Source organism: Corvus moneduloides, chromosome 1 (genome assembly GCF_009650955.1).
Source record: "Corvus moneduloides isolate bCorMon1 chromosome 1, bCorMon1.pri, whole genome shotgun sequence".
Taxonomy (NCBI): Eukaryota; Metazoa; Chordata; class Aves; order Passeriformes; family Corvidae; genus Corvus; species Corvus moneduloides.
In genome coordinates this window covers 162,768,641-162,839,532 of record NC_045476.1, presented here as the reverse complement: position 1 = coordinate 162,839,532, position 70,892 = coordinate 162,768,641, and the positions used below count along the sequence as shown (strand labels likewise).

The 70,892-nt window shown below is 49.9% G+C and overlaps 1 protein-coding gene across 1 annotated transcript; it reads left to right on the top strand.

Annotated features, from left to right (window-relative positions):
* Positions 1-23,854: 23,854 nt before the first annotated feature.
* PTP4A3 (protein tyrosine phosphatase 4A3) lies at positions 23,855-67,857 on the top strand. The gene is made up of 6 exons (XM_032134514.1): positions 23,855-23,933; positions 55,180-55,994; positions 57,302-57,394; positions 62,020-62,150; positions 62,482-62,556; positions 63,199-67,857. The coding sequence occupies exons 2-6, from the start codon at positions 55,890-55,892 to the stop codon at positions 63,314-63,316; spliced, it is 522 nt and encodes a 173-aa protein (XP_031990405.1). The 5' UTR covers positions 23,855-23,933; positions 55,180-55,889; the 3' UTR covers positions 63,317-67,857.
* Positions 67,858-70,892: the final 3,035 nt, after the last annotated feature.

Genomic DNA, 70,892 nt, shown 5'->3' with positions numbered 1-70,892 from the left:
CACATGAACAGTGACTGTCCCCATCAGGACCATGCTCATAAAAGGTGGCAGCAGCAAGGAGCAAAGGTCTTGGAAATCTGGGAAGGCACAGAGGGAGGAGTGTCCAGAGAAGACTGCTGGCACTCCAGAGAGGTACAGTGGTGGTGCTGACTGAGGATGAAGGCAAACAGGATTTGTCACATCACAGCCACGAGCTGTGACTTCTTCCCAGCCAAGCCTGGACAGGCAGATACCAAAGCTCTTGGGACAAACTGGGAAAATTACCTCAACTCCAGCAAGAAGCTTGAATGGGTGAGGGAAGGAGCAAACCAGAGAGGTTTTCAAGGCTGGAGAAGCACCATCTCTTGAGGAGCCAGGGACGTGCCTGCTCTCCAGTGGGATGGCTCTGCATCTTCCTTGTCTTCCCTGGGTTTTACCAGCACAGACAAGACCCTCCAAACTCCTCATGATGTAAACTCAGAGGATTCAGGACTTCATGATTTTGGGGCATGAAGATGTTCAGGTCTCACAAGAGATGGGTCATTCACAAGGAAAATGAAACAACCATCTCCCTGCTCAGCCTTGTTTTTTCTCAGGGAGGCAGATGCTTGATTTCAGGATTTTGGCAGACATTTGTGCACCAGAGACATGAAGACCACAGAAAAGAGAGAGCAGACAGACAGACATTTATACTGAATCTCAAGTACATTTGCCTGATGGGGGCATAGCACGTACAAGAATTTCAGCAAAATGCCATAGGCTGTTAATTAACTGAAAAACTAATTTTATAGAAAAACTTTCATACTTTTGGAAATAAGTAGCAACGCTATTTAAGGCTGCCTGTTCATAAACAAACCCATGTTAGTGGAAAATGTTCAGATTTATATGAACCCTAGGATTTACATGCTTTATTAATGATCAGCAATGTCATATCTATCAACCTGTGGGCCAAGAAAGAAATGAACTGATGGAAGCTAAAACCTGTGCTTGGTTGTGCTGACTGCTCCCACCGTGGTGATTGGCATTCCAGTCATCCCCAGACACTGAAAAATCCTGAGTCAGGCCTTAAAACCCACATACCCCCCTTGAAAACCACAAGGGAATTTGACATTTATGAATAATAATAACAAAAACAGCAGCAGCAACAACCTTGGTGCTTTACCCTTGGCTTTCTGCTGTATTTCCAGCTTGTATTTCTCAGCTAGAATTTACTTTTGATCATGAAGCCTGAGAATATAATGGGTTAGAGGGTCCTAGGAGTTGGATGTATCAGAAAAAACCTCATCTATTGCAAAACTAACAGTAAAATTACACAACAGCATTATGCTTGGCATCTTTGCAAAGCAGGAATATTTCTATTTCCTGCACTTACCTAGACAAATTTACCAGACATCTTTCCTCTTCAGCATCTAAGGGACTTTATGGGGCAGTAAAAACGGAATGAATAAACCCAGATAAGAAGCAATAAATGATTGGCTTGGAAAAAAAAAAGGACATACTTGTCTTTCAAAATATTGGAGCTGTAAAATCCAGCAGGGAAGAATTAAGCAACTTTATAGCTGATTTCAGTCTGTGGGCCTTGGGAGAACAGGGGTCTGCATCCCAATGACCTTCTGCACATGAAACATTTATAGACCCCTTCTTGTGTACGTGCATTTGGGCATTTTTAGTTGTGTCCTTCTCTCAATTTATTCAGTTTTGCCTTGAAAAGGCGGAATAAGAGAGCAGCAATGGGAAAGCCAAAAATACCCTTGATTTTCATTTTCCAAAAATGGACAGTTTGGAGGCAAAAAAAAAAAAATGTTTTGTTTGGTGGGTTAAGGCAAATGCTCCATTTCGAAATTTAAAAATGCTGTTTCCAATCCAAACAAACCTGCTGGCATTAGGAATTATGTGCTTGGATTGTGCAAGTCAAACGTGTCTCAGCGGACTGAGGGGCAAGGGGAGCAACTTTGGGCATGTTCAGGACTGCAGTCACAGTGCTGGCCTCTGTCCCCTTCTCCCTCCCTCCTTCAACAACCTTCAGTCTGCTGCCTCAGTTTCTCTCAATGTAAAAGACACTGAAAATAGCAACTCTCCTCCCAGAGGAAGCTCTGAGGAGTAATTAAGGAATGCTTGCAAAGTGCCAGCCAGTGCTAATCACTATCATTATGCAGGAGAGGAGCAGTCTGGGTTTGCTTTGGTCCTAATGGTGCTTGTTTTCCTGGACTCGATTAGCCACGGCATCAATGAGCCACTGATGGGGCTGTAAGTGACTCCTCAAGGCACTGCAGCAGGTTCTGAAAATATACACATTAACAAATTAATTTAGCTCTCCAACAGTCTCTGGGAAAGTGAAGGCTCCAGCCTCCCTCACAACGTGGCATGCTGGGGAAAAGGGAAAGAAAAGTTGTTCCCATTATTCCAGGCTGATAAAGTGCCTGGGTTGAGCTGTACATCCCCACTCACCTTTTGATTTGCCCTGCCAATCCAATGTGGTCACACCAGCGTAGTGGTGGCTCTGGTGCAGCACCTGGAGCCGTGCCCTTGGAGAAGGAAACTGGGAATGGGGCCAGGCTGGTGCAGGAAGGATGGGGAAAACCACCTAATTTTCAAAGGAGGGAAACAGATGGAAGAACTTAGCCTAAGGAGCAAGAGTCAAGGCATTCCCTGTATTTTTTGGCCAAAAATCTGGCCAAACTGGGAACAGTTTATGGAAGAATCAGAAATAGTGGAACAGGAACCTCTGGCACAGACAGGCCTTTCATGTACACATAGGTTTTACAAAATAGAGGATCCAAGCTATGATGTGCCCAAATAAACATTTCTCTGCCTGGGACAGCAACAGCTTCTCTGTCATGATCAGTTTTCACATCAGGAGAGGCTGCTGGGTCAATATCAACTAGAAATTGTTGACAACCCCTCCTGTGGCAGGGGGATTGTAACTAAATGATCTTTAAGGTCCCTTCCAACCCAAACTTTTCTATGATTCTACGAAATTACAGTGGGGTCCAGAACACGCTGTTGTTTGCAATCTGCAGAGATCAACCCTCTGCAGGGCCTTTCCCAAAGGATGCTCCAAAGGTGGGAATCCCTCATGGCCACGACACCACCGGAGCCTGCAGACTGACAAAAGGCTTTCTTCAGGTTTGAAAGAGGAACAGCCGTGTTCAGGCCAAGTGCAGGCTGGGAACCTGAGCTCAAACTTAACTGCACTTCCCAATTGGACAATTGAAGGGAAATAGACTTGCTAATTGCTGGCTGGCTGTGAAAATCTAAGAAAGCAGGGAGATGGGAATAGTCCTTGGCCTGGACATATTCCAAGGTGGTAGCAGTAAAGACAAAGAGCTGTTCCCACAGGAAGGCAGTGTGAAGGATCCTCTTTCACAGTTCTTTCCTCTCTAGCAACAGTTTCTCTAGTTAAATATTTATATATGCATATATGCATTCATGTACATACCCTCACAAAGCAAGGCAAAAAAGTCAAATCTTAGTGTCTGAAAAGTGGATCTAATCAAGTAAAATATCTTCAACCTTGAAATTTCTCTTACAAGACTTTAAAAATGTTTTATTTCAAAGTACAACCTCAGCTTCTGAAGTACAGAGTCATTTATAGATTAAGTATAAAGCCTTTGAAGTCCCTTTTCAACTTCCCAAAATGTTTTGAAGATGGGATGGTTCAAACTTACAAACCCCTGGGAAAGAAGGTGCCCCTTTAGAGCCAGATGGGCCTGATCATCCTGTTCACTCCAAAAACCCTTCAATTAGTAGGCTTATTTGAAAAACCCAGCCTGTGTTACCCCAATAAGACATTAGATGTCACCCATGCACTTCATTTACTGCCTGTCCCCCTCTCCTGGTCCCCACATGGGAAAGTAACAGCCCGTTCCCCCCCCCTCACCCCAGGACTGGTGATTCAAGCTGGGGCGATCTCAGGATATCACACCGGGGAGGCACCTGGAGTGCCAGGAGAGATGCTCACAGCCTGGACCTGGTAACTCAGACTGGAAGAGGTGGGATAGGAGCAGTATCCATGCCCCCATGGCCTTCCAGAACAGGGGTGGGTCTTTGGCTACAACCCAGCAGAGCCAGGACTCAGGAGATGGTCCAAGATGCAGATGTTTAACTCTGTGCTGTCCCAGACCCGTGCCAGCCAGCACTGCCCATGTCTGGGCAGCCTTGTGGGGGCTGAAGGATTTGGAGACAACTCCCTACTGGGATGCACCCCTAATTTAGCAAGAAGAGAGTACAGCTGCGTGGAATTTAGATGTTCTGTGCCACACACAAGTCCATGGCCACGGTCCCCAGAGGAGCCAGAGATGGCACAGAGGTACAGGGATCAGCCCCAAGTTTTAAGGCAGCCAGGGTGCTCTGCATCCCCCACCCATTCCCCTGGCTCAAGGTCTCCTTCACATGCCCTCTCCTCCAAGCACTGCTTTGCCCTCCTCTTCCCTTGCTAAAGGAGGGGAACCAACCCTGGTAGGGTGGCCACGAGGCTGGAAGGCTGGGATGGAGCCAGCTGAGCAGCCCCACGCTGGGAACCACCCCCGGTGCCATTCAGGCACTGTCCCAGCCCTACACCAAGTGGGGCAGGATCTTCCTGGGGCCTGACCAGGGCTGGCAGGAGGGATCCCATGGATTGGAGAAGGAGGCCAACCTCATTAAAGCCATGGAAATCCCCTTCCACATTCCCAGCTGCGGTGTTTCCTCTCTTGCAAGAGCATGAGGCGGTGGCAGGCGGGGGGAAGCACGTTGGGGAACATGTTTACAGAACTCCTGCCAAACCACAGGAAGTCCCAGCTCCTGGAGATGAAGAATGGGAGGAGGAGGAGGCAGATGTGGCCAAGGCTCTGTCAACTCCTCTCCACTGCCACTGGCAAACAAAAGCCAGAGCACAGCAGCGCTGTTGTGCCTGGCCATGTGGGATGCAGGAGAGCCTGGAGTGTTCTCCCTTTGCTGCTTTATCTCAGAGCAGCTCAGCAAGTGAAGTCCACCAGCAAAGGGGGAGAAAAGCACCTGGGAGATAGGTCATTTTTCTGCACACATCTAGTGTTAAGCACACCACAGTGTGCTTCTGGCTGTGGCAATTGAGAACAGACTCATAAATGTGATCCAACAGCTCACCATGCAGAAAGCTGACCTTCAGTTGCATTAAAATAATTTTTATGATTCCTAAACACTGTTCATCTGTTGCATCCTCTTTACCCACCCAAGGGATGCCATCTTGGGCAGGTCTCCTGGGTTCTCCCTGATAGGCTGGTAGCAGAGGAGGCCAAGCATCCAAGGACTCTAGTGAAAGGTGTCCCTTCCCATGGCATGGGAGTTTGAACTACATGATCTTTAGCAGTCCCTTCCAACCCAAACCATTCTATGACTCTATGATTTTATGAATCTGCTGCCTTTCCCACCACCTCCAGCCCCAACATGCCACTTGTCCAGTGAGGCTATCAAAGGTTTGGACAACAGCTTGAAGATGCTCTTCCTTGATCAGAAGGTGTTAGACACCCCTACAAACACATCCTAGAAGGGCAAAGAGCTCTTGAGACTGGGCACCATGGGGGTCTCGTTTGCTCACACCACCTGAGCAGCAGTTCCACAATTCAGTACGTTTCACATTCCTTTTCATTTCATTAGGGACAACAGCCTTACAGCAGCCAAGGATGTTTCTTTATCTCACACAGGTGGCTTTGGTTGCACCCTTGGTGAAGACCTTGCACTCATAATGGCTTGATGGGTTTAACTTGAAGGACGGGAGGTTTAGATTAGATATTAGGAAGAAATTCTTCCCTGTGAGGGTGGTGAGGCCCTGGAACAGGTTGCCCAGAGAAGCTGTGGCTGCCCCATCCCTGGAAGTGTCCAAGGCCAGGTTGGATGGGGTTTGGAGCTGCCTGGTCTAGTGGAAGGTGTCCCTACCCATGGGAGGGGGTTGGAATGAGATGATTTTTAAGGAACCTTCTGACCCAAACCATTCTGGGATTCTGTAATAGGTATCTACAGAGAAGCACTACCCACCATTCAAAGTACTCACCACAGCTGCTCCCTGTCCTCATCATTTCACTTGTTTGATGAGGACAGACACTCCACGCCCTGATTTATCTATCAACATCTGCAGGGGTACAGACAGGCAGAAAAACAACCTCCCTACCAAAACATTGCCTCATACTGCTCAAGCCAGTCAGAACTGCAAATTAATTCAGGACAGACTGAATTTCAGACCTAAAGAAAAATAAAAGTTCATTTACTGGACATGCTATTTCAAAATGAACAATATATTCTTGTTTAATAGCCACTAAAGAGACAGATTTAATAAAAGAAAAGAGCAAAGTTTCCAAGAGGTTTCAGCTGACAGTGAATATCATATTGAACATAGTCAGGAAGAGAAGTTATTGTAGTCTATATAATTCGTCTTTCCCTCCACCCCTGTTTGGAAACCACTTTATCAAATTACAGATGTCCAGACTGAATTAAGTGTTGCTGGAATATCTTGCAGTCAAAATCTTTGCACAGTGTTCATTATCATTAATTAAGTGCATGCAATCCCAGTTCCCAGAAGAGTGTCCTTATCTATTAGCTGAGCTATATTTAAGCTCAGGAGAATTCAGCATAGATTTTTAATAGAAATTCAACAGACAGTATTGACATTTCTTTTTAGTTTACAGCAGCCTTTTTATGTCACAAAAACCATCATGATGACCCAGGGAGGTTGTGCTTCTCCAGCTAAAAACCCCAGTTCTTTAAACCTTTCCTCCTAAGGCAGATTTCTGAGATCTTTCTATCACCCTATTCTAGACTTAGAACCAGAAATACCTTGCCCCAGTTCTAAGTAGTAAACTCTGAGTTTACTACTAGGTGATATGCTTGTTTACACCTCCCAGTATGCTCTTTACTCTCTCCAGAGGGTGGCTTTCCTGACTCACATTGCCTGTAACCCATTGCCCAAACCGGTTGCTCCCCATTCTGTCTTTCTGCAGGTGAATGTTCCTGCCTTATTCCACCCCATGCGCCTCCCGACTGAATCTAACCCACTTTTGAAAGGCCATTACTCCACAAACTGAGGCCACCCTCCATCCTAATCTCATCCTCCACTGCCTTTGTCAGTCCTTCCTGATTTTGCATGTCCTGCAGATTGAATAATCCTCCTCTGGATTCATCCATCCACCCTGCAGACCCATGTTCACCATCACTATCCCACTCAAAAGTCCTGTCAACAAGCATCAGAGTGGTGCTTTAGCTGTTTTAGATCACTGATGAAAGCCCTGCTGGAGCCAAGGCAGCTACTGTATCTCTCCTTGCCAGAACAACTCCCGCAATGAGAATTTGATTGATCCAAAAGTTTCCTCTTGACCAGTCCCTAATGGCTGATACTCTTTTCCTTGGTTACCTGTCATTTGTTCGTAAAATGGTCATTTAATTACCTGTCCTTCGCTTGTTTTTTGTAAGAGTGTTTCCTACCCTGTTGACTCTCCCATTTTACTGTACAGGCACTGTACACCCAGTCTTGCTCTGTCTCATCATCCCTGGTCCTCAGCATGAAACAGCCCTGTTACATGTCGCTAAGGGGAAAAAAGCCTCTCCAAAACATATCTGCTAAACATTCCCAGTGCCTTCAGTGAGTGTTGGGGTGCCATACCTAATCTTAGTCCATCAGACCCTAAAATAACACTTTAAGCACTCAAGTAACACATCACCAGCTTCACCAAAGGTCTACAGAGTTTTGGCTCCAGCTCATAATATTGTGGAGACTAAATGTCTCCATCCATGGATTAAAAAAATGCTGGTGATGCTTATCTGTTCTAAGGAACACATGTGAAATGGATTCACACATTAAAACAACTTGCGTTCCCCTCATTGGAGAAATGAGAACCCAAGATTTATCAGCACTTCCCAGCCAAGCCCATACCCCTGTCCTCCTGGGATGGAAAACATTCCCACGAAGGCTGGGCTGAGAAGCAACGAGAAAATCCAAATGCAATGAAGAATTGACTCCCTCCAGCAGCATCCCACAGGGTTTTTGTGTGGGAGCTTGTTCGTACCTGGTGATGCAACTGAGACCTGTGCTAAGGTTGTCTCAGGGGACTTTAAAACACACTTGACTGAAGGGCCTCCATTAAAAGCTACTCCCTGGGGTCCTTATACAACCAAAGAAATGGCAGAACCTCACTCCTGGGGGTCTTTAGGGATCCTCAAGGTAGTGAGCATGAATCCCTGTTAGTGGGGATAGGGGTTCTCTACCATTTTGGGGCAAGTTGCTCACAGATACAACAGGGAGGAATCAGAGCTTGCATTTCCCTCCCTGCTCAGCTGAGACCATCTTCAGACTGCTCATCTCTCCTATGTGAGATAAAATTCATCCCAAAGCCAGTCCCTCCTTGCCAGAAGATGGAAGTGGTCCAATGCAAACAGGACAAATAAACCAGCTAATGCCAGCTCTCAGTCAGTCAGCCTTCCCTCTGAAACAAAAAGCAAAGCAAGTCCCAGAGGTCTCTCCCGCTCCGAGCATGGCTTTACAATTATAAATTATCCCAAGATTATCTCTGTCCCCAGCGCTGCTGAATTCACCTCTGCTGTGTTTGCCGGGGGATTAATTGCTGCTGCATTGGCTGCACTGCAGAACAAAAGCTGGGGATGCAGCAAACTCCTAATTGCCACCATCATTCAGCAAGGGGTGATAAATTTAAAGCCAAATACACAGGAAACACTTTTTGGTTTAGCACAGTCTGCAATTAGTTAGCACAGACCACTGCTGGGAAGGGAATCAAGGCAAACAAGACCAGGCATCCAAAGGATGTGAGCAATAACAGGGATTAGGGTGGCACTGGGTAAAACAGCAATGCCCAGATCTGAGCATCCTGGCATCAGCAGACACCATCCAAGGACAAACAGGTGCTTCTTGCTCTTCCCACATCCTAGCATGATGTTTGACAGTGCCTGGATGCAACATCCTTCTTATTCCTTGATATCCTCTACTCCCACACTGTCAGGAGACTGTATTGGTGCTAATTTCTAGGACTCTGCATTCAAAAGAGATGCTCCAGGACAGCCCTCCCATCCCACCTCTTTCCCTGATGGACTGCACATCTCACATGGGGAAATGTGGAGATATCTGAGAAGATACCCAGAAGTCTGGTGCCATTGCAGAGCACTGGGCTTGCTTTCCAGATTGAAGTCTCTGATTCTCTCCTGGATATCCTGCCTGAGTATGAAGAAAGGAGGAGCTTCATCTCCAGCAGAAAAATCTCCCGCTTGCAGAAGTCACCCACAGCCTCACCATCCTCATCCATGGTGGGAACAAGCAGCAAACACACCGCTCCTGAGTGAATCTGGGCTGGATCAGATGAAAGCTGAGATCCATGGGAAGGCCCTGGATACCAGCACTGCTATCATCCCACTCTCATGCTGCAGGACTTCCATGAACATGGAAATGTGGTGAGACCTCCAGACCTAGAGGCTCAGATAAGACACCAGAAGCTCCATGGCCCTGAGTGGGACCGGGCTGGAAATCTGTCAGGCTTTCTCATGAGATTTCCTCTCTCCCTCCTGGTTCTGCTTGGACTGGAAACACCATGAGAATAACTTTCCTCCTTGCATTTCAGCAGTTTTGCTTCCGGGCCTGGGCTAAACAAGGAAGTGCAGAGGCGTGGGAACCGAGGGGAGACACAAACACATGGGAGCGCAGGATGAATGGCTCCAAATCCCTACGTGCCTCCATCACAGGGGTTCTCCTGCCAGCTGAACTCCTCTGTATGGATATCCACTTTCAGGTGGAGGTGATTATCTATGGGTCAGATCCTTCTCTCCCTTAGGCAGCAAAGCAATACCAGGAATAACTCAAATTTTACTGCTGTGAGACAAGAACATTTGGACCAGGATCTTGATGCCTTTTAAAGACACATCACCCAGCCCACAGCAGAGCACTTGGACACAGAGCCCAAACCTCAAAACCTTTGTCCTTCTGTGGTAAAAGGGTTTGACTTCTTGATGCACTCATCATCTCAGCACCCTGAAAACAGAGTCCATTTCAGGTGCGGAGTACCACAAACCACTTCATGGGAGGCTGACCAATTCCTCTAGGATCCAAACTTCCTCCCTACGCCACGCCTTCAGCATCCACTGACAAAACAAGTTGTGCCCACAGGAGCAGGTATGGCATGTAGGGATGAATAATGATCCTATCACCACATACATATTTCAGGATAAAATTCCAGCTTCACCACAGCCTAATGCACCACCCAACATGTGTTTACACCAAACAATCAGTAACTCAAAGCTACAAAGAATGAGGAAATGGGAAGGAGTTTTTCCCATCCCAAGCAGCTTGCAATTTAAGGCATGTTCTTTCCCATAAGTCTCTGCCAGACTGGGATGGAAATCTCTTTGGGATTATGTGGACCTACTCAGCAGTTCAAAGGTTAATTGGAGCTACACCAGCATTATGAGCAGAAAGGAAGGGACAATTTCTAGCAGCAAAGTCATGTATCTACTGAGCACATCCCTCTGGAGCATTCATCATTATTTAATTATCACTGTACTAATAGTTCACATGAATTGAAGTATTCAAGGTCTCTTAGGCTTTGTGGAAGAAGAAAACCTTCTGGTTTTTTTAAGGACCTCAAAACAGGAGATGGTGGAGCATCCTCCTAGCCGAGCTGGCCCTGTTTCTGAGCACTTGGGGCAAACAACTGAACTTACTTGACTACAACTTCTAGGCAGGACTGATCCAGACCAGAGGCAAAGAAGTTCCAGGTGAGTGAATCTCAAGGACCTGCAGACAGCACTGACATGAGCGAGGAGATAACTCAGTGACTAGAGAGGCCATTTAAGTGGCTTTAATTTGAAAGAGATTAGGTTTAGATTAGACATTAGGAAAGAATTCTTTACAGTAGGGGTGGTGAGGCCCTGGCACAGGTTGCCCAGAGAAGTTGTGGATGCCCCACTCCTGGAAGTGTTCAAGGCTGGGTTGGACAGGGCTTTGAGCAATCTGGTCCAGGCAAAAATGTCCCCTCCATCCTGCCAGAGGTTCCTCACTGAGCAGGTTACATCTGAATTTGAACCCATTAATACCTGTTGCAAAACCACCTTCCCCTCCTGGACAGTGCTACCTGGTACCAGCACCTAGACAGGTTCTGCTGTCCTCTCGTCTGCATCACGTCCCTGCTCTGAACACATCCCCAGAGGCACAAGCACAGCTTTTCCATGTCCTTGGCTCAGAAAGAGAAGCACAGCCCTGAGCCGTGTCCTCCTCTCCCTGTCAGAAGAAGCAAGAGAGGCAGAAATGCCTCTCAAGAGACACCCTGTGACTTAGGTCCCTGCCAGGTCTCACCAATATGCCCTGCCCAAGGCACTTTTCCCTGTCACAGTCTGGCACATCTATTTCAAATGCGGAGGATTGCCACATATCACAGGGAACAAGAAACAGATTCCCACTGGAGAAGTAGGGCCCTGGAGCAGAGTGGCGTCAATGACATGCCCTTGAGGCTCAGAGAAGGAGGACACAACTGCTTGCTAATCCTGCTTCCCAGCTGGTGATTTCTAGGGATAACCTAGCCAGGGAATTCTAGGGAAAACATTAAAAGAACTTCTAGTAATGCACTGTGAGAATAAAATCCCCATTGCTGCAGCTCACAGGGAGGCAACCCTGCTCATTGCACAATAAACCATATGAACCACTGGACACAGATCCAAGGCTCAGGAAACAAGCAGCAAAGTCTCCAGCAAAATCACCTCTTTCATTTCTCGGTTTTAGGAACCCAGATGTGACCCCCTGTGTTGGGGTAGATGACACAGTGGCCCCAAGCCCACCTTTCAGCCCCACTCTTCATGAGTTTAACATTTTCTCACATATTCTTGTGCTTTTTAATTACTCATGTTCACATGTTCACCCCTAGCACATTGCCCTCCTTGCCCTTATCCCACGCCTTCTCACCAGCTTCGCCAGCCACCATGAAGCCTCAGCCTGTTCTTGACCTCTCAGCATTGCAGTCTTGAGCTCTTCAGACTTTGCCTGTGACTTTATGCTTCAGAACTTTTATTAATTCAAAGATGTCTTGTCTTAGAGAAGAGAAAATGAAGCAACCTGGAAGCACAAGGTAAGGCCACATGGTTGCATCCCCAGAAGATAAGCACATGCTCCGTGCCCAGCTAGATGCTACCTGACACAGTCCTGCCACTGAGGGCCAAGGAATGAATCAACAGGACAGTGCTGCACCTTTACACAGGCAAGGAAACGAGGCAGAGGTGAAAGTAAGTCACGAAATCAGAGCTATATTACTCAGCATGGTCAGTTTGTCATTGCAGCACGATCCACCACCTGAGTCACAGAACTGGAATTCATTCCACTTAAATTTAGACCTCTAAAATGTAGAATCTTATGTCTGGCCACACAGATTCAGCTTCTTTTACAGTCTGTGATTCATCTGACCTCTCTCAGACACTATTGTAGATTGAATCACATTCTGGTTCTTCCTATTTCTCTGCACTGGCAATGAAGGGAGCCGACGGTGACTAGTTCATCCAAAGCCAGACATCTCAACTCTACATGCCAAAATAAGAGCAAAGGAATCCCACTCTGGGTATTGTCATTTCCCCCTAATTGAAGGGCTTAAAACTTTCAAAGCAGAAGGACAATGACAGCTGAATTTGTGGTGGGCCTTTTCATGCCAACATTCAGAGACCGCTTCTTCCCTGCCAGCTCACTCAGTTTAATTCATGGGAATGTCCAGAAACAGGAACCCCTGGAGCACAGCAAAAAAATGAGCCAGGCTCTGACATTTGTGTGAGAAACCAGTTCTTAATTATTTGACTAATACAAGCATTGTGCAGCAACCATATGCATTGAGGGGTTTGTGGAGGTTTCTTTGTCCCCCATGTACAAACCTACACAAGGGTCTAGGGTTTCTGCAGAGTTTTTGGGTACAAGAGCACAATACCAAACTGCAACTCTTCTAAGGATGTTTGAGGAACTTACAATGAAACTGGCCTTGAAAGTAATTGCAGTCAGGAAGGATCAGAGAGCCAGGAAAGGTGGGCTAATGCTGATCAAGTCGGAGATGTATCATGGGCATGAGGCAAACCCTCCCACGTTCTGGAAAGGGCAGCAGCATGCTGGAAGCAGGACTGATGGGAAGACCACAGGAATGGGGGTTTCTGCACAGAAAGAACACAATTACCCTGGGAGGAGACTGCAAAGAGGCTCTCTGAGCCATGAAAATGGAGACAAAATTACTCACAAGCGCCTGGATGTTGGATACCTGGGGAGATGTGGGCTCTCCCTTCACTAGGAGATAGGTCAAATATGGCTAGAAATTAGGGTTTTATCGTTTCAGTTCCCCACCCCCAGAAGTATTGCTAGTTGAGGGCTCTGAGGTAGAGCAGAGCCAGGAGGGAAGGAAATGTCTTGGACTGTACCCAGGAGCTGCACTAAGACCCCACGGGGCTACAGCAGGGCCAGGAGGAGAGCGCTGGGGAAGGAAGTCTTACGGCAAGGTCGGACAGCAGCTGTCTCCAGGATTGAATCCAGGAGCAGCATCCTCCTGGGATGGGCCAGGAGGATCTTGTGTTGACTGACTGCCCTTCCTGAGTTTGGGAGGAAATTAATCTCCCACCGTGGGCTCCAGTTTATTTTTACATTGCAAGTTAGCCCGAAGGGAAAAAAAGAAAATCATTAAAAAAATTCTATTCCCTAAAAGGAATCGCAAATTTCACAGCGACCTAAGGAGATTAGTCAAATCCCTGTGACCGTCAGCAGTTTCACTTAGGTCAAAGCCTGGCATAACTCAATCTCTGTGAGAAGGGAGGAGTGGTGTGGACTGCCCAGCTCTGCAGGCTGGCCAGCCTCTCCAAGAGGGCCCTTCTGCAATATCTGGAGGGAAATATCCCTTTTGCAGTCCCACAGCAAACAGTCAGATTGACCCGGAGTGCAGACTGCAAAAGGGAGCGTTATCTCTTGCAGATACCGCAGTGAGACCTTCCAAGCTGGGAAGCAGGAGGAGGACCAATTTCCCAGGCTGGGAGACATCAAAGGCTGTGTGAAACCTTCCGAAAATGCTCACCCTGAATTTCTCATGCATGGGTGGGCATATGGGATAACTCTCCATAGGGTCAGGGAAATGCAGAAAGTGGAGCAGCCGGGTTCTGATTCGCCTCTTGCTCTGGGGGAGAAAATGAAGAGAATTTAGCTCAAAACCTAAAAATAAATATGCCACCCATAGGTTTGGCTTTGTACAAAAATTGGCCTGAGTTAGGTAACCTAAGGCATTTTTTGGATGAAGTCATTTCCATCCCCTGGCAAACATGTCTGTGTTAATGGGCTCACAGAAGCATCAGCCTTTCAAACTGTGCCTCAGACTTCATCATGGGGATCAGTAATGTGGTGGTGCTGCTGTGGTGCTGCTGCTGCAATGCACTCAGTGAGCAGAGAGGTGTTGGGGAAAGAAATTGAATCTAGAAGTGTTCAAGGCCAGGTTGGATGGGGCTTTAAGTAACCTGGTCTAGTGGAAGGTGTCCCTACCCCTGGCAGAGGGGTTAGAACAAGATGATCTTTAAGGACCCTTCCAGCTCAAATCATTGTATGATTCTATGATTAAGGAGAAATAGGGTTTTCAGCTCATACTCCACAGCTTTAAAAAAAATCTGCTTCCTTTTCAGGGAGAGGAAGGGGCCTTTTGATAGAAACCCAGCAGAAAGTCTCCTGCTCTGTTGTGCAAATACACAGCTTGTTTTACATGGTATCATGAAGCCAAAAAGGATGGGAAGTTCCAGTGTCTTCCCTCCACTGCAGAGAGGCAGGAGGCTTTTGCAACTGTTTCTCTCTCCCTGATGAAGTTGTTGATGCAGTTCGTAGAAGAAATAACATCTTTTGCAATTCTTAGCTCTCTCTTCACAGTGACACTGGCTCTCTCTTTGTGGCTTCTCTGTCATTTGAACCCTTCCAATACTACCAGATCTGAAGTTTTCAATATTACAAGTCAAGAACTGGGAAATCCTTACATTGATTTAGAAACTAAAAGATTAAAAACAAAACAGCAAGATACACCCCAACTGCAGGGACTTTTGAGTTGCTTCTGGTCTTTGAGCTTTTAAAATCAAGAGTGGGACAGTCCCGTTGCGATTTTTCCGAGTACCATCACACCTGCTCTTCTATCCGCTCTTTCTTTTCTGGTGTCAAGTTCTCCTCAGGGCAGAAAGCATCTTTCTGTTCTGTGAATGTGCAGCATTTTGCATAAGGTGGTTTTCAGGCAGGATGCATCTTCTGGACATGGGAAAAATGAAGGTGAATTGTTACAATCAGCTGTTTTACCTACAAAATACATAATCCCAGAGTAAACATTTGAGAAGTGAAGACAGCAGCTGGGATAAGGAAGACAGACAGCATCATTGTCCATCACAGCTGCCAGCATTCTCACTCTTCAGTATTTGCTCCTGACCCAGTGAGAGCTTTCCTGTGGGGGAAAAGGAACAATAAAGAACAGAAAATAATAGACTCATAGAATGGTTTGTGTCAGAAGGGACCTTAAAGATCATCTTGTTCCAACTCCCTGCCATGGGCAGGGACACCTTCCAGCAGACCAGATTGTTCAGGGTCCCATCCAACCTGGCCTTGAACACTTCCAGGGATGGGGCAACCACATCATCATCAAAAATACTGTTCATCGTCAACACATCAGAATATCCTCTGCTATTCCTCTGACATCAGGGTGACCAAAAGCATGAGTTTGCATTAAGTGGGTTCAGATTAGTCAGAGGTTATGCGGCCCTTTGCTCCTGATGATTTCACCAATGTGACATTTGTTCTCATGCCTTTCTCGAGCCTTCACTTCCCTCAAAAAACCTGGAAATGCAGTTTCCCTAACTGGAAACACACATTTCATAGTAACATTTTCCAGACCACTTTGCAGAGGTAAAGTGAGATGAATTTTTTCAGCACAGCTTTAGTAGAAACTCACTGCTCTTACCTGGCCCTTCGTGTCTGTATCCTGACATATTCCTTCAGTAATCCCCAAGTCCTCTTGGCTTCGTCTTTTTGTGGTGTTTGTTTCTTTGCCCTTCTTAAATAAACTATTGGCAGTTCCTATGGTAACACGCCTCATTCTTTCTCTCTCCTCCCTAAAAGTCTCTTCCCATTTAACAGGCTTTTTAAAAGGCTCTATTTATACTTTCTTTTGTTACCCTGCCCCTGCTCCCTTGCAGTCAGACAAGGGCAGGCACGGAGCAGTGCATGCACTACCCTGTGTTACTAATAATGGCCATCCATAAACACGAGAGCAAGCCGTGGGGATCAAAGCTGTGACCTTCATCGGGAGATGCTCTGCTTCCTCGAGCAAAAAGAAAGGAAACGTGAGACACGGCTGGCTCGGGAAGGAAGCACTGTTTGCAGGGGCCATCCCCACCCTCCCACTCTCCAGCAATACGCTGAAGGGCTGCAAGGCCCCTGAACCATCCAACATGTGAAAAACAGCCTCGCTGTCTCTGCAGGCAGTTTCCACCTCCCCTCTTTCCTCAGTGTCAGACATTCATCTACATTACCGGTAATTGGATAAAGAGAAAAACATGAGCTGTGCTTCTTTTTGCTTCCTATTCCGTGAAAAGAAAATCTCCCCTCCTCTCTGTGCTTTTTCGTTTTAAATCTCGGGGCCACTACCAAGCGTCAAGGTTTATTTCCTTATGGTTCATTATATCATTTAAATGCAGATTACAACTTATCTTAACCCTTAGCTGAAGCAGTAGGTGGATTTTTACGATGACAATTCATTGTTTCTCAGGCATTTCTCCTAATGAAAAACAAAGGGTCTGAAACAGTACAAGTACAATTTGGTTCCTTTCTCCATTGAGAGGTTTCACTTGCACAGAAAGGCTGGTGCCAGAAACCACACGTTTTTTGGTCATCTTTAGGGTGTTCCAAGAAACATATTGTCAATAGATCTCAATTTTTAAGTAGAAAAAGCCAGTAGAAGTTTTTTCCTCCACATAAAGACAGCTTTCAGGGCTTCTTTATTGATGAAGAATGACCCCCAACAGTTGTAAATCCATTTTTTTTTCCCTTGCTTGTGATCTCTCCTCCCTGGCCAGCACAAGAAACTGTGATGTCCTCGAAGTGCCACTGCAGAAAGGGTTAAGGTATCTCAAACTACAGCCTCAATAAGCAGCTCGAAAAAGTGTCCTGTCCCCAGGGTAGGATCAGTGTATGAGAATTTGCTCAGATCATTTAATGTTTGTAACTTGATTTCCTGCCGGAAAGCTTCAGTGGGCGGAGTTTCTGCTAAACCAGACAGAACTAGAGCTATTTCCTTCTCCAGATTGCTTGTGCGTGTCCAGTCAAGCTCAACTGAATTAATATCCACCGGCTTGTTTCCCCCACACACCCCTTCCCATTCACCTTTTGCAGTGAAAATACTGGAAGTGAGTGATAATCTTGCTGCCACGGTCTCAGGAGATGGGATGATCCCACAACCTTGGGCAAGTCCCGTTCTTTCTCTGCACGTCTGGTCCACTTCTTGTTAAATTCTGAAGAAAGGATGCTCTCATGACCTGGCTCCTGCCCCACTGATTTCCTACATGACCTTGGGAAAGTCACTTAACATTTGCTGGCCTCCACCTTCCACGAAATGGAGAGGAAATCATCAGAAGGCTTTGCTCACTCTGCTGCCACCACCAGTATTAAACCACGGCCCATGAGGATTGAAAGTAGAATTCTTTCCAGTTTAAGCTTAAAGACAAGTTGCTATTGTCTCCTGAAAAGTGCAGATCTGTGCTGGATCACCTGAAGCACTTCTGCAAGGAAAAAACAGCCCTGTTACCCCCCACCACGCTCCCAACTGCAAATGGATTCATTCATCCACTGCCTCGGCCATCCCAGGAACCATGAGTTTCTTTCACATTCATCACTGAATGCAACCAAATCTCCTGGGAAAGGCCAGATCCTGCTTCAGGTGCTTGGTTTTTTACCAAAGTTTTAGGTTTCATCAAAGTAGTGTGAGCTAAACCCCATCAATACTTTCATCAATACTGAGAACATCTACATAGTGGTGAATGCAGGACCAGACAAGTGGGATCCTACAGATCTCATAGGAGAACAAATGGCTGGGGCCAGAGATCTACCCCATGCACAGCCTTGGGACTCTACTGGTTTGAATGGTGTCAGGTCAATTTATTTGAGGTTCAGTTGGTAATCCAGACACTTCGTTATTGAGGTGAAGGTAGGCGAGCCCCCTTCCCTCAGTCAGTTTTCAGCAGCACCATTCAAAAACACTCCCCAGAGTAAACAGCAAAGTCACCCCAAACAAAAGACATGAAGCACTGTGGGGTTTTTTTCTCTCACAGGACCAAAGAGGAAATTCCTCTGAGGCACAAAGAAATTTCTGAGTGCCGTGTTTCTCACCTTTTTCCAACTGCTGTCTCCACACCAGCTTGTGAGTCCCACTGCTGGATGCCTGGGGCAACACCCTCTCCCCTCACGAAGATAGTATCATGTCCTTAGGATGTGTCTACACTCCCAGGTGGAGCTGGTTACAGAATAGTCCTTTCCTTAGGCCTGGCTAAGTCTGGAGGCCTGGGCGTGAGATAAAAGTAGGTACTGTTCCTTATCATACAAGCAAGATTATGCAAGAATGTCCTGTAATGAGGAAAACGAAGGTGCTTTGAATAGGTATGTGGGGTTGGCTGCAGGTAACTTCTGGCAGGAGCAGGGCTCTTGCAGCATGGACCAGCCCTGGTTTCCAGTGCCACATGAAGTGGGGCAACCAGCTGCCCCACACCAACCTCCCTAAATCAGATGATCAATTCACCTTCTTTCACAAAAAAACCCCACAAAATTTAAGGACAACATCAATGAAGGAACCATCACCAGGACCTCAAACTCAAAATCTTTATCTGCTACTGTTACTTCATCTCCTTTCTGATTGCTGGCTCGCGTGCATGGGAATGCAGTGTGTACGGTTTCATTTTCTTAATTGCAATCATCCTGCAGGCCACCTTCAGGCACGCTGGGGACCACCAGTAGTGCAGGGACTGTATGTGAAGAAGCCCTGCCCTGGGAGACCCATCCTGCCTTCCCTGATGTGGTTAAAATGCCATTCCAGATTGTGGTGCCTGCAAGGATTTCATGATGTTCTCAGCCCAGAGGAGAGCCCTGGACTATGCCCTGTGCCTGAGAAAGCAGGACTGAACTTCAGCTGTGTAGAAGGGCAGCTGTAAAAAAACAGGATATCTGCAATGGTAGTAGAGTTTCCTTCATAGCCTCCCCCATCTCTTTTACATCCAAGTGCAACCTCGGAGTCTCTGGACCGAGCTCTTTCTGTTCTGAAGCCTTCGCTGGCTATTAATACCTGGGGAATCTGTGAAGTAGGCAAACAAGGTTTTGATGAGTGTGGGAAAAAGAAAGGCGTTACCACATATGAGTGAACTTCAGTTTCGCTCATGTGCTGAATTAGTCAGTGCCTTCAAGTGAATTCCAAGTGCTGGTCCAGCTATTAAATTACTCTTCTTGAAGAGCTAAGTGCTCCATTTTTAGCCTCTACTGGAGGAAAAGCTAAATTTAAAAAAATAATATTAGAATCTGAACTATTGCAAAGGCTTTGGACTTGGGTGTTTTTGGTGTGTTGTTTTGGGGTGTTTCTTTCATGTTTTTAAACATTTTATCTCTCCCAGAAAGAAAAGGTATCCACTAGTCAACACACAGCAGTTTCTGGGACTTCTGCAAGGTGGAGAAATCCGGGTCACTTGTCATGCCCGTGAATGTGATGTCTGAGTCAGGAAACCTCATTGAGATGTTGCAGCCCCAGAGGAATGTGAGGCAATAATTGCTTCACCGAAGGAGCAGGAGTACCTGGTGTAGAGGGTCAAGACATAAGCTCCAGTGGCTGAGAAATTCGGTGGAGGATTTGCTCAATTTAAACAAGGATGGGAAGGAGGCATCAGCACTGGAACATCAACAGTGACATCTCAAGAATTCATGTTTCACTTCCTACCCTGGAGGAGTGGTTCCTCCTGCAACCTTTCCAACCCAGAATTATCACTTTTCTGCTGCTTCCTCCTCTGACACGTCTCACTGGCTGTGAGAAGTGCCGTCTGGAGGTGGCAAAAAGCAGAGCCATTTTTTCCATCAGTTCACTGTTAATGCTGTCCTGGCTTGAAGGAAGTTGAGTTTGGCTGAAATGGAAATGACAGAAGGGGCAGGAAAAAAAAGATTATAGAAATTTAGACAAAGCAGGTGTATGGATTGCATTTCCATCCTTTCTGCAAACACAGAGGCTGCGTGGGCTAGATCCAGGAAAGTGTCCCAGCTGTAATACAAGCACTTTGACAAGCACACATTAAAATATAGCCAGGCTTTCCACTAACACTAAGGTAAACACAGCCCGCTGGGATTAGCATCTGTGCAGAGGTTACAATCCTTCCACATTGCTTTTCAGTGTATTAGGCTGAAAAACATGCTCAAGGATGCTCACGTGCACAGGAGATTGTCAATACTTGTGCTGAAAATCCATTCAAATTCAGAAATTACAGCTAACATGAAGCCTACTTGATCCTCTTAAGGCTGTGACCTGATTGTGGAAACATTTCTCTTTACTTCTTTTCCTAAAATACAGAGAAGCAAGGCAGGGGCTTGACTGAAGATGGATTCAGGCTTGCCAGGAGACCCGAAGGTGCTCCCCAGTTGCATTGCCCATCAATTTTTAATGCCTCCATTTCCCCTCCAGCTCACAATGGACAAAAGCTCCCCTACTCAGGATATTCTCTGATTCTGTGGTGCCCAAGAGCAGCAGCCAAACTGGTATGAATTTACACCCCCGGCCAAGAAGCGACGCTCCCAGGCACAGCAACCCTTCTGAAGGGTTCTGAACCCTGCTGAAGCCTCACCCATGCAAGAGGGATCAAGCTGGGCTTGACAGCACTTCTGAGGGAATGTGCTGGAGCCTCATGCTGTTGGCCCTCTTTCTTCTGCCAGAGCTGTCAAGCTGAGGTTGTGCTCGAGCGCTACAATTTGCCATGTGACATTTCAGATGGGAAGCAAAAGAACGGCTTTGCCAACCACCGCTCTCAGGTTCTCCGCTAAATAAAAACCAGATTACTGACATTTGCTGTGTCTGAGAGGAAGGCGGGTCTGTCTTTTTTACAAACAATAAAGGATGCAGAAAAACAAACATATTCCCTCAGAGACAAGCGCAGTTCCCCACCATGCCTGGGAATCCCCATGGAAGGGAAAGGGGTCATGCTCTTCTAACAACAGAAGATTTGACCAAAAATACCCAACCAAATGCAGCAACTGCGACATTTTTCTTTGGATTTTTTTGTTTGCTTGTTTCAGTTCTCAGGTTTTTTGGCTTTTAAAGAAAGCAGTCACAGGCAGACTTCTCCCTGGGCCCCACCATCACCAATGTTAGCAGGAGGACTTCTGCCCTCCAAAGCTTTCCCTGGGCTTTGCCAGACTGATTTTAGCACCACCGAAAGTCACACTCTGAGTTTTCATTAAAAAAACGTTGATGTGAAAAACAGATAATTTTCTCACTTCAAAAAAGTAGCAGGGAGTCAGACAGCAGAACCTAAATGTCAACAGCAAGGGAAGTCACAGGTTTTTTTCTGTTCTCAGCAGACTTCCTTGCAAGGTGTGAATTTGCTAATGCCTAACCAAGGTTAAGCTTATGCTCTGTGTTGAGAGGGGAAGGGGAAGGAGAGAATGAAAATCCCTTTCATCCAGCTGTGGGTTTCAAACCTGGAGACACCAAATGTCTTGAATATCCTTTGAAATCAATCAACAGATTCCAAAGTTTTATCCAAGGATCCATTTCATACATTTACACATATACTACTGTAGTTGTATAAGATTCATTGCATTAAGAAACTTTGGTAAATTTAACTTATTTCCTTTACTCTTTTCAAATAGTCATATGCCAAATCAGCCCTTCTCAAGTCCTGCTGGAGGACTTGCCATAGGTCCTGCCAGGCTGGGATGTCAAGGCTGTGTTGTGTAACAGCCTGAAGCTCTGTGAGGGAAGGTTTAGGTTGGATATTAGGTTCATCACCCAGAGGGTGGTTGGGCACTGGAACAGGCTTCCCAGGGCAGTGGTCACAGCACTAGGCGTGACAGAGTTCAAGAAGTATTTGGACAACACTCTCAGGTGTGATTTTCTGAGCTGTCCTCTGCAGGACCAGGAGTTGGACTCAATGATCCTTGTGGGTCACTTCCAACTCAGGATATTCTGTGATCTATGCTTCCAGGTCATCCCTTAAACAGAGAGGAGGACTGCATACTTTGAACAATGTTCTCAGAAACATAAAGCACTGTCAGACCATTCTGGTTTAGAGGACACAAGTTTAGTGCCTTTCAGGGAAAAGGTAAAAATATCCTTAAAAGGCAACAACATCTTAGGATCTCCTGATATTCATAGAGATGACACGTATTTGTGTCTCATGAGGAATCACCTCATCCCTCTGTGCCTGTGACCCCAACCCTCCTATTATTCTTTTCATTTTTTGAAGCCCTTGTCTGCCTCTGCGGTGACTTCTGCTAAGAGAGTCCTCGACAAGTTAGAAATAAATGAAAACTTGCAATGGCGTCAGGTGCTCTGCTCCTGTTCCTTTGAATTTATGGTGGTTCTTTACACCACAGGTCTAGACATGGGTTGTAGACACAAAGGCTGACAACCTGAGGCGAGGCCCTTGGCTATAAAGTGACAGCAGCTCCTGAATTGTGCCAGCTTGAGTCCGCAACACACTGGGTGACCCCTGTGCCTCACGCGTACCCAGAACCACTAATGGGAGATGTTAAATATATCCTGTATAGCCTCAGGAACGGGCAGCGTCCTTCCTTCATCCAGCCTGATTGTCAGGGAACCACGGGCATCTCCCCCCAGAGGACAGGAGACACTGCTGCACTGAGCCCAGGCCTGTGCTGTCTCCCCTTGACCCTGCCCCCAGGCTCCTCTTTGTCTTCCTCAGCTTCCTCTTTGTCATCTTTGTTTTCCCCTTCTTCTTCCCCTTCTTCTTCCTTCTCCCTCTTCCTTCTTCCTCTTCTTTCTCCTCTTCCTCTTCACCTTTGTCATCTTTATCTTTTTTCTTCCTCCTCTTCTTCTTCCTCCTCTTCCTTCTTATTTCTTCTTTTCCTCCTCCTCTTCATCCTTGTCATCACCATTTTCTTTCTTCCTCCTCTTCTTCCTCCTCCTCTTCCTCCTCATCATCTTCATTTCCTTTTTCTAAGAATGAGAGAATCACAGAATATTTTGGGTTGGAAGCGACCTTAAAGGTCATCCAGTTCCAGCCCCCTGCCATGTGGGACACCTTCCACTATCCCAGGATGCTCCGGCCCCATCCAACCTGGCCTTGGACACTTCCCAGGGATGGGGCAACCACAGCTTCTCTGGGCAACCTGTGCCAGCGCCTCACCACCCTCACAGGGAAGAGATTTTTCCTAATATCCCATCTAAACCTGCCTTCTGCAGTTTGAAGCCATTACCCCTTCTCCTGTCACTCCAGCCCTTTGTCCAAAATCCGTCTCCAGCTCTCTTGGAGACCCTTTAAGCAGGGTCTAAGGACCCTTTAAGGAAGGGGCTCCAAGTTCTCTGCGGAGCTTTCTCTTCTCCAGGCTGAACAACCCCAGGTCTCCCAATCTGTCTCCACAGCAGATGTGCTCCACCCCTTCTTGCTCCATTTCCTTATCTTTTTCCTTTTCCCCCCGACCCTCACACTCCCCTCACCCTTGACCCCGCCCACTCCCTTTAGGTCCCGCCCCCTCGCCGGCCCCGCCCACGCAGCCCCGAGACCACGCCCCCCGCCGCCTGTGCCCTTCCCATTGGCTCCTGCTGGCGCCACGTGACGCGGCGGCGGCGCGCGTGGGGGCGGGGCCGGGTGCGCGGGCGCGTTCGGGGCGGCGGCGGCGGCTGCATGTGCGGGCGGGGGGCGGCGAGCGGAGCCGGGCGGGCGGCGAGCGGAGCCGGGCGCGGGGCGAGCGCAGCCCAGAGGAGCCGAGCGGAGCCGGCGGGCAGGTTAGTGCGCGGGCGCGGAGGCGGGCGGGCAAGGGGAAGCGGCGGCGGCGGCGGCGGCGGCGGCGGCTGCTGCTGCTGCTGCACGTGTGTCCGCCCGCGCAACAATGCGGGCGGGAGGGGTCCGTGCGCCGCCGGCTGCGGGGCTACCGCGGCATGTGGAGGAGGCTGCGCCGTGCGATGTCCCCCCGGAGCGGGGTGATGGCTCCGCTGCAGCCATCCTGGGGCTGGGGGGGGGGGGGAGCACCAGCGTGCGTGCCCCCCCGACCCCCAGCGGAGCTACAGCACCGTCAGATTGAACCCAAAATTAAGGGAGGGGAGCTGCAGCCCCGGTGCGGGGGGTTCACGCACGCTGCTTCCTCCCCGCCACAGCCCCGCTGGGAGCCCACGCGCGATGCCGCAGTCCCCCACCCCATGGTGCGGACGCGGAGCATCCCGGCAGACCCCATCCCGCCGCGCTCCGTGGGTGGGATGTAGCGTGGGCACTGTCAGGGCTCTACGGGGCCTCTCCACCCCCGTCCGGGGCCGGACGCAGCGATCGGTGTCACAAGGGGCCCAAGGGGGGAAGCGCCGTGCTCCAGGCTGTCCGGTCTCGCCATCCCCGTGGACGTTTCCCTCTTCGTGAGGAAACGGCGTCAAACGAATCGGGCTGCCCTGCATCGGTAGCTGCGGCAGGGATGGCCGCTCCTGGGTCGTGTTTGGAATAGGCTGCCCAGGGAAGTGGTGGAATCACCATCCCTGAAAGTGTTCAGGAAACGCGTGGATATGGCCCTTGGTGACATGGTTTAGTGGTGAACATGGTGGTGGAGGTGCACTGATGGTTGCACTTGGTGATCTTGGAGGTCTTTTCCAACCCGAATGATTCAGTGATTCTGTATTTGAGCATGTCTCGTTAGACTAACAAGCCTTGCCTGGCCTGGCCGTGGCGTGGGGGCTTGGGAATGCCGGTAGTTCCCATTCCCTGGGCAGGCAGGTCACAGAGCAGGAGGACACCCCATGCCATGCCTTTCTCTGCTGTAGGTAAGGTGGATTTTTGCATGCAACTGGAATTACTAATCCAAGCAATTAGCTGGAATCTGTCAGGTTTGTGCTGCTGCCAGTTTCTCCAGTTCATTTGGTTACAGCTTCATCTTTCTGCTCAAAGGAGCTGAAATGTAAACGGGGCAACCGAGTGTCTGGGGCTGCTGGGTTGGGTTTATGTGCATCCTTATGGCCAAAGGAGGATCAGCAAGAAAACTGAGCCTTAATGAAGTGGTGTATTTATTGGCAGCAGTGGAAAAAGCGTGATGTGGATAAATGGGGCTGGTGGCTTTTCCATATACAAAATGTCATGAATCTCCCTACCAGGTTGTGAGCTGGATTTAAATTCCACTGTTATAATGATCACTGATTTTTTTATCACATCGTTGCTAATAGCTAGTGTATGTTGAGAATGCTGCAGGTGGATTTAAAGCTGTGGGTTTGTGGACCCACCAATATTCTGCACCAATATTTATAATACATGCAGGTATACATTTATAATACATTAACAGGTGCTGGCTGGCAGGGGCTGATGTAGCACAGTCTCTGACACAGCCACTTTTTGGGGATGTCAGATGCCACCAAATTTGACAGTTGGGCAAGTGAAGAGACTTCTAACCTTTGGTAAGTGCTCCAACCTGAAATTTGTTCCTCTTGAGAATATTAAAACATTAACTTTGGTTAACTTGTGTCAGTGTCTGCCATGAGCCATCGCCCTGTTGGCGCTGCCTAGAGAGAGGGCTGCTTGCAGAAGCAAAAAGCTTTTGTTACAGCTATTTTATTTTCATATGTGCCTTGATAGCTCAAAAATCACTCGTCGGCTTCCAGTCAAGGCAATCCTGGATGAGAAGCATCCACTGGGATTGGCCTGTTAAGTGCATTTCTTTGATTTGACAGCAGAAGTGCCCAGAGAAAGATCAAAAACCCCAAGATTTAGGCATGTTTCCAGCTCCATCATCCCCTGCAAGTCATGGAAATCAGTGGCTTGAAATCCATCAGCACTTGATGTTAAAATAGCAAACAGTAAACATCGTCTCCTATCAATAACTTTAATTATGGTTTGGGTTTTGTCTTAAATAGACACACGTTGTCATAGGGAATCAAAGTTTAGCATCCAGACATGCTCAGCGGGGTGGTAGCGTCTTTAGACAGGGTGTAACATGCTTTTATAGCGTAAATTAAAATAAAAAAGGGGTTTAGCAGCGTAGCATGCTGTTGTGTAAGAAAACTGCCAACTTTTGGGCTGAGACCGCATGGTTTCTGGGCATCGTGTGCTGCGGCGTGTTGGCGGGTGGTGTTCCCGGGCAGCTTTGGACGGGGAGAGCAAGTTTTACCGCTCTGCAGCTGAACCCTGATGGGGTTTTTCAACCATAAAATGAAGTGCAGAGGAGGCTTTGTGTGTGCCATGGATAGCCAAACCGAAAGCAAAAATAAACACCCGCGAAAGCTGGATTTTTTTGGTCATCGACAGAAAAGGAAACTGCCGGTCTAGGGGCGGGTGTGAAGTCCCGTGTTCATTACGTTCCTAATCTGGAAAATACAGACTGTGGCACACGGCAGCAGCGTGTGTGGCTAATTTTACTTCTTGTCCTTTTCCCTTCTGATTTAACCCAAAATTAAGTAAGGGAAGCAGCACCCATTGGCCTATTAAATGTTCATTTTTGCCAAGTTACGCCACTTTGCGAACACGGGACACGACCGGATTCCTGTGGCGAGGAGCCCTTAAAATTTCAACAGCTCTACCTATAAATATAGTCACCGTGAAAGGCAATCCGGCTTTAAAAGAAAAAAAAAGCAACCATGCTCTTTTTTTAGTCCCACTGTATCTGCCTGACTTCAGTGCCATGCGATGCATCTCCAGCCGGGTGGTGAAGCCGAGGCGATGTGGAACATTCAGTCTCCTAATTCCTCTTGCTAATATATATGAGGAATGGGTGCAAGCAGAGAAAAAAATTCGGTTTAGTTGCCCTGAAGATTTTTGGGGATGGGACAGTGGGGCTGGGTCTCTGCAGCCGCATCATGGCCTTTTGCAGAGGGTGATTGCTTGGTCCTGGTGAGTTCCCAGGAGCTGCTGCACTCTGGGGCAGTGCAGATGGAGCCTGAGGCATCCCTTGGACACAAAGCAATGTCCCAAATGAAAATTAAAGGGAAAAAAAAGGAAAGAAAGAAAGAAGCTGGCTGCCACCTCACCCCAGAGGTGTCTGGGCTCACCCACTGCTCTCTGATGCAATCACAGCAGCCCAGGGAGCTCAGGGGCTGTTCTTGGACGTGCCCAGGGTTGCCCAGGGACAGACTGGCCTCGGGATTGGGTACAGAATATTCTGGGCATTCCTCCAGGCCAGTGGGACCCCCCACCAGCCCCAGGTGATGGCCGCTGGCACATCCTGATGGAGAAGACAGCGCTGCCTGCAGGGCTGGGATTTAGGTGGAGAAGCTCCAAGGGAGGGTGGTTTTGCAGCTTAGTGATGCTTTTCAGCGTGCCCTGCACTCGCATGGCAAAAATCCACCTTTGTAGCCAGAGCAGCTGGGTCACCTTGCCGCACCAAAACCTGCTGGGTATGGTTGGGATGGGGCACGGGCTGGGAAGTGTGTGGGAGTGGGGCGGGAGAGCTCTGCGCGGGGAATTGCTGCGTGTGCACTTGGGCGAAGTGCTGAGCCTGGGCTGCGCGGGAGCTGCAGACAGAGCCCACACGTGACCGTCTGAATTTCAGATGATTGCTGGACCACTTTGCCAACAGCCTCTCGCAGCTCATCAGCTGCAATATCACTTCTTTTCCCCCCATCCCGTTTTTTTTTTATTTTCTTTCCCCTTCCCCACCCTGCCTTATTTCCAAGCTGAAGCAGGAGGGATGAATATGGACACCGAGGGTGGCTGCAGCTGCACAGGGTTTGTATCCAAATGGTTTCCTGGAAGGCAAGTTTTTTTGTTGTTTTTCAATCTTAAAAATATTTTTACAGCGAGTGTCTCGTATCGGGGCTGTTTGGATGTCAGGTTTAGTTTCCCATGACATGGAGTGATTAGAGGAGGGAGGGGAAGGAGGGGCTGGGTTCTGCTTTACATGCAGATCTCTCTGCAGCAGTATCATCGCCTATTGATGGTAAATGTGTTCCCTCTCATCTCTGCGATAGTTCTCGGAGATTTCCTCTTTTACGTCACTGCAGTTAATAAGATGTTTAACTTGGGAGCTGGGGGCGATGTGCTGTGTTATCGTGTTGCAAGGAGCAGGGGGGGATGACGAGTTCCTGCACAGACTTGTGCTGGGAAGATCGTATCAATGCTGGGGAGAACAGCTGGGTTTGGAGTCAAACCACTGCCTTTCACCCTTAATGAACCTGACCTAGCTGCATCTCATTTTCTTTATCGTGACAATAATTATTTTCCTTCTAATACTGAGAGAGGCAACTCAGTCCTCTCTATCTGCTGCATTGCTGGAGTCAAGTGTGCACCTTGATTTTATTAAGCAAATTGTGTCTGCCTGGCTGGACTTTGGCTTTTTTTCCCCTTTTTTGGGGACCCCTGAAGCATTTAATGAGAGCACCTGATGGCTTTTTGTGGTGACTCTGCAACTGCAGAGCCTGAGCCCTCTCCAGGAAAGTCCTTGACTGTGTGTTTTGTGTGTCACTGGTTGATTATTGAGTTAAGAAAGTGTTGCTGTTGTACATGCCTTGACCAGGAATAGCCTCCCTCCTGCCACTGTTTGCAAGGCCAGCTCGTTGAGAGCAGGCGAGTTGGTCAATAAATGCTCCGAGCAGCACCCTAGGGAGTTCTGAACCAAAATGGGAACACTTGTGTCCTTCAGCTCCTCCTTCCTTGCCAAGTTGTTTTCTTCCCCCAGCTCCTTCTCCAACTTGCCACTCAAACACTGTTCATTCTGCAGTGTTTTTCCACAAATGTTTTTCAGGCATGACAGCAGGGAGAAGAAAGCCACGAGTGCTGCAGGGGGCTGATGCCTATCAGGCCAACCCTTGCCTGTGGCTTTGGGGGCCCCTTCGCTTTGGTGGCTGCAGGTGGGTTTGCATTTGGCAGCTCTTGGGCTTGGAGCTCCTCTGTCTGCCACCAGACCCCTCCCAGCCACCTGCACCTATTCCAGGTCTCCCAGCTCATCCCCAGGGCTTGAGTCAGGTGGGGTGGCCAGGGCGTCCCTATGTAGGTGTGGAGGGGGAAGGGCTCCATAACCCTCTCAGGGAAATGGGGACATGGAGGGTTTGCAGGAGAAACAGCCACAGCTCTGTGGTAGCATTTTCCAGCCTTCCATCAGGACCTGTCACTTGCTGTCCTGACGACATTTAGCTGATGACTTGCTGTCACTGATTTTGCTCAATAACTCTTCTTTTAAAGACCAAAATGCTCCTTAAAAAACAACGTGCCACCAGCACATTGGGATGTTGATTTGGTTTTTGGGAGGCTGACAGCTTCCCAGTTGTGCTTTTGCTCTGGGGAGGAAGCAACATGGTTGGGTACAATTTTCAGCCCTCATGGGAACAGGGTCTTAAAAAATAACCCTACCACATCTCAGCTCACGCCCTCACTGCTGGATGTGGGAGTTAATTTTTCTCACTCCTGCCATGTACAGCAGCCCCTCTCTGTGCTTTTGCTGCGAGCTGGGACAAGGAGAATTTTGGGTGCAACTCCAGGCAGTGCTGGCTCGGCACATGTCCCCAAGCATCCCAGCTGGGCAGCTGCCCGGGGCCCCCTTCATGCAAACGGGGTCAGCAGCTGGGAAATAGCAGAGCAAAGTGCCTCCCTGGTAATTCCCAGCTGCCGTTAAAGCGGCTTTAAAATAAATTCCCTCAAAGAGCAATTCCAAGTATTTGAGGGTTTGAACTTTTCCGGAGAAGGGTTTGGGAGCTGCCGGCTACTGCGCTGCACCCTGGCACGCCAAGGAAAGGCTCCAGGGCAATTGCTCTGATTATCCCAACATCTAAAAAACACTTTTTTATTGTCTGTATGATGTTTATTTATTAGCTGCATGTGCAACACAACAGTTGGAGGTGGGGCGCTGCTGGAAGCAAAGTTGTGTTAAACTGGGAGGATGGATAGCTGGGCAATGTCCTGGGCTGGAGGCAATGCCCAGGCTCAGTGACCCTCACCATGCCGTCCTACCTGGCCACCAATGCTTATCCAGAGGTGCAGCCCAGCCGGGTGCCTCTCGCCGCACATTCCACGGCCGGCTCTGCTTGGTAACGTGGGCACAACAGGAAACAAACTTTGCAGCAAACTTTACTCTCCCAGAGCCCCTGAAGCTTGCTTAAAAAAAAAAAAAAAAACTTTGGAGCAATGTGGTCTTTCTTTTTCTCATGCTCATGAAAATTCTCATACCAAACCAGTAACCTCCACTGCCCCCACTTCATTATTTTTTAAGGTGGCGTTAGGGGGCATTTAAGGGAAGGCTTGTCCCAGCCTCTGTGTCCCCTCCTCTCCTTCATCCCGTCATGGCAAATTACAGCTTCATCCGTGCTTGTGTGACAGGCACTAAAAGGGGGAGGTTTGGTCAATAAACAGCAAAGTTGGTCTCATCCCTGAAAGGCTCTGGACGTCCCTGAGTTGGTGCTCCCCAGGGTGATGCGTTGCTGCATTCCGGCTGGTGCAACTTTTTGGTCACGGGAATGTCCCCATGAGGCTGAGTACCCTGAGCTGGGGACAGCCAAACTTCTCCCTGCAGAGACAGTGCTGGGCTCTTGCCCAAGTCCCCTCTCCAGGGCCCTGGCACAAGTGCAAATGCAGCCAGGCAGAAGGCTGGTGATTAAACCCATGATCCAGGTCACTCTTGCCCCTTTCAGTGCCCCAAACAATAAGGATGCTGATAGCAAGACTACATCCAGTTGGGGATATTGCACCTCTCTGAACAGTTCAGTGGGTTTGGGGATGAACTGAGCAATGTGGGCTAAAACCACCCTAAAAAAACTGTTGCAGCAGGTGGTTCTTCCCCACACACCCTTCATTGCCGTGGCTAAGCTGCTCCCAGCTCAAACTGATTTTGTTCATGCACTGACCTTTACTCTGGCAGCTTCTTACTGAACTTTCTATCATATATGTAATTTTTAAATCATTTTTTTTCTGTGTAGACATGACAGAGCTGTCTCCTGAGATGGCAAAAACACATCTTTCCTCTTAAAAGATGGGTAGGGAAACCTGCACATGGCACAGGGAGTTGTGCTGTGGATGGGACAACACTGGGTGCAGTCCCAGCCCAAAGTTGCATCCACTGGACCACACACTTAGCTCGTTTTTTTTTTCCCTCCCAAACTAATCCCTCCAGCCCCTTAGGCTTTTTTGTTTTTGTTGTTGTTGTTGTTGCTCCTCTCTGAATTCCTTCTAATTTGCAGGCTTGCTGCCAGCATCCAATGCGCTATAAAAAGGGGACTTGTTCTTCAAGCTTCCCTCTGGTACAATGTGTTTGCACAAATAGCAACACGCTTGACAAGTAGGTCTGATTCCCCCTGCTATTACCGAAATGCTCATAGGGTGCTCGGGGAGTAGAGCTGCTGTCTCAAGACAAGCCAAGCTGAATTTCACACAGGGCCCTGAGCCCAATTCCCAGCCGGTGTTTAAGCTCCTGTCAGCTGGAAAAACGGAGCTGTGCGTTTTTATTTTCCTCCCTGTGCATCTTCCCTCTCCCTCCGAGAGCAAGTGGATGTGTTTGCATCCCGCCATATCCCACCAGCACAGGTGAGATGTGGGCTGTGGCTGCAGACCCATGTCCTGCTGCAGGCAGCCCCAGGGCCACCACCAGTTTTTGGCTGGTCCCCCCCCTCCCCACCATTACAAGCAGCCGTGACACAAACCCCCTGCCAGCTTCCTTCTCAAAACTAATGAGCTGTTTGACCCTGGCAAGTCCTCTGGGAAAGCTGTTGCCAGAGCCTTGCTGCTCGCACAGATACAAACTGCTCTCGTTTCCAGCTTAAATTTATTTGTAGATGACTCGTACCCATTTGGCCTTGTTCTTCTTGTACCCGCACTGGCTTTTAGCTTGGATGGCTCCTTTCCCTGCTCTGTATTTATCATCTGGCAGGCTCTACCAAGTGCTGTAGGTCTGCCAACCTAAATGACTCCAGAGCTCCTGGTGAAGCATGGCTGGAGGGGGTGTAAGGGCATCTAGGCTTCCTCATTCCTGCAGTGGAGACAGCCCCAGCGACTTGATTTGCAGCTCACCCATTGAAAAGGAAAATCCACCATGCTGCCTCTCGACATCCTCGCTGGGTATGGTCCCAGCCTGCAGAAGGACAACCCCAACCATCCTCACCACTGACAAAGGCTCTCTGATTTGAAACCATTCTCTAATTTCGTTAGCACGCTTGTCTTTTGCAATGCAAAAGCCATTTTGGCAGAAGATGAGCATGTTTTTTTCCTGGTGCAGCCTTCAGTAGCACCCTTCTCTCTCCTTTCTGGTAGTGCCAGAGTTCGTGTTCCCGGCCATGCTAATCTCAGCCCTGGTGTTGTGGAGCAGACATTTCCCATGCACAGCTGTGCCAGGCACTTTGCTCAAAGGCTGAAGTGGATTTACAATGTGGAAGTTCATCAGTGCAAAACACACACGTGGCTCCTTACCAGTGGTCCACTTTTGGAAGTGTTGGACCATCCAGGATGGTATGGAAAGAGCTGCGAGGTGTTTCCTTTCCCCCCAGGATGGTAATTTCTCACCTTGGAGCTCATTTTCCCCATACTTTCTGCTGCCATATCTTTGCTGTGGGTTTTCTTTGCATGTTGATGCCTTTCATGTGCTTCCTTTGGGAGCTCTGTGCTTATTCCTGGTGATGCTGAGATGCTGGCTTATCCATCCTGATTTAGACCCCTGCCTTTTCCTTGGCAGGCAGAACTTGGCTGGTACCTTTGATGGAGGAAAGGATGCTCCAGGTGCCATCACTCACCAGCTCCTTATTTCCTCCAAGTTTCCCTTTAGTTAAGAACCTTTTTTTCTTTTTTTATTTTGCCTAATCTAAGCTGCACCAGCATGTGTCCATTTGAGGCAGGATTTTATATTCCCCTGCAGTGTCCTTCCATCATTCCGTGCCCTCATTAAACCACGCGTAAATTGGCATCATCAAGGAGGAGCTGGGCTCTGCGGTTATTAGCAGGATTATTCTCATCTCCTGGTTTCCAGTGAAGCTGCTGAGCTGGTGTAACAGAATTCCCACTAATGCTCATCTCCACTGTCAGGGAGAGCGATGCTGATGGGGCACTGAGCATCAGCAGCAGATACCAGGAGGAAACCAGCAGACCCCATCGCATCTTTCCGCATCAAGTGATTTTTGACTCCCAGCTCCTCTCCTCCAGGCCATGGTTGTTTAGCACATCACACTGGGCATTAACTTCCCCTCCTGAAACTCTTCTGAGCATCCCGTGGGCTCCTTCACAGCTGCAGCTCCAGTGCCGGAGTGCATCCTGCACTCATTGCTGGGTTTGCTTTGTGCATCGCGTTTTCTCACTGCCTAAATCAGCATCCACAGCCTCCAGCACTCAGAGTGGGTACAGCTGGGCATTTTCTGGCTTCAGTTGATCTTCCTTGTTCCTCTCTCCCCGTTTATTTGATTTCTCACTGTATTTAAAGACAGGAGAGGCCAGTGTGTGTTTTACAACCTTCTCCTGTTACTAATTTCTTAGAAACGAAGGGGAAGGAACCACAAGCAATAAAGAGCCTGAGGTTTGAGGACTGGCTGTTTACTTGTCAAAGCTAGAAATGCAGTGACTGAAGAGGACAAGAGAAAATCCTTGGTGCAGATGTACCTCATTTAAGTTTAGACTTGTGTAGATCAAATTTGGGGGCTGTGGACTTTTACATGGAGCTGTTACTACTGCCATTACTGCAAATACCATCTTAGTTTTGCCTTCTGCACCTCATTTTTGAACCCCCGGCCTGACTTCCCTGCACCATGCCCCTCTGATGCTGGGGGAACAGTGGTGCCCATCTCAGTGGCATTGTGTCACCGCATGCAGTGGGATTGCACATGGCTGATGACGCGTGGGTGGCAATAAACCAGTCCTAAGTGTGCAAACGCTGGCAAGGAGGCTGGGACTGGCCATCAGCTGCTGGGAAGAGGGGATGAGGAGCAGCAGGGTGGCTCAGATGCCGAAGCCAAAGATGCTCAGAAGCCCAAAAGGGACAAAAATAGGTGTCTGGGTCATTCAAGAGGGTTTGAGGACCACTTAAGATCTTTTCCCTCGGAAGCAGCAATTACCAGATGAAAGGGAATGTCTTCAAGCAGGCGTTTTGGAGCGTCTGGTTTGTATTTGGCACGTTCACTGGGGGAAGGCGGGAAAGGCTGGAAAGCTGCTGGTTGGGTTGGTGGCTGGGCAAGTCAGAGGGTGTCCTTCAGGGCATGAGTCTGGTTACTAACGAAATGCATTTTGACACCAGGACATCTCTCCTCCCTTTTGGACTGCATTGTCAATAACTCTCCAAAGCATTAACGCTGGGCATGAGCTGGATTTCTGCTCGTGGGAGGGCAAGGGGTGTCCCCACGTGAAGTGGCGAGTGGGGGGATGCACACGTGGTTTTCTTTTTAGGTTTCGCCCTTCCTTGCTACAGAGGAGGCATTGGCGTGTAATTACCACCAGCTTTAATCCAGCCGGACCAACTGCCTTTCTGGCAAACCCAAATACAATAGGAGCCAAAGGTTATTGCATGCCCTAAATAAAACCATTACAGCCCTGGGGCCTCACCCAAGCCCAGACCGCAAAGCATCCAGGACCGGCTCCATTCAGTTTTTCTGAGCCTGGAAGATTTGGTTTGATGGCAATGACCCATAACTTCTTTTTTTCTTTTTTTTTTTTTTCTTACTTTCCCCCTGCAAAGCCACCTGCACACTTGCAGCCACCGTGGCACCTGCAGCACATCTGGCCAACGTTAGCAAGCCTGCCACGTCATTCTGTCTTCTCTTGCTAAAATCACTAGTGGCTTTAATTGAAAGCAGAGGTGGGTAAAGGCACATCACACAGACACACCATGGCATTCACGGCTCAGCTCAGCACGTGGCTGTGACCAGTATCCTTTCACACTGCTGCCAGATACAGCCCAATGTCCTGCCCATCCATGGGATGGACTGAAATTTCAGGCACCACACAAGGACCCTGAGGTAGCCACCCAGGAGCCAATGCATCCCACTGTGCCTTTCTCCCAGTTACTGTTCCAAAGTGGGATTTACTCTGAAACCTGAAGGATTTAACTCTCTATCCCTGAGCAGATACAGTCCAAAGTGATGCAAATGCATGACCTCACCCAGATCTCGAGAGGTAAATATTGCATCATGATGACCATGCCCCATATCCTTTGCCCCAGTCTGAGACACTCTGAGTCCATCCTGATGCAGGGACAAGCCAGGCCAGGGAGGAGGTATATGGTGGGAGAGGCTTTCTCCTCACCTCTCAGTTTAATTATCAATGTGTCATGTTTGCAGCATGATGGACACTGGTCCTGCCTCCACACAAGGCTTCTCTGCCTCCTGGCATCCCCACAGAGCTGCCAGCAGGGAGAAACTGCATTTCACAACCTGTCTTTCCAGGCTCCCATAAGGTTACTGGAGGGAGAGGAGTGTGCTGGAGAAAATATCCCAACTGCTGTTAAAAGGCACAGCTTTCCCTGCCCCTTTCTGGGATAGCCATCCCTTCACCGAACCAGACACTCCCTCCCCAAATCACCCTGGGGTGTCTTTGCCCTCGTGGCCTCCCCTTCACGTGCAAATAATTGAAATTGTGATAAGCAGGCTCTTTTATGAAGAAATTCTGCTTTTCCCAGTGCTCCTGGGACAGAATTCAGTCACTTTATATCTGGGCCATAAATCTCCGGGCTCTCCAGGGCACACCCACCACACAAGGCAGTAATGGGCCTGCCAGATGCTGTTCTGTCTGGGTGAAGAGCTCGCCAGCCAGTGCAGCATCTGTTAATCATTTGCTAGGAGAGCCCAGGCAGTGAGGGAGTCTCAAGCTGAATCCCTTTTGGCCAATCCTTTCAAATCACTAGGCTACCTGGAGCTGAAACAACCTGTGAGCTGCAGCAGCCTGTGATCCTGGGCTGAGAGATGCATCCCATATGTCTCAGGAGGAAGGTGAGAAATCTTTCTCCTTGGTCCTTCTTCTTCTAAGAGGTGAAAAATCCTCCCCAGGCCAAGGCTAAGGCAGCCCTTTTCCTTGATCCCACTCATCTGCTTTTGCTTCAAGATGCTGTGAGCATTAGATGATGAGATGTGGTCCTGGGCAGTGAAAAGCACTGGGGAAGCTTGAACTGGTTTGGTGTTGAGTCATCTCCTCCTGGGTGATGGCACATGGACAAGGCTGAAAGCAGGGATGGCTTTCTCTGATGTTTCTTCTCTGTTGAGTCTTCTTTAAATATTCCACACTCCCAGTCCATGCATTTTGCCTCCAGCAGGTAGAACACCTCCAGGTTCTCCGCAGAAGATCTTGTTGCATCTGGGGGCGATGGTTGGGCTGTTGCACTCACTCTCATTTCTCTCCCAGGCTAATTACAAGCCTCTGGGACTCTCTCAGGTGGCTTTGCAAGTGCTTTGCTTTTCTAGTGCCAGTGCTGGGGAGCCCTGGCCACAACCATCAAGTCTTTCCCCAACTATTAGAAAGCAGTTACGCTCCTCGTGTGTCTTTTCATTGCCGGAAGCTGGTAAGTGGATGGATCCTACACAAATAAACTTCTCAAGGGCAGGGAGTCAAAATATCCCTGGGCTTGTTTGGTGGGAAAAGGTTAACCAGCATGAAGTCTATGAATTGCCGCTGACCCAACTTTGTTGACAAAATATAGTGTTATTAATTGGACTTGCAGGCAAACTGCCTGGGGATGTTTAGAAGGAACTTGTCCATTGCGAGGGCCAAGATCTCCCTGGGAGAAGATCGGTCTGGGCTCTTTGGAGATGCACCTAGGCCTTGGCCATGGCTCTGGTTTGGGGTTTTGTTGTTGAGGATAAGATATGTTAGGGTCTCAGTGTCCCATACTGGCCATGGGGCCACACAGATTCACCAACAGCAGAGCGGTAGCAGAGAAGGACAGGAGGAGCCTGTCAAGAAGCCTGGGACCAGGTGACTGAAACAGTCTCGATCTACTGGAAGGTGTCCCTGCTCGTTGCAGGATTAAATATTGTCAGACTAGACAACATTTAAAGTTCCTTTCCAAACCAAACCATTCTGTGATTCTTTTGATGACTCTAATGAGACTCCTGGTTCCCTAAATTCAGGTTTCTGCTCTCAAGCTGAAACCTACACAAGGCATCATTACCTGGACAGGAGCAGCAACTTCATGATGAAGGTGAAGTTCCGGACTGTGACCTGTGCTGTTCCCAGTGTGCTCCTAAATCCCAGCAGCTGTTCACTGCTGTGTTGACACTGATGACACTCACTGTCACCCTACCCCCAGCTCGGTGGCTTATTTTGGCTGTGGCAGGGCAGTGGTCGGTGCATGTCCCTGGGTGCCATCACAGCCTTTCAGCCGCCGTCGTGGCAGCTCCAGAGCTGGCTGCTCCTGTTGTGGCTGGCAAGTTCCTTCACAGCATCTCACGGCCATGCATGACGAACAGTTTGCTTCCCTCGGCCTGGGAGCGAGCAGAACACTCGCGCTGGCGCAGGCCCAAGACAGAAGCTTTGGGAATCCTCCTCGACAGCGTGACAGCAAATGCTCCTCTCGAGCAGGGCCGGTGCTGGGAGGCTCCCAGCAGCAAAGCCTGTCCTGGTGCAGGAAGAGCTCGCCTTGGGCTGTGAGCTTTCCTGCACCTGCATGACTGAACGTGCCAGAAGGCACCTTCCAAGCGTGCCAGAGTGGTGGAAATCCAGCTGCCAGCAGATAAACGTGCCAGTGCCTGTCCTGCCATGCTTTGAGGAGGGGAATGGCACCTAGTGGAGGTGGGCAAAGGGGCTATGCCCTTTCCTCAGTTTCCCTATAAAGCTGACAGTCGCCTCCTAGGTGAGGTCGGCCACATTCAGGTGGAGCATTATACAGGTTAACTGTGCTCCTCAAGGGCTGCCTGTAGCCCACAGGAGAAGCTCCCTCTCCTGGGATGCTCAGCCTTGCCTAATTCAAGTTGGGCCATGCGAACATGACCTGGAAGAGCCAACAGGAGCATGATCCATTTGCCTGTTCCTCTTGCGCAGCCTCTGGACATGGTCTTGCCCAGGCTGAAGTGGCCCCAGGGGTGAAATGGTCCATCCAGGCTGGAGTTCGGAGCAGCTTGACCGTTCCCTGAGAGCAGCCATGGCAAGCAGCCCGTGTTTCACAAGTGGGGTTTTCCCATCAGGCTCTCCAGCTGCTATAAATAACAGGAAACGTTTTGTCGTTTTCTGCTCTGGAGAAGGTCAGGAGCTGGATTCTGTGGTCTTTGGAGCTTTAATAAGGTTGGAGATTTATGCAGTGTACCCAGAACTCCCCCGAGACAGCCTGCCTGAGGCTGTTTGGCTCCTCGGATGGAGAAGTCCTGAATGCCAGCCTTTGACAAAGTTACCTTAGCCACCCTTTATGAGCTGTCAGGTCCTACTAAATCCTTAATGTGCTCTTCATCTCCAGGCCAGATGCTAACTCTTGGATTGCTGCTGAACCAGCTCATGAGAGGTTTGAACCATCCTCTGTCAGTGGTAGGAAAAGCTTCCACCAGGGACCCCAGGATGGATGGACATAGGGGCACCAGCCACTGGTGTTGTGAGCTTTCTGGGAGCTCATCTGCATAGAATCATAGAATCTGCCCATGTGAGACCCCACCTGGAGAACTGTGCCCAGGTCTGGGGTCCTCAGTACAAGAAAGACGTGGACCTGTTAGGGCACGTCCAGAGAAGGCCACAAAAATGATCAGAGGGCTGGAGCACCTCTCCTCATTTTTGTGTTTGCAGCAGGATGGAAACCCAGCAAATCAAGTGGGAAGATCCATCCTTGGGGGTTTGCTCAGCCACCCCAACAGTCTTTCTGGGTCCTGGAGAGCCCCAAGCTCAGGTCTGTGCCGCCTGTCACCCCAGCAGCCACGCCGGGAGGAGGCAGAGCCCTGTCTGCCGCCTCTCCCATTTCCCCAGCAGATGCAGGAATGCTTTGATGTCCGCTTCCCCAGCCCCAGTGCCCAGCACCAGGATTAACCACCAGTCAGACGCCTTCATCGACTCCATATAAATCTTCTAAACTCAGACAAGCACCACTCAGAGGGGTCCCAGCATTCCCCTCTTGCAGAATGAGGGTTAAAAATAGTTTTTCCCCTTGCACCTGTCCCTCTGAAGCCAAGGCTGTGTTTTATTTTTAAAGCCCAGGTTTCTTAGTGGTTGGCTCCTCTCCTGGGGCATACAGGCCAGGGACAAATAGAAAAATTGCCCATCTCAGTGGTACAAAGAAGGTGGGCAGTGTGGAACATGCTCACATGGATTGGAAGAAACTCTTCCTCCCCGCAATGTCTTTTTCTTATAGCCAAGACAGGAATGCAGCTGTAGGGATGATCCTTGAGAAAAATACTGAATTTTGCTCCTTTTTGCATGTTTGTGAGAGTGTTTTATCTGTCTCTAAGGGGTTTTTGGGTCAAAGTTAGCATGCCCTGTGCAGATCTCTGAAGCCTGGCTCAGTCCCACTTAAATGGTTTCAGTGAGGCTGAATTATTTTTTGTTAAAGGCCATGTGTTTACATTTCATAAGCTTATTTTAAAACACATGTGTATACAAGAGCAGGCATATTTATAAGGCAGATTGGCCTGCTGTGTCCTTACCTGACTTAAGTGTCAAGGAAGCAGCTTTTTTTAACTTTTTACAGGCACAGTTTAAAATAAAATACTGGTTTGCTGTGCGCCAGTGAATCTGCCCAGGAGAGGAGGTCAGGACAAGGTCTTGTTTTCCAACTGTAAAATGCTATTTTGCTTATTTACAGAGCTTCCTCTCACCAGCCATCATTTTAGGTTAATATGTTAATGACAGCTGTAGGTAAAAAAAACCAACATTTATATTCCCCAGAGTCTTGTCAAGCCAAAATCCCAAAGTAGCCAGGCTTCCCAGTGAAACAGCTTTTGGGAACTTTCCTTCAGTAAAGCTGGATTTGCTGGGTGACCCATTCTACCCAGGTTCTTGGCAAGATTTCTGATTTCAAGTACCACAGGGAAATACTTGAGAAAAGCCTTTGTGGAGGGATCTTGGCATTTTCTGCTTGCCCTGGAGGAAGGATTTTTTTCTTTATTTGTGATTTTAATCCTATGAGCTGGTAACGCACCCGTCCAGCTGCCGGAAGGTGAGGAGCGCTTATGGTGGTGCAGTTCAGTGTTGGAGTGTGAGGAGATGTGTGTGGATAGGGCTCTCCTCACCCTCCCCATCCTTAAAGCAGGATGGGGAGAGTGAGGAGAGCCCCAGGGAACTACCAATTTACACAAAAGCAAAGGGAAGCTTTGACTGTAGGACATAAAATTCATCTTTCACAAGGGATGAGAAGCCCCCATGTGTTTTTATGCCTGTGCTTGGAGAACTTTTCTTGCTTGTGTCAAGCTTCCACATGGGGCTGGTGGGTATGGACATGAAGACCTGGGAGGTAATGAGACGACTGTTGATATTTACACCCAGGAGAGGGCTGGAGCAAACACTGAGTGAGGGATGGTTTTCCATCCAGTGAAGCTGTAAACCAAAGCCCTGACCACTGGTGGTTATTTAAAGACTCCAGCAGTGCTTCCTGCCATGGGAAGGTGCTTGGCCCACGTTCAGCCTGGGCAACTGCTCTCTGCAAAGCCAAATAAACAGCAGCCACTTGAACTTTCCACCTTGTGTGCTCGGCCAGATGCCTCATCCTGGGCCATGACCCAGCACCATGCCCCGGATGGGCTTTGTGGACGAGCCTCCTTGGAAGATACAGAGTGATGGCCACAGTTTGGGGTTGAGGGTGCTTTTCCTGTCTCTGAAGGACCCCAGTGGAAGAGTTTGGTGCTGTTTGGAGCTGAGAGAGGGCATCTGGGAAGGGAGATCTGTGTCTCAGGAATGGGCTGGGATGCCCTCCATGCAAGTCCATGTCTTTCAGTGACCTTGGGCAGGGCAAAGGGAGGAAATTATATCCTTTAACCCTACTAGACACATGCTTTGGATGCTAAATCTCTTCAGAGGAGCACAATTCAAGTAGCCAGGACCAGAAATCTCATCCATCAATCAAGGCATGGTGTTGATGCATGACTGTGGTGACCATCTGATCTGTAGGATGTCCATGAAGGTGCCAGGGCATCAATGGTGAGATGCCCGTAGTGATGCTTCACCCATTGGGGAAGTTGGAGGTGGTCCCTTCCAACCTCAGCCCTCCTGTGACCGTCCATGTGAGATGTCAGACAGTCCCCATAGGTATTTTGTTGCTTTTATTGAGCTGCAGTCAACATGATGCATGTCCTTCCCCACTTCTGACCCTTCCCCAGTGAGCTGAGATGTTTCAGCAACTCACATGAACCCTGCAGTGGATGCTCCTCACATCCAGCTCCTCAGCCTGGGAACTTTTGCAAGACTTGGCAGCAGGACCATTGCAGGAGTATTTCACACAGGACCCAAAAATATTGCTGTTGGTGCAGCATCGGCCGGCCTGGACGCAGGGTCAGGTCCCTCAGAAATCAGACTGTTGACGAACAAGCTTGAGAGCATTCAAATGTTTCGTCTGATTTTCTTGGACTGTGGAGTTTCCTAGGGAGCCAAAAAGCTGGCTGCTCCTCTTGTTGACTCTGCAGGCCAAAAATACAGCCAGGTTCAGTGGAATAAGGAAGCTCCCAGTTCTTGTACTGGTGTAGCAGAGAGGGGAAAAGCTCAGTTTGGAAAAGCTCAAATGTGTCTTTGGAGATAAAAGTCCAAGGTGGTGCTCTCTGCCTGTGCTCAGCATCAGTGATGATTGCTCAGGCAGCCCCAGGACCAAAATCCTTGCTTGACATCCCTCTGAATTTCTAGCAAAGAAGCAAATCCAGGAGCATTTCACTTGATCAAGGTCAAAAAGTGTGTCTGCATAGGCTTTGGGGAGTGCAGAGAGAAGCTGTGCCAGCACTGGGCTGGGATGAGAGCACAGAACACAGGCAGGAGGAGAGCATCACTTTGAACTGCAAATGAACCCTGAAATGACAAAAAACTTGAAGCAAGCCCACGTTTTGGGTCAGGCTGGCCGTGAATCAGCTCTAGAATATGAAAGACGAAACTTTCTGACTTCAGTTCAAGTTATGAACTTATAAACTCTCATTTATCTGGTTCAATGGATGTGAGCCAGAGACATTTTTTGAGGTTAGTGGATGGGACAGCTTCCTGAAAATGAACTCATTGAAAAAGGCGGGATTTGGAGACAAAGTTTGTCTCAAATTCTCATATTGTACAAGGTTGGGTTAATGTGATGGAGATAAGTTCTGTGTATCCCAGAGCTGCTCTTGAGCATCCTCCATCCATTTAGTGCTCTCTGCTAAAATGTGGAGGCATGATAAATCACTTCCAAAAATGAAAGTTGAAAAAAACTAATCAGATTTTAAGCCCATCTGAATGATGACAAATGTGCAAAAAGTTTTTGCACAGGACAGCCATGTAACCTTACTCCATTCCCCCCAAGATACCAAGCACAGACTGGAAGTGAACTGTGGACAAGTGGGGCAACCCATGGTCCAGCTGTGTGATTTCATGGCCCAACTTTGAGATGGGGGTCAGAATAGGAGTGTCTCACATGTAGGTGCATTTTTTGTCAGCGAATCTTAGTACTTTTTTTTTCCAGAACAAGGCTATTTTTCCCCCTCTGCTTCCCTTTAAAATACTGTTTTATTTAAAAATGGCTGTGTATTCCCTAAAACTGTCTTCAGGCATTACAAAAATCAGAATATCTGCCTGAAGCTAGGGATAAAAACACAGCAGAGGCGTCATGCAGGCAGCTGGGCTAAAATTGGCGTCTGCTAAAGTTAGGGGAGATTTCATGGAGCTGTTGGTTGTTTTATTGAAGTGGACAGGTTGAGGACCAGGGTTTTATCAATTCCCTGGCATCAGAGAGATGCACTACTGGTCCTGGATGCTGTGAATCTTCCTCATCCTTGGCGCTGTGGCTGCTGGAAGGGTGGCTGGGATGTGCTCCTGGTGAGGAGCTGGTGATGTTGTCACCAGCTTTGGAGGCAGCGATCCCACAATGCTGCTCCTGCCTGCGGTTGTGCTGGAGAAGTGGGTGAGCTCAGAGTTGATCCTTAGTATTAACTAAAATCTCCTATTCCTACACTGTGCCAGTCTCCTGGGAGCAGATCTGGGGAAGTGTTCCTCTGTGCCTGAGTTGGGTGATGGCTCCATGGGTGCATCCATCCAGATGCAGATCACCACAGCCCTGCCAGCTTGTGAGGCTCAGACAGGAAGGCTGTGGGTCCAGCTACATGGGAGAGGTTGGCTGGCATTTCCAAACCCTGCAGGGAAGTCTCTTCTTGAGGTCCCCAGAGTCTTTCAGGTGCCACTATCTGGCGGAGCTTGAGGGAAGTCCCTCTGCTGCATTTCTAGTAAATGCCAGCCCAGGACGTGCTAATGACAGCAGAAAGGATATGCTCCATCTGTGTGACGAATGACACTTATGGGAGATCTGGAAACAGGATGGGGATGTTTTATCGACCAGCTGATAAAAGAAAATGCCAGTGAAATTCCCGTGTGGGAACACACAGCAAAGTTTCACCCATGGCTCGGCATTGAATTACAGTGCTCCTTTAGCAACCCTTGGCTGCCTGTCTCAATGCTGCCCACAGTGCCTGGCCAGTACAGGTGCCTGTTTGTAGAGAGATGAGCTGGGAACAGATCAAGCTGAAAATAAACTTTTTTATTTATTTTTTAATTCCCCCAAGGCAAGATCAACTCCATGGTGCCTTTGCTGGGTTGGCCATCAATGTCTCGGTGGCCTCATGCTGGTAGAACTGAGCCAAGCCAGTACCTGCTGACTCTGCGCCGGAGCAGATGAGCTGGAGGGGACATCTTCAGTACCCCTTGTCTCTGCTCCCTCTGTTCCACTGTGGTCCAGCCCACGCCAGGCTGGTTTTGCTGTTGGTTGTCACGTGCAGTGCCAAATTTAAATTATTTGTGAAACAGCAAAGTATCCTTGGTGCTGGCTGCTGGAGTACTCTGTACACGTCTATGCCTGTAGGGTTTTTCTGCTAGGACAGTTGAAATAGTGTGGATTTCAGCATGGAGCCAGGTATATTAATAGGAATGCCCTCATTTTGCTTTTTGTTTGTACCGAAGGAGCTTGCAATGGGGGAACTGAGCCTTAAGCAGCACTGAGTGTTGTGCAAGGTCTCCCTAGATCTTCTTCGATGTTGTGTTTTCTGTTTGCTGCAGCCTGGCTCTTTAGGAAGCAGCATGAAAAAGAGATGGAGAAAAACCCTCTCAGGGTACAGCCATAACCAGCAGGATAGGGAATGCCTGTCTGCCTCCCTCCCCAGGCATAAACCCTTTTATCTCCCCTGGGAGCAGAGGGGCAGGGACCATTCTGGATGGACCTCAAAGCCAGTATTTAACCCGGACAACTCGTTACTGGTGTTGCTTTTTCATTCACCTTCTTTGCCTTTTTCCCTGCTGACAGGCAGAGCATGTGCATGTGCATCCCCAGAAAAGAAACATTTACTATCATCAGGCAGCTTCATCATAAATGATGAATTTGTGCTCGCAGCTTCATTTACCCAGGGAAGCTCATTTGCTTGCAGCTTGATTAGAGCCTGCTCCAGCGCAGCAAGGGTGGCTGGGAAATGCCACCCACGCCGGCGTGTCAAAGTGCCTCTGAAACCATCCAGGAGCCGGGGAGCCAAGCAGAGCCGGGAAACCAAGCGGAGCCGGAGCAGCTTGCGTGTCTTCAGGCCATTAAAGCTCACCCCTGGGGCTGGGGAGGATGTGCAGAGCACGGATGAAACGCCGCATCCTGCCTGTCCCATCCCTGCTGGATCCGGCCGTAGGAGCTGAGGAAGTTTTCCTGCTTAGCAGGGTGGGGAGGCTTCACATCTCAGCCTTTATTTAATTTTCAGGTGATAAAAGCGTCGCTTCCCTGCCCGGCGCGTCAGAGCAGCCAGCACCTTCAAACGCTGCCCTTTCTCCAGGGAATTTGCATTTCCCTAAAGGCAGTGCTGGATTTATGCAAAAATCTAGATGAAAGAAAGTCAAAGGCAAAGCATGCTCATGAGTAAGCTTTCCTGGGCACTTCCTGAACAGTCAGGCACTCTCCTTCCAACCTTTTGGCATTCTGGGGAGAAGTGATGCTGACTGCAGGCTCCTCCAGCCCCAAAAATACTGTTTGATGACCATTTCACCTCCGTGTTGTCCCAAGGCTGGTATCAATCTGGAAAGGTGCTTTGAGAGGTTGCAGCATCCTGCTGTTGGATTTGCTTTTTCCTGGGTGCACCATTCCGTGGGATGTGGCATCCCCTCTTGTTGTGGTGTTCAGGTGATGTTTCCACTCTAGACAGGATGGATTTCCTCCTCATCCTGCCATTCCCCTGAGGATGTGGTCCTTCTCCTTCAGTGATCTCCAAAATCACCTGGGCACGGTCTTTCGCAGCCAGCTGGCTGTGCTGCATGACCTTCTCCTTGCTTTCCCTGACAGGATGGGAAGAGCACGAAGTGTCATCATCCCACAGTGGCTCTGACATGAGCTTTTTGCTCATGCAAATCATTGCAATTTCCCTTCCTGAGATACCAGGGCGTTTGCTGGCTTTTACAAAACCACTGCTGGAAATCCTTCCTGTGAATGACAGGAACAGGGTTGTTCATCTTCTGTATCAAAAGACAGTTCATTTAAGTTCAAGAAGCGCCAGGATCTGTATCGTTTGCCATCCTTTTTTAGCTAGTTTCGCCTCAAACAGTGGCTGGGAGCAGCCTTGGCATGCCAGAGCATCTCTGTGTGACAAGTGAGGATGTGATTTAAAATGTGCTCGTCTGGGGCTGCAGCATCTGCTCTCTGCTTCTGGTGTGCAGCCCAGAAAGGGACAGGCTTGATGGTAATTGGGGAGCCCATTTTTTCAGTCCAAGACCACGTCCCAAGCTGCAGCATTGTAGGGCTCCAGTCCTAAGGATTTTTCAGCCCATTTTCCTAATTCTCAGTGTCCTGTTCCAGCAAGATTTTTTTAGTACCGTAGTTACACTTGAATTCAGTTTGAACCCCACTTGGTGAAGAGGCAAGTGGGGAGCTGGGTGGGAGCTGATGGGGGGCTGGTTGGGAGCTGATGTGGAGAACCCGGGCAAAGGGTCGTGGTGACACCCGGCCACTCTGGCCCTCAGGTACTCAGGGAATCATGGAATGGTTTGGGATGGAAAGGACCTTTAAAGATTATCTAGTTTCAACCATGCTGCCGTGGACAGGGACACCTTCCATTGCGCCAGGTTGCTCCAGGCCTCATTCAGCCTGGCCTTGAACACTTCCAGGGATGGGGCAGCCACAGCTTCTGGGAGCAGTCTGTTCCAGTGTGTCACCACTCCCATCATAACAAATTTCCTTCTTACATTCAATATGAACCTACCCTCTTTCAATTTAAAGGAGTTGCTTTTTGTGCAACCACTACAGGCCCATGCAAAAGTTTTTTTTCCACCTTCTTTTTTTTCAACCTCCCTTTAATACATTGAAAGGCTGCAGTGAGGTCTCCCTGGCCACCAATTCCTGAGATGGAGAAAGAGCCACAGCAACATCCTCACCTTTTTATGCCCATCTGAGCCCAGCTGCAAGGTGCATTTCCAAGGGGCTTTGAGTTTCAGAAGTTCTGTAGTTGGGAAAAGGCCTCAAGTTGCACCGGGGGAGGTTCAGGTTGGATATCAGGAAGAGTTTCTGCACTGCAGGAGCAATTCAGCATTGGAATGGGCTACTCAGGGAAGTGGTGGAACCCATCCCTAAGTGTTCAAAAATGGGTAGACATGGTACTCAGGAATGTGGTCTGGTGGGCAGGATGGTACTTGGTTGGAAGTTGGATTTGATGAGCTTGGGGATCTTTTCCAACCTGAATTCTACAATTCTACGATTCTAGTTTGCAGACCCTGAGCAATCTGAACTCTGCACTGCCTTAATCTCCTTCCTCCAAAGTGATGCTTGATCCTCCCTCGTCCTTCCAGTTTAGTCCCCCATCTCCCATGTGGACAGGGTGCAAATGGGGCTGAGGACATGGGGCGGTGGTTTACACACCCGGCAGGCTCTGCGGAGTGAGTGGACACATTGACGTCCCTCCAGCGAGAACAGCTGTGACTTTCAGCATTTTGTGCCCTTTGATCTTTTAATGGAAAGAAAACCACCTTTATTTGCTCTGCAAGCTCCCACGGGTGGGGGATAACTCTTGGCACAGTGCTGGGATTTTGCGCAAGGGCAGCAGGACCAAAGGATTTTGTCCCTGTTGCTGGGGATGGCTGGGTCCAGGAGGGTAGGAGAGGGTGCAGGGGAGCAGGAGGGGATGCAGGATCAGGCCATGCTGTAGCCATGCATCCAAAACTGGCAGCTTGGAGGTACCAGCCTTTGTCCCTAGAGCTTTGTCAACATGTTGCTTTTGCAGAGCACTTGTCCTGTGGCAGCCAGGGAGCTCTGCTGTGGCTTTTTGCTGGAGCCAAGGAGTTTTCTGGGAGAGAGTCTTAAGGAAAACCATTGCTGCAGGACCTGGGCTCAATGGAAGGAGCCAGGAGCATGGTGTGCTGGGGGGTCGTGATACCACTGCCAGACCTTGCCCCATCCCACCCAGGAGCAGCCTGTTTTCCCCCCTCCCTCCACTTGCTCCATGGCTTTTAATTATCCTGGCTTACACTCACCATGTTTCCCTGAGGATCTCTCTGTATAGTGGGTAGCCCTGAGGAGACACTTCTCGCCTACATGCAACATCTCTGTCCCATCCTGCTGGAAAAGGAACATCTCTGGAGGGGCTATTTCAAGGGGCAGTTTCTGCTGTTAGAGTGACAGTGGCCATGGCTGGTGAGGATGAGGAGGAGACAATCCAGGGCTTTCCATACAGCGCTGTTCCCATGGGTTGGTGGCTGCCTTCAGAAGTGCTTTGGTGTCCACCACAAAGGAGAGGGCTGGTGGCGCTGCCACCCCCCAACAGCCTGTCATGATCTGTGTGACCCTGTCTCCATGGGGCGAAATTTGTAAACCAAATAGTGCAGAGCAAAAGTGAGATGGTTTGGGAGGACAACCCCTGACAGCACAGGGTCTAGATGGTGGAGGAAGCTCAGTGACCCACAAACACCATCTAAACCTGGGGCCATTGACTTGGAAGAGCTGCCTTTTTCCAGAATTTAGCTTCTCTGGACAATGCTGACCGTAACTTGATGTCACCAGAGATCTTTCCATGGGGTACATAACAGGCAGGGCATGTTCTGTCCCCAGTTGCATCCCCAGCGTGTCACAGAGCACTATTTCAACATTGTCTGCAGGTCAAAATCCACCCTTTGGGTAGATTTGAATCCCCTGGAGCCCCCTTCATCATCAGCAAACTTCCATCAAAGCCACCGCAGCCTGTCTGGGTTGGGGGTTGTGCAAGAGGCACCAGTGACGCAGACAGGGCTCTGGTGGCCTTGGGTCAGGGCTGCTGGTGGCCTGATGAGAAGGTAATGTAGGGACAGCTTCCCATCAGAATCCCACCACTGAGCAGGGGCGTGGCAAATAGCAAAGTTCAGGTCTGGTGGGACACAGGCTCACGCTCAAACTGTACCTCAAAGGGGAGGTCATGACAGTTCCTACCTGCCCTTCCCAGGAGTGTGCTGCTGTTTCTTGTGTTTCCCCAAAAAAAGCATCAATCTGCACTCCCACCCCCAAATTTTGCCACCTGCCACGAGTATTAAATTCACTCAAAATACTGTGAGAAACCACAAAAAAGCTGGGCAGATATTAGCTGCACCAGAGTTTCAGGATGGGAGAGACACGTGGCAGTGTGTTGGGGGGCACCACTGGGGTCAGTTTGCCCCCTGTGTGTGTTTTGGGGCGAGGATGCTGCTTTGGGATTCTTTTCTTTCCAAAGATACTCTTGGACAAGGCTTGAAGCCTAGGAATGCCCAGTCACACACAGAATTGCTTTTCTTTCCTGATTCTTCTGGCCAAAAGAAATCCCTGAAGTACGGGGGGAGCTGGCCCCCAGTATTTGGGATGCCTGACTTCCCTGTGCATCGGGCGCCGGAGCGTGGGGACCATCCGTCCCCAGACGACTGTGCCTTTCACCCCTCCCCAAAAAAACCCTCTAGGGCGCACCCTCTGCAGATTTGGGAAGCAGCCAGCCCCAAGCCTGTTATTACTTTTCCCCGTGGAGTTGGCCTCTCTTCCTCCTCGCTCTTTTTCTTTTTTTTCTTTCTTTCCCTTCAAATCCAAGCCAGGAAAAGCCTCTGACGTCAGCACCACGGCTCCTCGTGGCTGCTGGGGGAAGGCAGTGGAGGGGATATCCCAGATCATAAAACCAGGATCTTGTTGAAAGCAGGGCTACCACTGGCTGCCTGTGAGTCGTCCACTGGTGGGGGACTGTGTTCAGCTGGGGGGAGGTCCTTTTCCCCACAGTTCAGAAGGTTTAGTGCCTTTTTGTGGTTTTTATGATCTTCTGGTGGCTGACTCTCTTATGGTACAAGAAGGAGTTAGATTAAATAGAAAGCTGTCCATGGAGACCTCAAATTCGAGCTGCCTGGGGACTGCATGCAAAGGGAAAAGCAGAAATTCCAGTGAAAGGGCTGTTGAAGGGTTGCTGGAAGCATCATGTTTCCTCCAGGGCATTGCCCCACAAGCTCTGGACAGGAGAGGCAGCCCTGACTCTGGTGGCATCACAGGAATCCCAGTGTCAGCACAGGCTCCATGTCCAGTCAGGGTTGTGAATCTGGGTGAGAGGGAAAAACAACTCCCAGAGGACCTTTATAGACACTTCGAACACTGTGCCTCAACCTCTCTTCAAAGACAAAAGGTGTCAATACAAGATAAGAAAGGGTCGATCATGTTACCAGTGCCTGCAGTGCATTCCCAGCTTGCACAGTGCTGGGAAGACCGTGCTCTTCTTTTTATCTGGCTGGCTGGCTCAGTGCCTCAGCTTCCCCATTCCTCCCTCTTTCCTGGTGTCCTGAGTGCCTCCTGCTTGCAAATCTCCACGCCAACATCATGCTGGCACCTTTCCCTGCTCTCTAAATGTTACCAAACTCCTTAAGTCCGACTGGAGCTGTAAGATCAGGGGCTGTACAGCTCTGCTTGGCAAAATTTTGTGTTAGCTAGTATTTACTGCACACCAAAAACGTTGTGGGGAAAGATGCATGACCTGGTTTATCTTGCAGGTGTGTTTTTGTGGGCTTCCAAGAGCCCTCCAACGCTCTCCCTCTGCACCTGTGCATTTTTAATCCTTCTTGTCCTGCTTTGCTCAGAAAACATCACGTGCAGCAAGAGAAACAACCTAAAAAATAACCCCTTAGAGGAAAAACCCACGATGCTTCCCTGGCAGATAGTGCCAGGCACTGCTCCGCTCCTGGCAGCAGATACCCCACAACCACCACAGTACCCAGCATGGCTTTTCCAGGACATCCCATCTGCTCCGTGCAGCTCTGCACCTGGAGCAGGACGTGCCCGTGGCTGCTTACACCTCTCCCCACAGATGCCGGCTCCTGCCGGGTGTTTTGTTTCTGTCGCTCTCCTCCCAGACCTTTGCTGTTTCCTTCCGTGCAGATGCAACTGGAGGAAATCTCATCACGCTGGCTGTGTCCCAGCTGCAGTCATGGGCTGGGGACAGCACTGTGGCTCTCTGTGTCCTGGGACCTGTCCTCCCTGGCAGTGATGGCGATGGTGGCAGTGGTGGTGCTGCTCGTGCTCTTGGCAGTGGTGGTGCTGGTGGCAGTGGTGGCAGTCATGGGGCTGCTCATGCTGGTGGAACCCAGTGGTGGCAGTGGTACTGTTGCTCATAGTGGTGGCAGTGGTGACACTGGTGGCAGTGGTTGGAATGGTGGTAGTGGTGGTGGTGCTGCTGATGCTGGTGGCCGTGGTGGTGCTAGTGGCAGTGGTGACATGGTGGTGACAGTGGTGCTGCTGATGCTGGTGGCAGTGGTGGTGATGGCCGTGGTGGTGATGGCAGTGGTGCTCCTCATACTGATAGCAGTGGTGACACTGGTGGCAGTGGTGATGCTCATGGCAGTGGTCATTGTGGTGATGGTGGTGGCAATGGTGACAGTGGTAGTGCTGCTGATTCTGGTTGCAGTGACAGTGGTGGCAGTGGTGACAATGGTGGTACTGCTGGTACAGATCTCATGTGTGCAGCTGAGCTTCACAGACCTCCCCATGGTCACTCATGTCAGTGGCAGTGGACGTGTGCAGAAAATTCTGCATGGTGATGACTGGGACTGCTCAGAAACTTGGGTTCAGTTTTCAGGGTGATGGAGGTGCTTGTTGGGAGCAGGGAGAGCAGGACTTCATCTGCCTTAAGGGGAAAGGGCTGGTCGGTGTCTTGCTACATGAGCTGAAAGCAGGAGAGAGGTCGAGGAAGTGTGACACAGCTGGGTGTTTTGTTGGGTTTCTCTGAAGGTGAACTTTGAACAGGAGGTGTGCTCACTCCGAGATCTCTATATTTATGTACGGGTGAGATACACATTGTTTGGGTGAGTAAGAGCCTTTGTTCCGAGTCCCGCTGCTAAAGCCCTCATGGAGTGACACTTTGGCTCTGCAAAGCTTCCTTTTCCTTTGCTTGGGGAGGTGCTGTGTTTAGGAAAACCTGATTCCACCATCTGTGTCCCGCTGGTCAGGTACCAGCAGCACAGCCGTCGGATCAGGCATCTGATCAGCAATCCAACCAGGCTCTTCCATTCACTGGTTGAAGATCTGACCTTTATTTTCCATCAAGTTGCCATGAGGAAGATCAGCCTCATCCCTCTGTTGCAGGCTCTGTCCCTGAACAGCTGGGATGAGACCAAGGCATTTGTAATGGCGTTGCCACACTGCAAAGGAATATTTCGGAGAGCTCTGTAATCTCCTCAGCTTTGGGGTATAAGACAAAGAGGTGATGGCTCAGTGGTCCCCATCCCCCAGAGCAGCATCCTTCACTGCTGTCTTGCCACACTGCTGTGTGTTCATCCTGGATCCTCAGTGGGCTCTTGGCTGCAAAATTCTTGTGGAAGAAGCAGAAATTTCCACAGTCGTGGTGAAAAAATACAGCATAGAATCACTGTGGTTGGAAAAGATCTCTGAGATCGTGGAGTCCAGCTGTTAACCCGGCACTGCCAGGTCCATCACTAAACCATGTGCCACATCCATGCCTCTCTTGAACACTTCCAGGGATAATGATTCCACCACTTCCCTGGGCAGCGTTTTCCAATGCCTGACCACCCTTCTGGTGAAGAAATTTTTCCTAATATCCAATCTAAACCTCCCCGGCACAACATGAGGCAATTTCATCTTGTCCTGTTGCTTTGTTACATGGAAGAAGAGGCCAACCCCCACCTGGCTACTACCTCCTTTCATCAGGTTTCTCCAAGATGGGTTTGAGCCTGACAGGCCAGTGCTGCATTGCTGAGCATCCTCATCCAGGGCTTGTTCTCTGTGTCCTCACATGCTTCCTCTAGATCCCCTGGAGCGCTCAAATCAGAAGGATTTATATTCCACTTGGCAGGTTATTAATATTAGCTGAAATTCCCTTTTCCACATTGTTCTGCCATGCTTAATATGGAGATCAGCATCGTCGCCTGAAATGCAGGGGATGATTTGTGATTGAATATCCATTAGGGATTTATGGGCTTCGGGGCTGAATTGCTGGGATATGCAATTGCCAAAATACTTGAAACGCTTCCACTGGAGAGGAGACCTTGTGGGAAAGGAGCACTCGCTGTTCTCGTAGGCAGGCGGTTCCCACTGAGCCTCCATTACTGGCAGCGAGCACACCCAAGCCAATAAAAAATTGTATGGGATCCGGAGCGCCAGTGGAGCATGAGCTGTGTGTCGGATGATGACAGGGGGCAGCGCAGGCATTGGTGCTGGCAGCAGCTGCCAGTCCCACGGGGTTGCTCAGCGGGTGGGATTTAATCCAGGACACGGGTAAACATGGGCACAGTTCATATTAATGTCCCTGGCAGCCGGTTAAAATGAGGTATGAGGTTGTTTGGAGGGAGAAAAGTCATTTTTTGCTGCTGTCCCTTGTGCACCTCTGGTGCTGGTGCGGTCAAATCAGATCGATCATTGGGATCAGATCAAATCATTGGGACAGATGGCATGAAACACACTGGAAGCCTGAAGAGTAAAGGCATAAAAAGTAAAAGCAAAAGATCCTCAAGTCCTTTGTTTCAGAGAAACTGGGTTTGCAAGGGGACAGTTTGGGGCAATTCCTACTTTGCATCAGCTCTTCCCTTTGAGCAGGCAGCTGTGGCTGCCCATCCCTCCCACCTCCCATCCCTTTGGAGGGTTTTAAGCTCTCTTTCCCTTGAAATGAAAAAGATGAAGCTTGCTGAGGAGATTGCCAGCATGTTTTCCTTGGGAATCGTTCACTCACTGGTTGCTGGTTCTTTTCATGGTTGTGCTGGCCGGCAGATCAGCAGCTGGACATGTAGGAGCCACACAGCCAAAATCAGCCCAAAACTACCCTCCAGAAACACCACGCTGGTTCTTACCCAGCCATGGTGAGATCGTCTTGGGGAGAAGCAGATCCCACAAAGAAAGTGGTGGGTGGGATCATCACTGAAAAAGCATGGTGAACACTGTGGGGAGAGCAGGTTTCCCAGCCCATCTTGCAGGATTGTTGCAAGCTTTGAGCAAAAATTCCAGCTGCTGTGGTCCAGGTGGGGAGGGTCAGCTACCCTGGGGGGTTCAGCATCATCTGTGGGCCAAGCTGCTCTGAATCACACCTAAAATGCTGCAGGAAGGCAGCTCCCACCTCACTCCCATCCCTCAACCAAGCTTCCAGACTCCATCAGCTGCTAAAATCTGATTTTCTCAATTGGGACTGGAAAGTCTTCCCCCCTGAATGTCCCACTCATCCCCTACAGCCCAGGCAGGGTTTGAACTTTGCAGGGCTCTGGGGTAGCATTACCTTGGTTTTTATAGGGAAAAAAAGAAATCATGAGTGATGGGGTATGGTTGATGGGAAAAGTCCATGATTTTAGCAGGCAAACGGGGCACTTTCAGCAGAGCATATCCACTTCCCCTGACACCTCACCTGCCTTTTTTCCCATTGCTGTTTAACTTTCCATTCCTGGGTATGATTGGAGAAGCAGGAGCTGTTGAACAGGTTGTAAATTATGCTCGGGCTTGGAAGAGCCATTGTCAGCACCCAGGTGCTGTGACAAACTGGTCAGCGCTTGGCTCATGTCCCTGCTCCCACCTTGTCTCATTGCATAAGGGTGAAACAATCCAGAGGGGAAAGTTTCTGGCTGCTGTGAGGAGAGGCAAGAGGGTGCCTGCTGGCCTGGCTCGGGTTACTTATGTGCTTATCGTCTATTTTGAGGCTCTGGCCACGAGGCACTAAGCAGCCGCTGACCTGGGGGAAGGACCAGTTTCAAAACAAGAGTCCATTGGGGAACAACATGGGGAGGCTCCGGCTGGGTTTCCCTCAGCTCCGAGTGGGGCTGGCAGAGCTCTCACCTTCCTGCTGGGCCCATCATCAAGTGGATTCGGGCATTTCCACAGTGGGAATTGATTTTCTTTTTTAATTCTTCCCATTACCATCCTTGGAAGCAAAGATGCTGCAGGTTAAGGGGCAGGGGTCCATTACAGGGAGCAATGTGCCAGCGGTGTGGGAATGTGGATGAGCCGGCAGGGAGACACATCCATCACTAACGCTGCCAAAACCACACACAGGCGACCCCCTCCACGGCCCCCCCTCCCCAAGAAAGCTCATTTGCAGGCGGCTTAGTTCTCCTAAGAGCATTAGAGGTGCATTTGGTGGACATGAGCCCAGCGCCAGGAGCATGTGGCCGATTAGCAGCAGTGGCAGCTGGTTTCAGGCACAGCGTGCGCTTGGGGTGGAGATATTCAGCGTGCTTTTTGGGGACACAAAGGTGAGGTCTGGGGGATCTGGATGGGTGTCAGGGGGGTCAGGTGGTGTTGATTGGTTGCTTAAATTCACCAGCAGGTGCAGATGTTGGGTGGCATATGGGAGCAAGGCCTTCCCTGCCATGTGCTTTTCCCTTCTGTGGGTGAAATGTGAGTTACCCCCTCTGGCTTTCCAGTGCCATTTCAGCTCTCCAGATGATATTTCAGTTTTAACTTTAAATACCACTTTGCTTTCTAATCTACAGTCTCCTGTGAAGATGAGGATAGTCAGGGATACTCATAGGGGATGTAGAAAGTGATGGTGCCTTCAGGGGCACCCACACCAGGCAGGGGCTTCCTTGGGGAGGAGGACACTCTCACCACCGCGTTTCCCTTTCCCTCCCCTGCAGCCTTGCTCTCCGCTGGGATTTATGGAGGTGCTGAGGAGCAGCTGTGAGCCCCGCAGCCCCCGGCAGCCCGCCCTGTGAAGCAGCCTCCGGCCGCCTCTCCTCGTCTCGCCCAGCACCCTGACCCTCCGACTCAACCATTCAAGGCTCCCGTGCATGGATCGCCCCAGCGAGGCACCGCTGCCGGACGCCGCCGACGCCGCCCCATAGGCTCCCGGCCCCCCGTGCCGCCCCCAAGTACTCCACATACCCCGATGGGGTAACGTGACGGGGGTCACCCTCCCGCCACCACCACCCCCCATATGCAGAGGCCTTTCTAAAGCGCCCGGGAGCGCACGGCACCGGAGGCAGCAGCCGCTCGCCGTCGCACACACACAGAGGACGCCAACACTACAGCAAAGGGATTTTTTTTTTTAATTATTATTATTATTATTATTACCATTAATATTATTTTTTTTCCCCATCTGGCTTTTTCCCCCCCTCCCGGGGAGCTTGTGGTGTGTCAAGGAAGCCAGCGCACTCCCAGGAGTTGGGATTATTTGCACAACGTCTGTATATTGAGTTCTTGATCCTGTTTTATTTTTATTTTTGAAGCACAGAGGGGTTGTTGGGTTTTTTTTCGGGGTTTTTTTTTTTGCCCCTTCACACCACACTTTTCTTGGGTTTTTTCCCCCACCACTGTCAGCACCACCTCACCCTCCCACTGTCCCACCATGGCCCGGATGAACCGCCCTGCGCCCGTGGAGGTCTGCTACAAAAACATGAGGTTCCTCATCACCCACAACCCCACCAATGCCACGCTCAGCACCTTCTTGGAGGTAAGGAGGGAAGGCTGGAAGTGGGGAACCAGGGTCCAGTTGCATCTTTTGGGGCTAAAAGCTGATGTAGATGAGAGGGCAGCACAGCCCCTTTGGTACCACAGCCCCTCGTGGCATCCTGGGGCAGTGGGTCTAATCATTGCCAGCTTTTTGGGATGGAATGTTTTTCAGGACCCCAACTATGATGTTTGGGCACAGTAGAGATGGAGCAGAGTGTCCCCATTCCCGTTGCATCCCCTGCCAGCTCCACTAGCACATCATGTCACGAGACTCTGGAGCGATGCACATGGGTGCACACAACCTGCCCTGCACCTCCCAGCACCTCAATAATGACTTTTCATCCCAAATATCCCAGCATATTTCCAATGCTCAGAGCGTGTTGGGTAGTGCTGGAGAGTTTGGTGTTGCAAGAGCCAGCATAGGCAGCACCTGTGTGAGTGCTACTGCCTCAGGGTGACAGGAAGGTGCCTGTGATTTGGGGACAGCCCCCCCATACCCTGCACGCTGCACACAAGGCAATGGGGTTACCTGTGGTTACACCAGTGGGAAGGGAGAAAAATGCCCCTTTCCTCCAGCCTCTTAGACTTTTGGCCAGGCTGCTGAGCATGTGGGGGGCTCACCACGGTCTGGTGAGTGCACATGGGGAACAAAGGAGGTGGATCATTGGCGGGGATGATCTCATGGTGCCCGGCGAGGCCGGTGCACCGGGCACGTAATCCGGGGGCAATCCTTGCACTGGGCAATGAGCCATGCTGGAAACATCCCAAGTCCCACGCCTGAGCCTGCAGCGTGTTGGAGTGATGATGGGATACAGCAGCGAGGTGGAGAAGGAGCCCCTGAGCCATCTGTGAGATGCTGAGCTCGGTTGGTGGGGCATGCTACGACTCCCCCCCAGCTGCTTCCGTGCATTTCTGTATCAGGAGTGTGACCTCACCAGGCACAAATAATTTCTCCTTCAGAGGACTTGCACCCATTTCAGGGATGTTTCTTTGACTGGGGTGTAAAATCCCTGCTGTTGTGGCTGTCAGGGCTTAAAAATAAATGGCCCCATTGGTACTCGTGACTCTGAGGAGTCATGAAGATGCTGGTCAAAAATCCTGCAAGGCCACGTGGCTTTGGTGGGATTTCATATTTCCTTGTACCTGCCAGGCTGGATGGACCATGGGTCAAGGTTTCAGAGATGGGGCACAGCACTGTTTTAGGGTCCATACTGCACCACATGGTCATAGCAGGGCTTGGATGTGTTGGGGTTAACGGGTGCATCTGTCAGGGTCTCTTCAGACCCCTCCTTCTCCTTCCTTCCCCAGGACCTGAAGAAATACGGTGCCACCACGGTCGTGCGAGTGTGTGAAGTGACCTATGACAAGACCCCCCTGGAGAAGGACGGCATCACTGTCATGGTAGGTGGGCAGCAGGATGGGCACCGGGGGGGACGGGGGGCTGCCCCAACACCACCCTTAAATATCTCATCCCTTGGGGCTGTGAAACACCCTGGTAGCCCAACACAGCATCACACTTGCCGAGGAGCAAAATTGGAAGCCCAGCTGAGCTGAGCTGAGGCTGGTGCTTTAAAAAGAAGTGCTGCCCACGCAGCCGAAACTGTGACTCACCCAGCTGAGTCGGCAGCTGCCTTCCCTGCCTGTTGCTCAGGCTTTGAAACATCCAGGGATGAGAGCGCCTGATCCCACGTGGAAGATGCGCGTGGTTCCCATTACCCTCGGCTGTTATCTTATCCTGGGGGGTGGTGTGAGGGTTTTCTGCTCTTCCAGCAGCCAGCTGGTGCAGCTGGGGGGGATGAAAGGGAGGAGGCAGCAAGCTGGGAAAGGCAGAGCAGGCAGCTGCCTGGGCTGTATCTTGGCTGATAAGTAATTGGAGATGATGTCAGGCGTGATAGCCCTGCCAGGGAGTTCAGCTCCAGCTGGGAAGTGAGGCTCTGCTTATTATTTAGGGAAGGGTTTAGAAGTGCCTCATGTCTCCTGGGGTGGTCCTCTGTGTGTAGGACCTCTTTATATAGCTCTGTTTGCATAATGTGTATCCTAGAGAGAGAGAAGGCTGTATCTTAGATCCTCAGGGATATAGGTAGATAATCCTGTGGCTCTCTAGATACGGATCCTCCAGATGCAGATGTCTCTAGATAAAGATGCAATCTGTGTCTCTACAGGATATATCTTGGAAAGATAGCTCTATCCTACATATAGAATCTGTATGTTGGAGATCACATCTGCTCACTTACACACCAAATTCTGCCTTCTACCCCATTTCTAACTGGAGCCTCCAGTCTGAGTTTCTATATCTAGGATATATGTACCTCTTTACATCTCTTACATCTCTCTTACGTGGAGAGATACATATCTAGGAGATGTTTTATATAGAGAGTTAGAGAAACTATATAAGACACTATAGAAACTAAATAGCTTCTATATCAAAGTTTCTATAACCTATATATAAGGTAAATCATAGATATATCTATAAGCTAGTTTTCTATACATACATGTATCTATGCCGATACAGAAATATCTTTATATAATTGTATCAAATACATCTCTATATATATTTGAGATGTGTATATATATATATACACACACACACATATATCATGGTATATCTTTATATTTGTGTCGCGGGTTCAGTTTGTAACCGGGCGGAAACACCAATTTAGTGTAGTGGTTTGGTCCAAAATACTCATTTCTGTTTATCTGCTGTGAGATAAGAATTAGGAGAAATGCAAAGCAGGCACCAAACTTGAAAGAATATAAAGAAGTTTATTAACAAACCTAAAAGAGGGAAGAAAAAAAAAAAATATACCACCTTCAGAACTCTCCTCCTCCCCCCACCTTCCTCCCTTTTCCCACTGACAACATGAAAAAACAACCCTTAAGATGTTCAGTCTGTTTACCACTTCCATAATAACCTTGTTCAGTCCATTTAGAAAGAGAAGTCTCTTCTTGCTCGTGCTATGAAACCATTATCACAACGAGACAGCCGCCCACTTCCAAATATTGTTCAGTCCATTTAGGAAGAGGAGTCTCTCTGCTCACTATGTGAGTCCCTTCCCCCGACTTGCAGCTTTTCCCGCAACTGCTTTCGAGGGTCCACTCTTGAAGTTTTTTGGGGTACAATTTTAAGGTTGAGCCGTTCAGAAACAAAAACAGAGGCCCTTCTCCTTCCCTGGGAGCAAATGGTCTTCCTCATCTTCATCGTTAGGACTATCTCTGGGAGCATCTCTAGGGACTGAGGTTTTCTCCTTTCCCGTTTGGAGCAAAAGTCCTCATCTGGTCCATCTCTCCCTGTCCAAACTTCTCATGAAATTACAGCTGCGTCAGCATCTGCCTATCTCAGCGCAGGTGCTTTTGCTCACGAGCTGAACACTCCACCCCCCATATCTTCATGAAATTACAACGGGATACTCTGATATATCATAGCTTCACAACAGGATTTCGGCTTTAAGCATCTCCTCTCTCTCTTCCCTCAGGTTTTCAGCTCTTCACAGCAATAAAAGGGTTAATCTCACCTCGGCCTTGCAGCTTTGCAGCTGGAATGTTGAATGTTTCTTATCGAAGTGGAGAGGGGGGAGAGCCGAGCCGCTCCGGCTGCCCACGGCAAGGCAGTGGGGGGGGTTCCATGGCTGGAACAGGTCCATCGGCTCCAGGATGGCCGTGGCCCGGCCCGGCCTGGCCCAAGCAGGGCCTGGCCGGGCCCACTGGCCCCCACACGGGGCCTGCAGCCGCCTGTCCCAGCACCGGAAACGAGAGAGAGCTTGGGGGGGAGTTTGTCTATTCTTAAGTGTGTATCACAGAGGTGGTCACAACTATAAGTGGCTTAGAGAATTGTCCATATTCAAACTGGCCAGCTGATCGGTTCTATCAGTTCCCAGAGGAAACTGTAAGCACCCCTTAGCAAGGGACTATGCTTGCTAACCTATGACAATTTGATATGTACATTTTTGGTATATTTTTTTATATGTGTCTTGGTATATATATTTCATATATAAATATATCTTGGTGCACAAGTCTGTTGAGGAGCAGCTGAGGGTGTTTAGCCTGGAGAAAATGAGGCTTGGGGAAGATCTTATCCTCTCTACAACTCCCTGAAAGGAGGTTGTAGCCAGGTGGGGGTTGGTCTCTTCTCACAGGTAACAAGCAAAAGGACAGGAGGGAACAGCGTCCAGTTGCTCCAGGGGAGGTTTAGTTTGGATATTAGGAAAAAATTTCTTCCCTGAAAGGGTTGTCAAGCATTTACAAGGGCTGCTCAGGGAAGCAGGAGGTATTTAAAAGAGGTATAGATGTGGCACTTGGGGACATGGTTTAGTGGTGGCCTTGGCAGTGCTGGGTTAACAGTTGTACATATTAATCTTAGAGGGCTTTTCTAACCTAAAAAATTCTATGCTTCTAAAGATAGACCTGTGGGGTCTATTAGAGGAGGTCTGTGGGGACCTTAGAGCCCCTTCCAATCCCTAAAGGACTGCAGGAGAGCTGGACCATTACAGAGGCGTGTAGTGGCAGAACAAGGGGGAGTGTCTTTAAACTGACAGAGGGCAGGTTTAATGAGATATAAGGAAGAAAGTTTTTATCGTGGGAGTGGTAAGACACTGGCACAGGTTGCCCAGAGAAGCTGTGGATGCCCCATCCCTGGAAGTGTTCAAGGCCAGCTTGGATGGGGCTTGGAGCAGCCTGGTCTTGTGGAAGGTGTCCCTGCCATGATAGGGGTTTGGACTAGGTAATATTTGAAGGTCCCTTCCATCCCAAGCCATTCCATCATAGGATGATTCTGTGGTGTGCTGTGTGATACCTGGTGTGAGCCCCTGACCTGCACTCTTGGCTGCCAGGAGGAGATGGCCTTGCAGGAGGAGATGGCCTTGTAGGACAGGCACAGGCACAGGCACAGGCTGGGTGGGGTGGGGTGGGGCTGGCTCAAGCACTGCAAATACCCTGAAGCCCAGTGTGCTCCTTTCCTATCAAATTCCGACAGAAATCACACCACCTGTTCAAGCACTGAAGTGAAGCAGCTTATTTTGCCATCTCACACCAAGGATGACTCCAGCACAGCAGCTTAGTGACTCACTCCTCAAAATCTAAGATTAGGGCCCAATGCCTCCCACCCTTCAGGGCTCACCAAGCTACATCCTCTCCCAAGTGGTGCTGCCCTGCCTGCCCCTCTCTTCCACTGCTGCATAGCCAGTGCCCATGCTCCTCCTGACAAATCTGTTTTGGGAGAGAAATACCCTCTTTAGGACACTTATCCTCATAACTGAGCCCAGGGCTGAGGGGTATCAAATGCAGAACCCATTTGACCAACTTCCTCACTATGTTCCATTTTTGAACTTCTGCAACTTGAGGATGAAGCTCAGAAGAAGATGGGATTTTTTTTCTTTGTTCCCTTAATAGCCTTTCCTGAAGGATGGTATTTAAATGGCCCCATTTGGAGTGATCTCCCCTCTTTGACTCTCTCTAGGGCTGTGTTAGTGGGTCCCCAGACCATTCTTTTGGGATTTGTGTTTTCCCCTTCCCCTCCAGGTGTTGCAGGAAGCTGAATTTCAGCACCACATCAAGCCCTGAGATTTCAACCATCTTCAGGCCACCTTTGCTCAAATCCCCTACAATGTGCTCCCAAGTGCTGGAATTAGACAGGAGCTGGCAGGGGGGAGGATGGGACCTGCATCACCCCAAAGCTCAGTGAGGGCATCTGGATGGGGATGGGGCAGGGGGTGGCCATCCTGGTCTGCAGAAGCAGGAGGTCATGGGGACCATGTTGCAGATCCTGCAGGTGCTCCTGAAGGCTGAACCTGTCCAGAGGAGGTGGAAAGACCCCACACCTAGACTTGTATGGCTTAAAACCCTGAGCCAAAGCAGCCAGGGAATTCCTGTATTCTGGATGATGATGCAAAGCCCTCCTATATGCCCAGTTCCTGGCACTCTTCTACCTCCCCACTGCTGAGGCCCCAAACACCAACACCCTGAGTAAAAAACAACCCCTGTGAGTTTTTCCCCAGAGTCTTGACAGCATTTCTCTCTTCCCAACCTTGCAGGATTGGCCGTTTGATGATGGAGCGCCTCCTCCCAGCAAGATTGTGGAAGACTGGCTCAACTTGTTGAAGACCAAGTTCTGCGAGGACCCCGGCTGCTGCGTGGCCGTGCACTGTGTGGCCGGCCTGGGGCGGTGAGTCCGAGCCCAGCACCCCAGCTGCCACCCTCCATGAATACAGGAGAGGGAAAACCATGCCAGCTCTCCTCCTTCCCTTCCCCAGCCCTACTTTGAACAGGATTTTATCCCAGATGCCCTCTGTGAAGGCAGAAGAGGGAGGACCATGCCTACGCTCCTCCTTCCTTTCCCCAGTCCCTCTTTGAAGAGGGTTTTGTGAAACCTTAGTGGGAGTAGGTGTTCATGGGGGGGATCTGCTACCTTGAGCTTCTCCTTGAACTTTAAATGATGGATATCAGCCTCTGGGCTGTGTGACTGGGGAGTGACAGCCACTGCTTTTGCCTTTCAGCGCTCCCGTCCTCGTCGCGCTGGCCTTGATCGAGAGTGGGATGAAGTATGAAGACGCCATCCAGTTCATCCGACAGTAAGTGCAGCAGTGTTGTGGTGTCAGAGCAGAAAGTCCCTCTCTGAGTTTTCCCCTCCATGTGTTGCAGGAAGCTGAATTTCAGCACCACATCAAGCCCTGAGATTTCAACCATCTTCAGGCCACCTTTGCTCAAATCCCCCCTACAGTGTGCTCCCAAGTGCTGGAATTAGACAGGAGCTGGCAGTGGGGAGGATGGGACCTGCATTCCCTCTCTCAGGGAATGGAGAGACCTGGCATGTCCCAGGGGTTTTTTTTTTTGTGACACCGGGGTTCTCCTTTGGGTTCTCTCCTTTGGGAGTGGGAAAATGAGGCATTGGTATGGAGCACCCTGTGCCTTTGCAGCAGGGCTGCAGGAGGCTGGGGCAGCATCCCTGAGTTTTTGGCAGTCACCCCACCTCCCTCCCCCCTTCCCTCCCCACTCTCCATGTCCTGGGACTCCCAGGGTGGATGAGAGAGGAAAGCTGCTAAGCTGCTGGGGTCAGTGCCTGTCTCCATCCCTGGACAGTGCACCTGGCTTCAGCCTCCAAAATCCTTTCGTGCTCCAGACAGGGGGGCTCAGCACCCCGACAGGGGTGGTTTGGGTTGGGGGGGATCTCATGTCACACCTCTGACTGTTCTGGCCTTTCTCTGTCCCCACAGGAAGCGCAGAGGAGCCATCAACAGCAAGCAGCTGACGTACTTGGAAAAATACCGACCAAAGCAGAGACTCCGATTTAAGGACCCTCATAACCACAAGAACAAATGCTGCATCATGTAACCTCAATGACCTCTTGCCAAAATCCGTGCACAGACCCCCGGGCACTCGCACACATCCCACCCCCTCACCTCCTCGCCCAGCCCTGCGCTCCCCACGCGCTGCCCTTCTGCCAGGGCTGGGCTGAGGACATGGAGCATCTCCAGTGTGTTCCAGCACTCACAGCACACTCATCTTGCTGGATCCCCAAAAAAGGCTGCTGTCTCCAGCTGCAGCACCGAGGAGGGAAGGCAGCACTGCCCTCTGACTCTTGATGTTAGCAGGCAATGAGCTCATGTGACCATTCTTCATCACCACCTCCTCCCCCCTTCCCCTCCTGTTGCACTGAGAGGGGTGGGCAAAGGGTGCTTGGTTTGGGGTGATGCAGACAGGGCTGTGCCAGCTGAGAAGGGATGGGGGTGCAGGAGGGCCAGAGCACCCCCAGAAAAACCTTTCCCCACCTCTTCCCCATAAATAAGGGCTGAAGCAGTGGGGATGGAGGTGGGGATGGCACAGTGGCCTCAGGGGGGAAGGTGGTGATAGCAGGGAGAGGTGACAGGGGCTCTTAGCTCAGTGCTGGCCTTGTGACCAGGAGAAGGGCTGAGCTAAGACCCCCAGCATCACTCCCTTTCTCCTGGCCCCTCTGTCACCTCACCACCTCCCTGTTGCCTCGATGCCAGCTGGGACGCTGCAGATGGGGCTCGTTGGGGGCTTGCTGCAGTGAAGGCAGAGCCCCTGGGAACCTTGGGGACCTCGGCAGGGCTTTTGAGGCACTCAGCTTTGCTGGGATGCTGGATCAGCACTGGGTCCCCCAAAGTGTGGGGTGCTCTTACAGTTTCCAGATTCAGTGCCCAGGGTGGTGGGTTCTCTTCTGTCAAGTCCCCATCCCTGAGCTGTGGCACAAACCCCAGTTCTGGCTGCAGTGGCCTGGGGACACAACATGCCTCTCAAGGCACAATCATGTCCTCCACCATTGTGTTTGCTGGCCAAGGGGCTGGGCTGCAGCTTTCCTAGGGGATTTTGGGTGTTCTGGCAAGAGCACATCACCTGATTTTGCACCTGCCTTTTCCATATCTGTACCGAGGCGCCTGGCACCCCTTGGCACGTGCCCTGAGGGGGTGGGCTCAGAGCTGCCACTGAGCTGGGACATTAAACATCTCTCAACTTTCTGCCTTTGAACGCTTGCAGCAGGTGGAGCAGTGGGCACGTAGGGGGTGTGGGAATGTTTTTTTTTTTCTTTTAACGAGGATAAAAAGAAATTTGCTAATTAAAGGAAAAAAAAGAACTTAAACCAACCTGTTTGTCTTCCACACATCCTCTGGCCTTTCTTTCTCCCATCACTGCCCAGCAGAGCCTGGGAGGTGACCCATGGTCCCCCAGACTGATCCCTACCACTGTGTCACAGCTGGCTGCCATCCACTGTCACCAGGACATACGTGTGGCCCAGGGGATGCTCCAGGTGTCCTTTGAGCTGACTGCTGCTCACCCCTCAGCTGCAGAGGATCACAGCTGCTGGGACAAGGAGGGCTGGTCATCCACCTCCTGGGGTTTTAGGCTGCCCAGCTTGAGATGTCTTCAGTGCCATGTGTTGGGTGTTTCCAAAGGTTTCTGTGCCTTCCAAAAGTAGATACCCAGAGAAATTCGGTTCAGGGGGTTCCTCCCTTGGGACAGGTGGGGAGGAAGGCTGGTTAGACACCTTCAGTACCTGCAGAAGGTCGGGGACTGCTTTGTACCGCCACATGGGTGGGCAGAGGAGATGTTTGGAGCTGTTCCCAGCACCACTTCTCCTGTCCCGATGGGGGCCAACCCCACTGCAGGGCAGGGAAAGCCATCCTTTGGGATAAGCTGTGGTGCTGAGTGAGGTGGGGACCCTCCACACGTGGCCCTGGAGTTGTCACACCACACACCCCGGGCTTCTCCAAGCGTCCACATTGTGAGGCAGCCCTCACTCCCTTGAGTTTCTCTTGCCCTATCCCAGGCTGTTGGTTCCTATGACTCGTGGAGAAGGCAGCAATGGTCAAAGGGTCTGTGTTGGTTGGGAATGGTGTAGAATTGGGCTGATAAAAAGGCCTGACCCTGTATTAGAGCACCCTGATGGGTGGGTCGCCATCCCTTTCCTGCTTGGGTCTGTCCTCCTGCTGCTAAAATAGGTGCTGCTTCATCCCCAGGGACATAGGAGGTGGCTCAGCATTGTGGTGGTGACAGCCTCAATCCCTGCTAGCCAGGAAACCTCCCGATCCCATACCCTTCCTTGTGGGAACTGTTGCTTTATAGGCTTGGAGATGTTTCTGACCTGGCAAGATGAGTTTTCCTCACCCATGCTCATGGCAGCATCACCTGGAACATGGCCCAGGGCCAGAGGTCCTGGGATTCAGCCACAATGCCTTTGAGTTAGAGTCAGGCTGGGGACAGAGGGGGTTGAATTCAGCCTCCTTTGGCCACTCCTGAGCCAGTTCAGTCAGGCCTCAGCTTGGGGGGCTGGTTTAGAGGGAAGACCATGGGGCAGGCTTCACTTTATGTAGCATCAACCCAATCACCTTAAAATCAGGGAGCTTCTGGTATAAAAGCAGTCCTTGACCTGGCCATGTGGCCAAATCCTGAGGGCCTCTGACTGGCAGAGTGGCATCTTGATCCTCTTCAGTTTACGAATCACTTAAAAAAAAAAAAAAACCACCAAACTAAATCATGCTGCTTTAATTGTCCTAGATCTTCTTCCTTTTTTTTTTTTTCCATGGAGATCTCCCCCTTAACCATAAAATGTGCTGCCATAGAAAGGACACCTTAGCAGCCCAGGAGCTGCTGTCTTGCATGGAGGGCTGAATTCAAAAGTTTCTCTGGGTTGGACTGCCAAATACTTGGGATTTTTTTAATATGGACTTGGGCTCCTTCCTGTGAGGTACCAGCTTCTCAATGTTTCAGCCTCTAGAGAGGGTTACAGAAGCAACAGGCTGGGGAAATTGAGGGGTCTTCCAAGGGGGATTTGGGTTGGAAATCTGAAAGAACAGCTCAGAAGTCTTGAGACAGTTGGGAAGAGGGAAAGTTGAAGCTCAGTAGACAGCACCAGAGGAAGGCCTAAGCAGCCAAGGGCTCATGGTTTGGGCTGGTCTTGGGGTCTCTCCTTGTACACTAATCCTCATTTCACCTCAAATGCCAAGATGCTGAAAAGAGAGCCTTAAAAATCTGATGTATTTGCCAGTGCTGTTCCTACTCCGGTTGTTTCCATTGAGTCCTGGCAGATGTCACAGGGAACAGACACCCCCAGGGCTTTGGCTACAAACCAGCCACCTCATCCTGCCCTGTTCTCCAGAAGCAAAGGCTCAAACTGGGTTTTATGATTTCTCACCCCTATCCACCCCCTCACCCTCCATGGAAAGCCACCATCCTCCCATAATTTGCAGGGACAAGGTTCCAAACTGGTGCAAGAACTGTGGAGACCCAAGGGATGGCAAAGCAGAAATGCCCCAATCATCAAACCAAGAGCCTGTAGCCTTTACCCAGGCGTCAGTCATGGTTGAGCCTCATATGAGGGAATAAATCTGACCAGGAATTTGTAGCTGTGTCCTCTCACCAGTGGCACACAGCACACATATGCCCTCAAATATCCCTTCTGTTGTTTGTTTTCCAGTCAGATGGAAACACGTGGAGGAGGCGGGATGGTGGGAAGGCAGAAATGTGGCCATCACAAATGTCCAGCTCTTCATTTAAGAAGGTTCTAGTGACACACATTTAAAGACTTTGCATTTTTAAATTCATGTTATGAGTCTTGCAGTAAGGCTGACACTGTGGTGCTTGGGCTGGGAGCTTCAGAGGTTTATGAGGAACAGCTTTCCCGAGAAAGCAGAGTCTGGCTCTATCCACAATAGAACAAGTAGTTTCCTTTTTTATTTTTTTCATTGGGTTTGTTTGGTTTTTATTAGTCCCAGTGGGAAAGCACACAGGGAGATTCGTGACTTCCATGCAGTTTCCAAGGTCTTGTATCTTATTTGCTGCCAGCACGCTGGGTAGGTGCAGCTTGGCGGGTGGGTTTGGATGGGATTCTGTCTGGTGGGAGACAAATGTGGCTGGTTTCTTGGTGCAGAGGGGGGTCCTGGGCCGGGCTCTTGCAGACATTCCCGGGGAGGGGGCGTTCTGCCGCTTCCCTTCAGACGATGATCTCCCAATGAACTCTCCACTTCCCTGCTGTTCCTTTCTGTGCAACAAAGAACTGCATATTTTCCTTCTTAACCCCCTGGGCAGCCATAGTAGTGTGTAGATTAAGCCCAGATGACTTTTTTTTGTTGGGTTTTTTTGGTTGGTTTTTTTTTTTGGTCTGAGCCATAGCTAAATTATTGTACCCAATGCTTTTTGTATCAGACAGCATCACTTTGAATATGCAGATGAGGTATAGGATCTTGACACTTTATAACCTTTTTAAAAAGAAACTTGTCTGTTTACTTAACATCTTGTGTAAAAAGGAAAAAAAAAAATGTACGCCTTCGGTAATCTTTTTTTGGTTTTTTGAGTTTTATGAAATTACGGTGGTTACACTCCAGCAGCGAAATAAAAAGCGTTCACTGTTTTGTACATCCCTGTGTGCCTGGTGCTGCTAATGGGAGTTATCAGGATGTGGGAGGAAAAGGCAGAGCTGAACTCTGGCCAAGGGTGGAAGTGTCTGGGGGAGTTTGTTCCGACTGGAAAAGAGAGGGCTTCAGGAAGACCTCAGAGCACCTCCCAGTGCTACAAGAGAACTGGAGAGAGACTTTTGCAAGGGCCTGGAGTGACAGGACAAGAGGGAATGGCTTCAAACTGACAGAGGGTGGTTTTAGATTAGGTATTGGGAAGAAATTCTTCCCTGTGAGGGTGGGGAGGCCCTGGCACAGGTTGCCCAGAGAAGCTGTGGCTGCCCCATCCCTGGAAGTGTTCAAGACCAGCTTGTACGGGGCTTGGAACAGCCTGATCTAGGGGAAGGTGTCCCTGGCCATGGTGGGGCAGTTGGAACTGAATGATCTTGAAGGTCCCTTCCAACCCAAACCATTCTGTGATTTTATATCCAGTAGAGCATGGCCTAAACTTGATTGGACACCCTGGAATACACCCAGAGGAGACACTACACACACCCCACCTGACCCGCTCATGAAATCAGCTGGGTTGTTAACTCTGTTCCCCATGACCAAGGAAGGCAAAGATGAGAGTCTCCATGGAGGCTGAGGAGTTGGAGCTTGCATAAACAGGCTGGTAAGAAAGAAAAGCTGACACAAAATTGTGTGAACTCCCAAGTAGTTACATGGGGTTGTGTGGAAGAGGGGAGGAAACTCCCTTTATGCTGCTCTAGGCTGAGGAAAGCTTTTAAGCCAGATGCCAGCTTGGAAGAAGGTAGAGGTGAAGCAGGGTGGCGTGGCCAGAGCTGTCCTTGGATTCCCCCAGCACTTCCCAAGCACTTGGCACAGCAGATCTTTATCTCCTGCAGGCTTTGAACCACAGCTGCAAGGGGCACTGCCTCCTCCTTGTGCAAGAAGCAACTGGGCCTTCAATCAGCCTAATTGCTGCCTCTCCTCTCAAGCAGGAGGGCCAGGGGGACTGCTGAACACGGCATGTGTGCTGGAGAAACACCCACCCGTGCTCCTGCCTGTACATGCTGTCTCCTACCTGCTGCATTCCTCCTTGCTCTCCGTCACCCAAAAACATGCACCTCTCTGCAGGCCAGATCCCATCTCTCTGTGCTAGGCTGCTGCCACTCCGTGCACGAGTTCCTGCCCTCCCTAAGAGGACTACTATGAAAGTTCATTAAATTGAGGGGTTCTGGAAAAGTCTAAGGTGGCCACTCACAGGGATCTGCCCAGAGAAGCTGTGGCTGCCCCATGCCTGGAAGTGTTCAAGGCTAGCTTGGACAGGGCTTGGAGCAGCCTGATCAGGTGGAAGGTGTCCCTGCCCATGGTGGGGGGCAGGGGTAGAACTGGATGATCTTTAAGGTCCCTTCTGACTCAAGCCATTCTATTATGATTCTATTCTATGATTCTCTGATCTCTTCCCAACTGGTGCCATGGTCCACAGTGCCTTAAACCGTTCTCAGCAGAGGATGTTGGTACCTGCAAGCCCCATCACAGCCCCACATTGCAGTGCATTCAGTCCTGCCAACAACAAAATCAGTGAGATCCTCCCCAGCTCAAGGTGAACATTCACAGCTTGGTCTCATCCCTGACTCCCTTTCCAGTCATCAGAGATCAAGGGACAACACCATAGATTCAGGAGGGACTGACCTCAGATTGTCATGGACACTCCTTTCAGAGCTCCACCACCACAGAGGAACCCCCAGAACTCTCAGTTCACACAGACACATCCATGCTGGAGACACCCAAAGCCTTGGGAAATGACCCATGGCTCACAGCTCTCCATGTTCCTAACCCACCTTAGCAAGACAGATCTCTGCAGAGCAAGGAGGCGAAGGTTGCAGGGTCTTCAGTAAAGTCTAGACCAGCCACAGTCCAGCCTCATAAGACTAGATTAAAAAATGTTTTCTGAGGGCTGCCTTGGTACATTCTGAACCATGATGAAACCTTCCTTTGATTACTTTGGACTGCTGCTGGCTGCCATGGCCAACACTGGCTCTTCCCAGGCACAACACAGCTCTGATCATTGATCCCATCTACCTGCTTGCGATCAGCCCATTTGCAACACCTCCACATGAGGATCACATTCATCCTGATGCCTGAAAGGGTCTCCCGGCTTCCCTCTGTGCCCAAGGAGTCTTGAACCATCAGCTGTGCAGGGCAAAGGTCTCACCTCCCCCCAGGACCTGGCAGACCCCGTGGGTCTGGGCACATGGTCCTGGAGGGTGGGAGGTGCTGCCCTGCTTGTGCTGCAGTATCTGGAAACTCCTATGCTCGTAGGGATGAAAATGTAGGGCAGCTCTTGGGTTGGGAAGAAAATTAAAATGTTTGCAACAAATATAGCTGAAAAGTCAAGTGGAGAATTAGGCACTGCTTGGCAAAGGTACAGGAACGCGGATCACCAGGGGTGGGTTTTGCCCGGGGAGCTTTTCCTGGGAACAGAACAAGGAGGGGTAGGAAAAACTCTTTGCCCAGGCTCACACGACAGCCCGCACGGTTCAGAAAGGGGATCCTGCAAATCCCCGCTCTGTGCCGTGACCACACCGAGGAGCCGTGCTGCCCTGCCTGAGCCGCTCGCCGGGCAGGACCTCGGGGCAGAATTTGTTTTAACCATCGGAGAGAAAGAACATTTGAGTGGCAGGAAGAGAAGAGAAGAGGCTTGCGGGGAGCCTGGAAAGGGCTGAGTCACTCGCTGTCGGCGTCAGCAACCGAGGAGAAAAGCGTGACTGCCAAACAGCCACCTGGAGCTTTGTCAGCGCATCCTTAAAAAAAAAAAAAAAAGGAAAAAAGTCAACTGACAGCCTCTCCCGCATCCCACTGGAGAGCTGAATGTGCCGCACGCAGCCGGAGAGTTCCGTGCAGACCAGGGGCTGTGAAAATGCCCTTCCCCGGCTGCAGGTGCTGGTTTCTGTTGCAACATCTCCCTTGGGGCTCGCAGAGCAGAGGAGGCAGCGCTGCTCTCCCACAGCACCCGGGCAGCCTCCAGGGACGCGTCACGGCCAAGTCGGGGCTCG

Excerpts from the sequence above, each read along its gene's own strand:
- PTP4A3 (XM_032134514.1), top strand. The coding sequence starts at position 55,890 with ATGGCCCGGATGAACCGCCCTGCGCCCGTGGAGGTCTGCTACAAAAAC. Across the intron at positions 55,995-57,301 it reads CGCTCAGCACCTTCTTGGAG|GACCTGAAGAAATACGGTGC; the intron begins GTAAGGAGGGAA and ends TTCCTTCCCCAG. Across the intron at positions 62,557-63,198 it reads GCCATCCAGTTCATCCGACA|GAAGCGCAGAGGAGCCATCA; the intron begins GTAAGTGCAGCA and ends CTGTCCCCACAG.